At 45.0% G+C, this 72,089-nt stretch overlaps 2 protein-coding genes across 5 annotated transcripts; both read left to right on the forward strand.

The window, feature by feature from the left end:
- Positions 1 to 18,518: 18,518 nt before the first annotated feature.
- Positions 18,519 to 25,494, forward strand: LOC127342029 (casein kinase 1-like protein 3). 3 transcript variants are annotated; one of them, XM_051367964.2, is made up of 14 exons: positions 18,519 to 18,946; positions 19,063 to 19,103; positions 19,937 to 20,010; positions 20,102 to 20,250; positions 20,933 to 21,028; positions 21,119 to 21,189; positions 21,881 to 21,942; positions 22,034 to 22,097; positions 22,786 to 22,870; positions 22,956 to 23,082; positions 23,459 to 23,523; positions 23,901 to 24,029; positions 24,448 to 24,668; positions 24,769 to 25,494. In XM_051367964.2, the coding sequence occupies exons 3-13, from the start codon at positions 19,947 to 19,949 to the stop codon at positions 24,646 to 24,648; spliced, it is 1,113 nt and encodes a 370-aa protein (XP_051223924.1). In that variant the 5' UTR covers positions 18,519 to 18,946; positions 19,063 to 19,103; positions 19,937 to 19,946; the 3' UTR covers positions 24,649 to 24,668; positions 24,769 to 25,494. The 3 variants fall into 3 exon arrangements, with proteins under 3 accessions (XP_051223924.1, XP_051223926.1, XP_051223923.1); XM_051367966.2 differs by having other exon boundaries at positions 19,937 to 20,006; XM_051367963.2 differs by having other exon boundaries at positions 19,937 to 20,006; positions 24,448 to 24,651.
- Positions 25,495 to 30,592: 5,098 nt separating this feature from the next.
- On the forward strand, positions 30,593 to 32,513 carry LOC139838461 (uncharacterized). 2 transcript variants are annotated; one of them, XM_071828067.1, is made up of 4 exons: positions 30,593 to 30,994; positions 31,081 to 31,488; positions 31,587 to 31,850; positions 31,929 to 32,513. In XM_071828067.1, the coding sequence occupies exons 2-4, from the start codon at positions 31,419 to 31,421 to the stop codon at positions 32,372 to 32,374; spliced, it is 780 nt and encodes a 259-aa protein (XP_071684168.1). In that variant the 5' UTR covers positions 30,593 to 30,994; positions 31,081 to 31,418; the 3' UTR covers positions 32,375 to 32,513. The 2 variants fall into 2 exon arrangements, with proteins under 2 accessions (XP_071684168.1, XP_071684169.1); XM_071828068.1 differs by having other exon boundaries at positions 30,593 to 31,488.
- Positions 32,514 to 72,089: the final 39,576 nt, after the last annotated feature.

Raw genomic sequence — 72,089 nt, forward strand, 5'->3', positions numbered from 1 at the left:
ATATGTCTTTTTGGGAGATGGAATGGCCAAGTCAAATACTTAGAAAGAAATAAATATTATCTAAGCCAAATGCTTATAAGGAAAAGGTTGACAAAGAACTATGGTCAAGAGTTGTTTGCTACACAAGAATGGGTAACTGGAATGATCCATGTGATAAAATCACATGAGTCTTAAATAGCTTAACTCAAAATATTATTTAGTAGAGTGTGACAACACTTACTAAAATAGTATGAGTGCACATAGGCTTGGGTATGAACTAATGATATGTGGAATTACTCAAATTACTCATTTGTAAGTTGAATAATTTCATTTAGGTTAATGGTCTAATTGAGGTTGGTTAGGCATGATAGATATTGGGATTGGGTTCAAGTATCCTAATGTATAACAAGGGTTCAACACATGGGATATTTGGTAGGGTTTCTCGACCTCACCGGAGTAAGGTGAAAGTCTAAAATAGGACATATCACACTTTACTCAAAAAATCTCAATTGTAATCTGAATACTAGGATAATATGGTTTGGTCATATGTGTTCATGGAACATGATGAATGTGTCTAAATGATTTTGATAGATGGGCTTGTCTAAGGGCTTCACCTTTGCAAGGATGAATCTTGTTTAGAAAAATTAAACAAATGCATCTATAATTAAAATACTCAAATCCTCATGTTTGAATTTGAATAATTTCAAAAAATATTTGAAGTAGCTTGGGAATTGGTGTTACTGGTTTGCTAAAAAAAAAATAGCCAATGGCAAAAGGAATCATTTTGGAAATGATTTAAGGATTTTATTTCATGTCGCAAATACTCAAATTCTCGTCTTTGAATTTGAATATTTGCAAATTGTTTCAAATATTGTTGGGCAGTGATGCTATTGGATAGAGGACATTGACATGATCCATTTGCAAAAAGAATCATTTCCTTTAGATTTCTAGACTTTGGATTAGGTCAAAATCACTCAAATTCGCATATTCAAATTTGAATATTTTGAAACTTTATCAAAAGTGAAATTTTATTTTATAATTGTGTTCTAATCATTTTTATGAATCCAGGGCTATCTTATTTGCTAATTTTGGACGTGTAATTGTTTTTCTATAACTTGTACATGATTAAACATTTCACAATCTTTAAATAAATTCATCTAAAAAGTTGTTAGATAAATTTCTCGGATAGAATTTTTTTTTACACGAAAGTTGTAGATAATTTAATTACGAATCTAACCTCGTAAGAAGAATCATGTAAAACGAACTGGTAGATCTGTAGTTCTGAATTTTTGAAGTTCTAGACATGTACGGAGCTAGCCAACGGATCGATCGATCGATCGGAACCAACATGTCGTGATGGTGAAATAAAATATGTGACAAGGCATGGTTTGGTTCAGATAGTCTAGGTTGTACTGTACAATACAGATTGTTTGCTTGTTAGAGAGAGGATAAGGGAGGAAGATGAAAATAGCACCTGCATCTCATACGAGAATACATACCGTACGAGAATCAGCTAGTCACAGACTCGCACCGATATGGGCGTGGCGATGGTTAGTTCTTCCGCGACGTTCGTGACATGCATGGCTAGGCTTCAGAGTTCATACTCCTCTCGGCTCGGCAGGGTATACTTCTTCCTTTGTGCGCTCAGGTAAGCTTCAGATGACTGGCGAAAATCAGCGCAACGGGTACGAACGGTATGGAAATCAACTCGGTTGTCGACGTGGAGGATCTTACGCTGCACAATCGAATGATGTTTCTATCAGAATAGTTGCTCCCAATCTATAGAAGATGAAAGGCAAAAGAAACAGGGCCTTAGTCCCTTTGCACTCGGCGGAATCGACAATGGCATCGCCACGGCCGGCGGAGCGGCGGCGCGACCAACAACATCTATTTGACGCACGGGAATGTCCAGGAGGTAGGCCACGTTAAGGAGGGCGTACTGCAGGGAGAAAATGTCAAGGTGGTCATCGTGGAAGACGGGATCTCATGATGAACTCGCAAATTAGGAGGATGTTGGCATGGTCGGTGTGGGGCTGTACAAAGCTCATCAGGAGAAACTTTGTGAACGAAAGTGGTGGAGAATAACGAAGGACGCACGGTGCTTCTTTTGGTTCGTATTGAGATGAACTGAGGAGGAAGATCGGGAAATGAGTGCCATGGATTGGCATTCGGTGCATGACGTCGGTTCGAGAGATTGTGGCACCTATGTAGGAAACTAATTCTCTTAATGCGACCTCCATTGAATTCTGAGCGAATTTTGTGTTGGGGTCTAAGAGAAAGAAGCACTACAATGGGTAAAAGGAGAGGATGAAGATTAACTGCCATGGAGTACGTGCTCTGTATGTGGAGAAGTCGTGGAGAGGTGGAAGAAGACCAGAGCCTCGCATGGACAGGCTGGTTGGCCGGATTGGGCCGAGTTGGTCCAGTTGGGCCGGTTCCTTTTTTTGTTTTGTTTTGTTTTTTTATTTTCTGTTTTCTTTTATTTGTAAAGCATTTGGGCACCAAATTAATTCAGAAAATGCAAATAAAACATCTGTGGATTCCTTATAAAAAGTAATTTATTATTGTTGGCGTCCGAAACCCACCGGCGAGTAGCGACGGGCAACATGTAGAGCCGGGAGGCTCCCAGAACTGCGGCTGGTCCTGGTCCCTCGAGCGACGGCCCGCAAAGCTCCGGCACGCACGTCCCGATGCTGGTGCAAGGGCGTGCCACCTGACCTATACCTGGTCAGGAAGGTGATGATCTGCTTCGCTTAGTTTCCTGCATGGCATACACGTAAACATTAAATACGAGCCTCGATCGGCTCTCAGGTTGTCCTGTGAATCGGCTCAATGAGCCGATCAACCCATGATTCGTATGAGGTCTACGATCACATGGTGGTCCTGCTTGATCAATATAAAGCTAAAACGACCTACGACGATTTAGGGTTTTCACCGCATAATCGGAACATCCTACACGTGATTGAGCACAGCGACCACGCAAGATGATAATAAACCAGCCCTAGATAAGGCCTAAAAACCAACATGGAGTTGATTCCCGGAACATCTTATCTAGGGCTAGCAAACTAAACCCTACGTGCTACTGGATCCTTCAACCCGTTTGCAAGGCCTAACTATACAGATATTAAACTAATCCTTGAAGAACAAGGAGCAATCATAACAGATCGGATCTACTAAACACGGATCAAGCAAGGTGCCACCCTTGCACCTCAGATCGGCGCAAGGGTGGCTAGATGTCTAGGGATAGCATGGAGCAAAGCATATATCGTGGTAAAGCAATGCTAACCCTAACACATCTATGATAACTACGTTGCTCGCCATCAACAAGGCTTCAGCACGAGCAACGCATGAACAACGAATAAACGTATATTGCCTAGATCGCAAGATGCCATCTAGGCAGCATGATGCTTACCCGGAAGAAACCCTCGAAACGAGGGGTTGGCGATGCGCCTAGATTGGTTTGTTGTGAACGTGATTGTTGTCTTTCTCAATAACCCTAGATATATATTTATAGTCCGCAGACTTTCTAACGTGGGAATAATCCCAACCGTGTACGAGCCAAAATCTACCTAACCGACACGTATCCTACTATATTTACAGATACACGGGTAAACTAGCCCAAACTTCGTGTACAAGGCCGATTCATGTATGTCTTCCGTGTATATTCTTCAAGCCCATCTTTAATCATGGCCCACCTCTGATCTGGTCAAATTCTGGTGATAACACATGCCCCCCTGGTTTTGGAAATGATAATTCCAAAACCACTCTGCTTTTTCTTCGTTGGGTCACGTCGTGGCAGGGCAAACCACCGCAGTATCCTTCATCATGATGCCTTGCCTTCTCAACTTCTCCGCGTGATTTGACAGTTGTTTTTTTTCTTTGGGCACCACTTCCTCGGAAACTGCTGTGGCATTGAATTTCCACTATATCCCCTTTTATTTAACCGCTCCGAGCAGTTCGCCACTTCATCCCCTTGCTATGTTCTAGCCATCGGCACCAAGAAACCCCCATCTCAGTAGCAATGTCTTCCTCCTCTTCCTCCTCCGCCTCGTCGGATCTCTCCTCCCAATCCTTCTCCTCCTCCTCCTCCTCCTCCTCCCGCGAACCCACGCCGGAGTGGGATCCAATGGCGGCGTACGACGAGCGCGCCCCAGAGGAGTGGGACCAGGATGACCACGCCTCCTCCGTCTGGTCCGAGGACGACAAGTCCTTGACCAGCGGAGACGAAGAACTCCAGTTCCTCGCCGATGGGGAACTGGAATCGGAGAGCGAGGACGACTCGTTCTCCTGGGACGACTACACTTCCTCCGAGGAAGAGGAGGAAGAAGACGACGACGACTCCCTCGAGGACTACCCGCCGGCGAAGCGCTTCCGCGCCGGGTCAGATGACGACGACGACGATGATGATGAAGAGGAGGAGGTCCCCAATGAGGGCCATTGGAGCAGCGACGAGGAGCCCGCCGGCAGCAGCGCCGACGAGAGCTCCGATGGCGACGACGAGGGCAGCGACGGCCCGTAGAGTAGGATCTACTAGTATAGATCTAGTAGTAGTAGCAGATTGGTCAATGGACCTCTCTTTTGTTCTTCCTCCCTTGAACAATCGGCTCTTTCTTTGTAAGAAACCTCCTTTATTAATGAAGAAAATATTCCTCTATTAATTTTGCTTTCTCGTCAATTTTGCCGATTGCCGAACGAGGTCAATGCACAAAGAGCCGATGGCAGGGCATCGGCTTGTACCATAAACACGCTTTAAGGCCAAACCAGTTGCCTATTCACACGGTCAAACAGATCCAATCCGTGTCCACGCCATCCTCCAATCTCAAACGCGCAGATTCAACTCCTCAGCAAATCCAATGAGAGAATCATCTCAAATGCCATGGACTCTGGCTTGAAACCGATCTGTTAACCTGCTCAATCGAGCTTGTTCTTCTAGAGTCGATGACTATGCATCGGCTTTTTTTCTGAAGTCGATGTCTTTGCATCGGCTGTACTTGTATGCACACATTTTTCTAAAGTCGATGTTCATGCATCGGCTGTGATTTGCATATAAAATATTTTTTTACTGGCCGATTTTATACATCGGCCCCCATGTTTCACTGTCCATCGTCCCACATGCTTGGGAAATATTTCTTGAGGTGTTGACCATTGACGGCCACTGGGAATTTAACACCGTTCAGCTGCTCGAGCATGTATGCATTGCCCTTCAATACCTGATCGACTTTGTATGGACCGTGCCAATTAGGAGACCATTTGCCATATGCTTTATCCTTGGTTCCTAATGGCAAGACGGCTTCCCATACTAGATCACCAACTTGAAACTCCTTTGGTCTCACCTTCTTATTGTATGCGCGAGCCACCCTGGCTTTGTTCTCTTTAATCTTCTCCAAGGACCAAAGTCTAAGTTCCGTTGCATCCTCAATAGTATCACTCATCAGGGCTGCATATTCCTCAGCTGTTAGATCATTCTGAAACGTGACACGTCTCGATCCAGCCGTAATTTCCCAAGGCAATACGGCTTCCTGCCCATAGACGAGTTGGTATGGCGAAGTTTTTATAGCTCCATGACATGACATGCGATAGGCCCACAAAGCTTCTGACAATGTTTCATGCCAAACCCTAGGGTTCTCGTCAATCTTCCTCTTAATCAGCTTGATCAGGCTCTGATTGGACGCTTCAGCTTGCCTGTTGGCTTGAGCATAGTATGGAGATGATCGGATCAGCTTAATTCCCATTTCATCGTAGAATTTTCTGAATTCTTTAGAAATGAAGACCGAACCTCCATCGGTCGTGATGGTTTGGGGAATCCCGAACCTATGAATGACGTGTTCTTTCACAAATTTGATAACATCTTCTGATTTTACCTTCTTCATAGGGACGGCCTCCACCCATTTGGTGAAGTAATCTGTAATGGCCAGAATCCACTCGTGGCCTTTGCTCGACGCAGGATGGATTTTGCCGATCATATCCATGCCCCAACCTCGAAATGGCCAAGGCTTGATGATGGGATTCATTGCTGATGCGGGTACCATCTGAATCTTCCCGAACATCTGACACGCTTGGCACCCTTTGTAGTAGTTGAAGTAGTCCTCAAGCATGGTGGGCCAGTAAAACCCTGATCGCCTAATCAGCCACTTCATCTTATGAGCCGATTGGTGAGTTCCACAAGCGCCTTCATGCACCTCATGTAAGAGCCGATTAGACTCAGTTGGTCCCAGGCATTTGAGTAATAACCCTTCCAACGTCCTGTAGAACATGTCATCTCCTATAAGGACATATTTCATGGCCTTGTACCTTATCCGTTTAGGTGCCCCCCGAGCCGAATCCTTCAACTAATTGAAGATATCGGCTCTCCAGTCATCCTGTTCCAGGAACTGCACCTAAACGTCTGACCCGTCTGGTATGTCCTTGTAGCCTGACGCCATCTGTGCGAGGTCGTTGGCCTCGGTATTTTGAGATCTTGGGACCCAATTGAAGTTGATGTACCGAAATTTTGCCATCAGCTCGCGGCATTCCATCCAATATGGGAAGAGTGACTCACTCTCGCACTTGTATTCATCCGTGAGCTGGGAGATCACCAACTTCGAGTCTCCAAAAAGTTCCACCGCTTCTGCCCCGGCTTCCAAAAGCAACTCCATTCCCTTGCGTATCGCCTCGTACTCAGCGACATTGTTGGTGCAAGGTATAGATAGCCTGATGGAGAAGGAATATGTTGCCCCCCGAGGCGACACGAGCAGAATGCCGATGCCAGAACCATCGTCACAAGCCGATCCATCGAAGAACATAGCCCATGCACGTACAGATAGTGCTGCTATATTAGTGCTGATCCGTTCAGCTATCAGATCGGCCAACGCTTGTCCCTTGACTGCTTTCGCAGGCTGATACCGGCGATCGAATTCCGATAACGCAAACATCCACTTACCAAGTCGGCCTTTCAAAACAGGAGCCGACAGCATGTGCTTGACAACGTCTGACTTGCATATGATGATGATTTTTGCCGTCAAAAGAATGTGATGAAGCTTGGTGCAGGTGAAGAATGGGCAGAGGCATAACTTCTCGACCTCAGGGTACCTTGTCTCTGCATCCAACATCCTTCTGCTGAGGTAGAAAACAACCTTTTCAACACCCTCATAGAGTTGCACCACCACTGAAGCAATGGACGTGTCAGCTACTGATAAGTAGATATAGAACGGCCTATCTTGCTGAGGTGGAACTAGCACAGGCGGTGTTGTTAGATACCGCTTAATCTCGTCAAACGCTCGCTGCTGTTCTGCCCCCCAGTGAAACTCGTCATCAGATTTGATCTTCACCGACGCCATGAACGGCTCGATTCGTCCTGACAGATTAGAGATGAACCGTCGGACGAAGTTGATCTTGCCGATAAGACGTTGGAGTTCCTTCTTCGTGGTAGGCGGCTGCATGGTACGTACCGCCTCCTGACTTTTCAGGCCGATCTCAATTCCTCGTTCATGAACCAAAAAACCTAGGAACTGACCGGCCGTCACACCAAAGGCACACTTCTTTGGATTCATTCTCAGCCCGAATTTTCGAGTTCGGTCTAGGATGCGTCGCAAATCATCCAAGTGTCCTTCCATGGAGACAGACTTAACCACCACGTCGTCGATTTAAATTTCCACCAACTTGCCGATCAGATCATGAAAAATGTAATTCATGGCTCGTTGGTATGTTGCACCGGCATCCTTCAGCCCAAAAGTCACGACCACATATTCAAACAAGCCCACCGATCCTGGTACTCTGAATGCAGTCTTGTGTATATCTTCTAGAGCCATGAAGATTTGGTTTTAGCCGGCATTGCCATCCATGAAGCTTAACACCTTGTGGCCAGCAGCTGCATTGATCAATGTTTCTGCCACAGGCATTCGATATTCATCCTTTGGAGTGGCTCTGTTGAGATCTCGGAAATCTATGGCCACACGCCATCGGCCGTCCTTTTTCTCTACAGGTACGATACTGGAGATCCATTCAGCGTACCTGCATGGCCTGATGAACCCGGCGGCTAACATTTTCTCGATCTCCTTCTTGACTTCTTCCAGGATTTCGGCCTTCATCTGACGTGCTCGTTGTTGGAATGGCCGAAATCCTTTCTTGAGAGGGAGCCGATGCTCAATGATGCTCCTGTCTAACCCAGGCATCTCTGTGTAATCCCATGCAAAGCAATCTGGGTATTCTTTTAACAGAGCTATCATCTGGCTCCTGAGATGTGGATCTAACTTTTTGCTGATGAAAGTTGGTTGTGGCTTATCCCCAGGACCAATGTCGACTTCTTCTAGCTCATCAGCCGATGTAAACCCATACCCTAGCTTTCCGTCACCTGTTAGATCGACGCTGAACACAGGCAAAACGTATGGCGAGGATAATAATGTGGGCCGATTGCTGGAATCGGCCCCCATTTTGATTGCATTGCTCAATGAAGGTTTACATCTTATTCGTGCGTCACTACGACTACGTGGCATGCTTGAGACAAGATCATTACTTTTTATTTTTTGGGGCCGATCACAAGGATCGGCCTTGCCACGTACGTCCATAGCCTTTGCTCTTGTTACACGGTCAGGCCGGTGGATAAGACCAGCCTCACCCCGTTTTTTGTCACGTCGATGCGCTCACAGTCGTCCAAAGTGATGCCGGAGAGTGGCTCTTGGCCTGCCGTCTCCCAAACGTTCATGCCAGCCGTTGAGATCTCGGCTGAGTCATCTGCGTGGACGATTTCTACTTCATCTCCATCCCACTGTATTAAGCATTGATGCATCGTGGATGGAATGCAGCAGTTGGCGTGGATCCAATCTCTCCCTAGCAGGACAGCGTAGGTGCTCTTGCTATCGACAATGAAGAATGTCGTAGGGATGGTCTTCCTCCCTACGGTCAGATCCACGTTCAGAACACCTTGTGCCTCTGATGCCTGGCCGTTGAAATCGCTCAATGTGACATTGGTCTTGATCAGATCCGAGCTAGAGCGTCCCAGACGACGTACCATGGAGTATGGCATGATGTTGACTGCCGCTCCGGTGTCGACCAGCATCTCATTGACCGGTTGCCCATTGATATAACCTCGTAAGTACAGGGCCTTCAGGTGTCTGTAACTTCTTTCTAGTGGCTTCTCAAAGATAACCGGCCTTGGGCCGCAGTCAAGTTGTGCCACAGGTGCCTCTTCGGTTCCAGGAGCACAAAACTCCGCTGGAAGGATGAACACCATGTTTGTGCCAGCCGATGTCTCATCATTGGCTTTCTTCTGTTTGGGGCGCCACTCTTTCTTCTGTGGTCGACCCTCCTCGTCCAGAGTTCGCTGGATTTTTGCGGCCAGATCAGGCCGCGCTTTCCTCAACGTATGCAGGTATAACCTTTCGGCTTCCTCCAAGCAACGTAGTCGCTGAACCCTACGTTTTTGGGAGTGGCTGGGTCCATCAGGGCACCACCTTGGCCGGTGGTACTTATCTTCTTCTTCTTCATCGTCATCTTCTAATTCCTCGAGATCTTCCACCCGAGAGGACTCAGCTTGCTTGTTCCGAGATGGGAGAGGTCCTAGACGTTTGAACACTGACACGTCTCCTGTGCCCTTCTTCTTCTGTCTACATTCTGGGCAGTTGCCGATTGTGGGCAATCGGCTCATTCCTGAATCCCAGCAGTGTTTGAAGAAGGGACAGTCCCAGTGCCTGTCCACGTCGTCCTGCTCTCTTGAATTCTCCTTGGCATGGCGCTCATATCTTTCATCGTCTTTATCATGCCGATGATTTTTCCTGGCGTCCCTGCTAGCCCGACGATCTCTTTCGTCGTCGTCGTTGTATCGCCGGCGTTGGTCGTACTGACGCTCATATTTGTTGAGGAGATGATCAGAGAGAGGTCGCTGATATCGCACATTCTTCACTTCTCCCTCTGTGATGTAGCGCTTGCCCTCGTTTCGGAGTCGATCGCGTGGAACGGCTTCCTCCTTGTCCTTGCCACGAGAGCGACTGCCCTCGTCTCTATCCTTACCAGGGTGGTGCGCAGGTCCTACCATGTTAATGCTGAATGAAAAACCTGTCTGGCACCTCCCGGGGTAAGCGTACTCCACCATGTTAACGGCGGGAAAGGGGTGTGTGTCAACTTTCATGGCGTACTGGCTGAAAATTAGACGCCCTTGTTCTATCGCCATTTGGATCTGCTGGCGCCACACCCTGCAGTCGTTGGTGGTATGGGTCAACGTGTTATGCCACTTGCAATATGGCTTGCCATTGAGCTCTTGCACCGTAGGGAATTTGTGGCCTTCGGGTAACTTTAGCTGCTTCTCCTTGAGCAAGAGATCGAAAATCTGCTCAGCTTTGCTTACGTCGAAGTCAAACCCCCTTGGAGGACCTTGTGGCTTAACCCACTTACAGGACACGGGGCTTGCCCCCTGAGTCCATTCAGCCACTGCTACCTCTTGATCTCCTGCAGAGCCTTCACCTTCCTCTGTCTCAACCAGGACTACCGCACGCTTGAACTTGTCCTGGTATAACTCTGGGTGGCGCTGTTCATATAATGACAGTTTCTGCACCATATGCGCCAGTGAAGCGTAATCTGCTTGGGAAGCCATATCCTTGATTGGCGATGCGAGACCCACCACCGCCAGCTCGACTGCTTCTTTTTCAGTCAAACGAGCCGAATAGCATCGGTTCCTGATGGCCCTGAAGCGCTGGATGTATTCTGACACTGTTTCTCCGCGCTTCTGCCGTACTTGTGCTAGATCGGCAATGCCAGCCTCGGAAGCCTCTGAGTGATACTGCATGTGGAACTGTTCTTCCATCTGCTTCCAAGTCCAGATTGAATCTGGTGGCAGCGAGGTGTACCACCCGAAAGCCGATCCCGTGAGGGACTGTGCGAAGAACCTCACCCGTAGTGCATCTGATGCTGAGATCGTGCCCAGCTGTGCCAAATATCGGCTCACATGCTCGATTGAACTGGAGCCATCTGACCCACTAAACTTGGAGAATTCAGGGAGCCGATATTTGGGTGGTAGTGGGATCAAATCGTACTCGTTGGGGTACGGCTTGGAATAGCCGATTGCCCTCCGTTTCGGCACCATGCCGAACTGGTCTCTCAAGATGGTACTGATCTGATCCGCGGTGCTAGCTGCAGGAGTCGAGCTCTGAAGATTCGCTGGAGTGGCATACTTAGCTAGCCACGCTTGCTTCTTAAGATCTGAGCTAGCTGCAGGGGTTGAGCTTTGAAGGTTTGCTGGAGTGGCATACTTAGCTAGCCACGTCTGCTTCTCAAGATCTGATCCAGAAGCCCCTCCTGCTGTTCCAGAAACCCCTGCTGTTGCAGTCTGGCTCGTGAGTGCCCAGTTACTGCAGTCTGGCACATATGTGCACGTGTACCCGTGCGGGATCTCCTTAGGCGCCTCATTCAAGAACTGGTAATCACTAGGATCGCCACCGATCTTGTAGACGATGAATGCCGGTGAACTCGGCACTTCTGGTGCTGCCAGCGCGAACAGCAGCGGTGGTCGGGTCTGGAGTGGTATCTCTCCTTGGTGAGTCCCTAGAGCAGGTCCTGACGGAGAGTACTGATGTCTCATGATTTCCTGGATCACCCGAAGCGCGACATGCTCCAAAGCGTTCACCAGGCTCTCAGAATGGCGGTGTTGCGAATGAGCTACCATGTGATTGACCTCTGTTGTGGATATACTTCATAGGTATACCATCGACATGGTCCGATTCCGGCAAGCCCGGGTGGCCCACAGATGGTGGTGATGGCTTATGGCCCACCGGGCAGCTCAGTTGATGTTGATCCTAAAGGATGAAGTCCAGCCCAGGATAGGGAAGCCGGATCCCAACCGACCATCGGAGGAAGTCGGATCCGTGAAGGTCCATGTGCAACTCGGATCTATGGAGGCCCAGGAGTAACCCGGATCCATGGAGGCCCATGTGGAACCCGGATCCATGGAGGCCCAGGAGTAACCCGGATCCATGGAGGCCCATGAGGAACCCGGATCCAGTACGACGTAGGGAGGAAGGCAGATCCTTGACATACACGGCAAGACCTTGTACCGTAGTTAGGCGACCTGTAATCCGGCTAGGACTCTCCATGTAAACCCTAGATCCGTGCGCTTTTATAAGCCGGATCCTGGGAGCCTTAGAGGCACGTTCAGAACAACAACTCATTGTAACAACGCGAAAGCGCCCAGATAATACCAGACAAGCAGCAGTAGGCCCTGTCATCGTGCAGGTGTTCCGAAGCTGGGTAAATCGCGTACCACCGTCCCGTGTGCACTCCGCCCTATGGCCCCTACTTCTTCTCCCCCTCGTGAGGATCCCTCCTCCGGGGTACCGTCGATTAGGCAACGACAGTTGGCGCCCACCGTGGGGCCTGCGGCGTCTGGAGGCCGGAACCGGGAGGGTTCCGCCATGGGAAGCTTCGACGACACCATCGCTGTGGGGCGTGTTCTTTACGCCGGAAACTTTCCGATCGTCCCTCCGAACGAGTGCTGGATTCCGGCTAGGACCGACCCCGTCAAGCTCTCCATCGTCCCAATCGGCGGCATACACATCTTCATCGGCGAGACCGTCAATTTCGACGGAAACGCTCTGGTAAGTACTGCAGCTACGACCGCCGTCGAGCAGGACGCAGTTGCAAAGATCCGATCTGAGTCGCTGGAGCTTCGAAAGAATCCGCCTTAGATTTGGAAATTTCAAATTCTGGTTTTGCTAGCCGGATCCGCGCCTACGTTTTTGGTAGTCGGATCCGCACCTATGTTTTTGGTTGCCGGATCCGCACCTATGTTTTTGGTTGCCGGATCCGCGCCTACGTTTTTGGTAGTCGGATCCGCACCTATGTTTTTGGTTGCCGGATCCGCACCTATGTTTTTGGTTGCCGGATCCGCGCCTACGTTTTTGGTAGTCGGATCCGCACCTATATTTTTGGTTGCCGGATCCGCGCCTACGTTTTTGGTAGTCGGATCCGCGCCTACGTTTTTGGTAGTCGGATCCACACCTATATTTTTGTAGCCGGATCCATGCCAAAATTTTGGTAGGTGGATCCGCACCTAAATTTTTGGAAGTCGGATCCACACCTAAATTTTGGTAGGTGGATCCGCACCAACAGGACCACTGCGACAATCAATCTCGCACCGGCTCGACGGAACGCCGAAGAAAAACCGCCACGACCGACGTTGACTCCGCTACAAACAGCTAAGTCCTATTTATATTTAATATTTTAAAATTTTATGATCATGAGATTAAGATTGGTTCACTCATATCCTGAGTCTTTTACCGCTTTCACTGTTGGTCATATCTTTCCCACGATTTGCCTCGCGCTCGTGAAAAACTTTGTACTGTTTTTGTCGCTTAAGGCTCCAGTACGCTGCAAAAATTCCGCTTTCGGGCGCTAGCTTAAGTTTTCTGGCCTACACGTTTTCTGTTGTTTTATGTGTGGATTTCTTAGTAGTGACATCTCGGTACTTAAAGCCGGCCTCTGTTTCCGAGGTTCTTGATTGTTTCGCTATTAAGCGCTATCGCCTCAGCAGATGTTCTGTGTTTAAAGTTTGCCGTCTCGCGAAAAGTCAAGCACATAAACCAGAAGAACGGATAAACCAGCACTTGCTTAAAACATATAAATTACATTAACTGTTCAAGATAGTCGAGTTTTTTCCGCCTTGACAGTTTTATGTTGTTCAACTGCTGCATAGTTTCAGCTTTAAAACATTTGTTCAAAGGCCGTTTTTGTTCCGCCTTACATTTGTTCGTTGAACATGATCAAAGAAACAATTTAATACAAATATGTTTTTATGTTTATGTATCAGGTACATGACACTTGGACGTACAACAGTCTCCCGAGGTTAGGCGGATCCATGGCGTGCACAGCTGGAAAAGCAACTTGAGTCTTGATTCCGCTATGCTTAGCCGGAACCAACCCTCGGGGGCTGCGGTTTGATCTTAGGTGAAAAGTGTGTTTCCTTTTGGGTATCAGTGCTGGAAATTTCCGCCTAGATGCTTGGGATTTACGCTATTCCTAAGTCACATATAAAGATAAAGCTACTCTAAGAGCTCCAAGCCGGATTTTAAGTAAATTCACCTTGGCGCTCGGGGGCTACATCGATGAAGTTCTCTTTGGAGCAACAAGCCGAAAAATTTCCACCTTGACGCTTGGGGGCTAAGTTTCTGAGCATCGAGTCTCCTTGGAGCAAGCCGACTCAACGCTCGGGGGCTACATACATATGGCTATGTCAAGAAAATTTTCAAAGATGGCGAAAACCTGGCCAACTAGTCGGATCCGCACCTAATCTTTGGTAGCCGGATCCGCACCTCAATTTTTGGCAGCCGGATCCGCACCTAATTTTTGGTAGCCGGATCCGCACCTCAATTTTTGGCAGCCGGATCCGCACCTAATCTTTGGTAGCCGGATCCGCACCTCAATTTTTGGCAGCCGGATCCGCACCTAATTTTTGGTAGCCGGATCCGCACCTCAATTTTTGGCAGCCGGATCCGCACCTAATTTTTTGGTAGCCGGATCCGCACCTCAATTTTTGGTAGCCAGACCCGCAACTAATTTTTTGTTAGTCGGATCCGCACCTATATTTTGGGTAGTCGGATCCACACCTACATTTTGGCTAGTCAGATCCGAACCTACATTTGGCTAGTCGGATCCATACCGAAGATTACGTTGGATGGTGTCTCCGAAGAATCTGACCATTGGATCATGAAGTTTCCGACCAATACTTGGTTGGAGATATGAAGTTTGGAGTCCTTCAATATTCTCTATTATTCGTTCCAGCCAAAGGATGAAGATACATGCGCAAGCTGAGCTGGATGGAAGAACGGTGAATCTTGGAGAACTCCGGGGGCTACTGTTGTGGATATACTTCATAGGTATACCATCGACATGGTCCGATTCCGGCAAGCCCGGGTGGCCCACAGATGGTGGTGATGGCTTATGGCCCACCGGGCAGCTCAGTTGATGTTGATCCTAAAGGATGAAGTCCAGCCCAGGATAGGGAAGCCGGATCCCAACCGACCATCGGAGGAAGTCGGATCCGTGAAGGTCCATGTGCAACTCGGATCTATGGAGGCCCAGGAGTAACCCGGATCCATGGAGGCCCATGTGGAACCCGGATCCATGGAGGCCCAGGAGTAACCCGGATCCATGGAGGCCCATGAGGAACCCGGATCCAGTACGACGTAGGGAGGAAGGCAGATCCTTGACATACACGGCAAGACCTTGTACCGTAGTTAGGCGACCTGTAATCCGGCTAGGACTCTCCATGTAAACCCTAGATCCGTGCGCTTTTATAAGCCGGATCCTGGGAGCCTTAGAGGCACGTTCAGAACAACAACTCATTGTAACAACGCGAAAGCGCCCAGATAATACCAGACAAGCAGCAGTAGGCCCTGTCATCGTGCAGGTGTTCCGAAGCTGGGTAAATCGCGTACCACCGTCCCGTGTGCACTCCGCCCTATGGCCCCTACTTCTTCTCCCCCTCGTGAGGATCCCTCCTCCGGGGTACCGTCGATTAGGCAACGACAACCTCCTGACGCAGAGACCTGGTGCGTTCTTCTGAAGGGGTAGACAGGTCCACTCCATCGAGCGCGCCTTCAGGTGAGAACCCTTTCCACCTGATGCCGTGTGAGCGGGTCCTCTGGAAAGAGCCGATGAGGTCGGCTTCGAAGATAGCTTTGACATCGTCATACTTCTTCTTAAGCTCCTCAGTCAGATCCTCGTACGTGACTGGATCTTCCGCCATCTCAGACGTAGATGGCGATGCAGTTGATGTCGAAGACTGTCCCACCGGGCGTGCCAGAATGTGTTGGCGTCCGAAACCCACCGGCGAGTAGCGACGGGCAACACGTAGAGCCGGGAGGCTCCCAGAACTGCGGCTGGCCCTGGTCCCTCGAGCGACGGCCCGCAAAGCTCCGGCACGCACGTCCCGATGCTGGTGCAAGGGCGTGCCACCTGACCTATACCTGGTCAGGAAGGTGATGATCTGCTTCGCTTAGTTTCCTGCATGGCATACACGTAAACATTAAATACGAGCCTCGATCGGCTCTCAGGTTGTCCTGTGAATCGGCTCAAGGAGCCGATCAACCCATGATTCGTATGAGGTCTACGATCACATGGTGGTCCTGCTTGATCAATATAAAGCTAAAACGACCTACGACGATTTAGGGTTTTCACCGCATAATCGGAACATCCTACACGTGATTGAGCCTGGCAGCCACGCAAGATGATAATAAACCAGCCCTAGATAAGGCCTAAAAACCAACATGGAGTTGATTCCCGGAACATCTTATCTAGGGCTAGCAAACTACACCCTACGTGCTACTGGATCCTTCAACCCGTTTGCAAGACCTAACTATACAGATATTAAACTAATCCTTGAAGAACAAGGAGCAATCATAACAGATCGGATCTACTAAACACGGATCAAGCAAGGTGCCACCCTTGCACCTCAGATCGGCGCAAGGGTGGCTAGATGTCTAGGGATAGCATGGAGCAAAGCATATATCGTGGTAAAGCAATGCTAACCCTAACACATCTATGATAACTACGTTGCTCGCCATCAACAAGGCTTCAGCACGAGCAACGCATGAACAACGAATAAACGTATACTGCCTAGATCGCAAGATGCGATCTAGGCAGCATGATGCTTACCCAGAAGAAACCCTCGAAACGAGAGGTTGGCGATGCGCCTAGATTGATTTGTTGTGAACGTGATTGTTGTCTTTCTCAATAACCCTAGATACATATTTATAGTCCGCAGACTTTCTAACGTGGGAATAATCCCAACCGTGTACGAGCCAAAATCTACCTAACCGACACGTATCCTACTATATTTACAGATACACGGGTAAACTAGCCCAAACTTCGTGTACAAGGCCGATTCATGTATGTCTTCCGTGTATATTCTTCAAGTCCATCTTTAATCATGCCCCACCTCTGATCCGGTCAAATTCTGGTGATAACAATTATGGAACCACCTTTAAATCAAAAATGAATTTCTATAAATCAAAATTGTCATACATGCCTATGTGGCTACTTGGGAAATATTTTTGCAAGTTTTTTAGGGTTTTGTTTCTCAAATAAAAATCCATTAAGAATTTGAAAACTTTGAAAGTCAAAATAAGTTTTATTTGAAAATACTTTGAAACCAAATTTTTTTGAAAACACTATTTTTGAAATCCCTTTTAAATAACTTCATAAAATTTTAATTTCTTTTAAATTTTCAATCAAGTTCAAACAATCAAGCATTAAATTTATTTTTATTTTCGATTCCAAAATTTATAAATTTTTGGGATGTGACAAGATTGCATATAGCTGCAAATTTAATATGTTCATTTTTTTCTGCGAAAAGGGAGTGGAGCACGAGAGATGCTCAACATCTTCATTGATTTACTACCCAAGAACATTACTCCCTCCGGTCCAAACAAAGTGACGGAAGTGGTCATTTTGCAAAACAATCATGTGGTTTCTTTCACCCACGCAGTCAACTGTTCACAACACACTCAGCAAATAGCCCGCATCCCACAGTCCGCACGACCGCACTCGCACGTCTCCCGCTCCTCGTTCTGCAGTCCACAAGGCAGGCGACCTCGCCGACGCCGGACGGAGATCCCACATCACCGGCCAGAGTTGCTCCTCGACCACGCGACGTGAAGCCTCCCTCACGCACGCAGGGTCCAAGCTCGAGGCCCCTGCTCAACCGCTCGCTTGCAGGGATTCTTTGGACCCGACAGCCGGTGGCGCCTTTGTGTGGAGCAGCAGATCGTGGCTCCCTTGGAGGGCTGCATCTTCTCTGGCGATGACCTGGACGGGCCGGATATCGAGCATGCGAGCGACCGATCCAGATCAATTTTAAATTACTATAAGGATTGTTTTGTAAAATGGCACTGTACTAACTGATCCGACACTTTTTTTCGGATCGGAGGGAGTAGTTCGAACACGAAGTTAAACCATGAAGTTCGGACGAGGATTTTATGCACATGGGAGTCAGTGCTCCCTTCACTTTTGGATTTTTGAAAATTTTAGATTCTCATATTTCTCTGCTTTCAAGAATTATGATAAATAGTAGTATAATAATACGTATATTTTGTCAGTTTACTGTCAGAAATTTGTCTTTTTTGTATTTTCCAAAATATAAAGTATTTTTTAATGGGACTTTTTTGACTACACTCCTCGTGTCTAAATCTATCTACATATTTAATGTCATAATTTTTAAAAACATAAAAGAGCGAGGTTTTGAAAATTTTCAAAAATCCAAAAGTCCATGGAGCACTTGTGCTCATGTGCACATGCTACTTTCCGATGAAGTTCTCGTTAAAAAGAACCATGAAGTTCGATTATAATTGTTTTACTAGTATAGATTCTGTAGTTGAGAAAAAACCTAGAGAAGAAAGCAAAAAAGTAGAGGTAAGCCGTGACATGGAGTGCCATCACGCGCAAGACCGACACCGCGAGCAAGCAGCTACGCTACGCGGGATCCAGCCAGGTGGCGTCCAGAACGTGGCACGTCTCCGCGTGGGAAAACGCCGCGCGCGGCAGGATAACCCCGATCGATCGAAGCCGCCGCCGGCCTTCGCCTCACCGAACCCACACCCACACGGCTACCGCGGACCACCGCCCCTTCCCTCTGCTCGCTGCCTCGCTGCGCCGCTACGCACCAAACAGCTTACAGCTCCATCCTCGTTCTCTTCGCCGACTGCTCGACCCCGCGCCAAGAATAAAGCATATCGACCGGAGCGACAACCCCACCACCGACCCACCGTCTGCCCGTTCAGTTCGCCGCGCGCTTCTCCGCCCGCCCGCCGCAGCCGGCAGCGACGTACGTCGGCTCCGCTCCAGCCTCCAGCCAACCCCCACGACACGATTGCGTCAGCCGCCGCCCTCCCCTGTACCCGGACGCGGGGGAAGAAAGGGCTGGCCGGCGCCATGGACCGCATCGTCGGGGGCAAGTTCAAGCTCGGCAAGAAGATCGGATGCGGCTCCTTCGGAGTCATCTACCTCGGTGAGCCGATCGTCCGATTCCCAGCCCAGCCCCGCCCGGGGGCTCCATTTCCATTTCCGCCGCCGCGTTTTGTTGCTCTTTTTCCGTTCTGTTTCTAACTCTGTCGCCGATTGCAGGCACGGATATGGACACCTACGAGATCGTCGCGGTGAAGATTGTAAGTTCATACATATCCGAATATCTCTCCTACTTCGATTGATTGAGTTGCTGTTTCTGAGTCGGATGATTGGGTTGCTGTTGAGTTAAGCGGGGATGTGGGTGATTGGGTTGCTGTTGAGTCAAGACTTGTGCGGCCGTGGACTGTTTGTTTGTTTCCCCTACCGTGGATGATTCGATTGCTCTGCCGAATTTTCTGAATTTGTCTGTTAGTTGCCGCTCTTGGTTGGTACATGATCGTGGATTTGTGATGGGACGAACCGCATCACAATGCTGCTAGTCATGCGGTTAGAAAGCTCGGAGCTTTACGCCTTTTTTTAATCGTACGGCCACTTGGCCCGTTCTTTTCCATTCTAGGACGCTACTTGCCTTGCTCTCTCTTATGATGATCGATACGCATACTGCTGGTGGTTGGTCCTTGCCATAATTGCGCTCCGCGTAGCCGAATTGTATTTGTAGCCCTGGGGGAAACTTGTGGTAGCAAGCATACTAGTGGGAGCTGAAAGTTTGTTTTGTTATTGCATTGTAAATGTAAAAGCTCAATCTGTGTCCTTGCTTTCCCCCCATCCTACTTCATGCCTCACATTGTTATATGCACTCTCTAAAGAACCCTTTTTGTTTTTGTTTTTGTTTTTGCGCACACTGTCAAAAACCTTACTTTGGCTAGTGAGAGCTGAAAGTTTGTTTGTTATTGTCAAAGTCCCTGCTTTCCCCCCATCCTACTTCATGACTCACATTGTTATATGCACTCTCTAAAGAACACTTTTTCTTTTGTTTTTGCGCACACACACGTGTAAAAAAAAAAAATACTTACTTTGGCTACCTCACTGGCAGGAAAGTAGCAATGCCAAGCATCCCCAGCTGTTCTACGAGGCAAAGATATACAACGCCCTGCAAGGAGGAAGTATGTATGCCCTGTCATCCAAAAAATTCTTGATAGTACTACGGTGAACTTATTCACATAAGATGCTGAGTTGATGGGGAATATTTTTCATCCAGGTGGTATTGCGAATGTTAAGTGGTGTGGTGTAGATGGGGAGGAAAATGTTCTCATTATTGATTTGCTGGGGCCGAGCTTAGAGGATTTGTTTGTCTATTGCGGCAGAAAGTTCACACTGAAGACTGTCCTAATGTTGGCAGATCAAATGGTAATTCATAACTCAGCATTGTCTATTTCAGTTTATTCAGTAGTCCAGTTTATTTTGTTACCTTCTGCAGAATGTTGAAACTTACTACAAAATATGGCTACATATTTTTTCACAAATTTGATCTCGTGTGGAATTCGTGGAGAACTATATATGTTTCTGATAGTAACCAACCACTGAATTCTATTGTTGATGACTTACTTGGAGAGTTCCACTATTGTCTTGCTCAGTTCAATATTAGTTAATAAAAAAAAATCAGCAATAAAGTAAGGTAAATCTATCTGCAGACTATAAACCAATACAAAACTTCAAAAGAAGACCTAAAAAATAATCTTTAAAAGCAAGATGGTGAACAAAGAAATATGCATAACTGACGAGAAATAGAAAAGTTACAAACCATACGAAATAATTACTTCCAGGACTACTATTGAGGATTCCACTAGCGGATATTTCCTCCTATGTGTTGCTTCTATGCACTTCATGTATGTTTACATAGTTTCATATAATCTGCAAGTAATCTTGATATGTAGAGCTCACATACATGATGTAGTTAAGTAACCACATGTGGAATGTTGTTGCCTAAAATTTTTCCTTGTCTGCAGTAAATATGTTTACAATGCATGAATTGAGTTCTATTGCTGCTTAAGTAAAGCTAAATTTTCGTTTTGGTAAGTATTTTTAACAGATTACAAGGATAGAGTTTATGCATTCCAAAGGATACTTGCATAGAGATATAAAACCTGACAATTTTCTGATGGGTCTTGGTCGGAAAGCAAATCAGGTACTTGTATGGTATATCAAAGCTCTGTATAAAGATGTTAATAATGTACTAAACAGTCTATTCAACGGTATCTCTGCATGTGATTATTAGGTATACGCAATTGATTTCGGGCTTGCAAAAAGATACCGAGATTCTACTACGAATCGACATATTCCTTACAGGTACAAATATATTTCCTAAGATGTATTTTGTGGACAAGATTGTGCCGTTGGATTACTCTCGTACAAGTATTAGACTAAATGAAATTCTGGTTTCAAGAATTTATTTAAGCAGTTAGGTGACAAATACTTGTTATCTATTGTCGATTTCGTTACACCTAGTTTGCCTTTCGGCATGATGGAAGTTATAATGTACACTGGTAGTGCAATGACTTGGGCTTCAACTGTGTCTCATCATTGGCTCCACCTTGGTGGCTCACTTATTTTACAAATTTATAGATGTCTTTTTTTTTCTGTGTGTTGCTTGACTATGCCTACTTTGTTCTTTATAGATGTCTTTTTTCTGTGGAGGTACTACAGTATTGTACCTATTTAGTCTTATAGGTTCCATCAACAATATTTCCTTTGCTATCATAATGTGTAACAGTTTGGACCACTCTGCATCATATAGTGTGATGGATCTTAAATGAAAAATTAGTATAAATTATATAACGCCGGAATTGGAATTCCTGTTATTTATATTGCCAAATCATGTGGGTTCTGACCTTCTCTTCCATTTTTCAACTTACTTTTACCATGAATAGTAGGGGAGCTCCCTATTGTATCTATTTACGGATTATTTAGCACAGATAGATGTCCTTTGCTCAGAACTTTTGATTAAGTCATTTAATATTGAACTGTTGCTTTGCTGTAGAGAACATAAGAACTTAACTGGCACTGCACGGTATGCAAGTAGCAACACTCACCTTGGAATTGGTAAGTGGTGATCAGTTGATTAGTTGTCAAATCATCATTTGAATTTGAATTTGAATTTGGTTTTGAACATTTTTGTTGCATTTACTGGCAGAACAAAGTCGACGGGATGATTTGGAATCTCTTGGTTATGTTCTCCTATATTTTCTCCAGGGGAGGTAGGCTTTATAGTACTTTTCTGTAGTACTGTGATGTTGCTTGTGAGCACAACATCTGGATTCAGTGTAATAAAAAACTAATGGGAATTATTAGTGCACTTAAATTTTTTTTGAAAGATATTTCTTGTTTGGGACAAAAGGCTTGGTGGTTGTTGTTGTTGTTTAGTTTTTTAAAAAACTCTTCCAAGATGCAGTGTTAGTTAAGTTCCAACTGTTACTTCCTTCACATTTTTAGATATTCTATGTGTAGGTGTGGATTGAATTTGGTCAGCTCAAAATATGTCTTAGCGCAGGACCTTATTATGATGCTTGTTTTGTCAACGAGCACCGTTGGTGCATCTGGTCTGCACAAAGATTTCCCAGAACAAATTTTACATATGGAACCCTTCACTACAAAACAGATTTCCTAGTTTCATCTGTAAATTTTACTAGTGAGTAGTTACTATTTGAAAAGGATGACTATATGCCATGTCAATGCATAGGAACATTTCTGCAACTGGTTAATCAGATTATGATCTCAAGTTCCACTATCAGGTTGTTACCATTATGTGCCTTCCTGTGCTATTATTCCTAATAATATGTTTTGTGAGAAAAGTAACAGGGTTTTATACCAAGCTACCCTTTGAGACGTCAGTATCCATTTGGGTAGTTTCGATCTAATTGTTGTGTTATGTATTGTCATTTCAAGTCTCCCCTGGCAAGGACTAAAAGCTGCAACGAAAAAACAGAAGTATGAGAAGATATGTGAGAAAAAGATTTCAACACCTATCGAGGTTTATATCTGCAAAGCATACTAAACCAAGCTTCTGGAAGAACATGTACTTTTGTATCTGTACCTAACGAAAATATATTTATCAGGTGCTATGCAAATCATGTCCGGTGGAATTTGCTTCTTACTTTCACTACTGTCATTCATTGACATTTGATCAGAGGCCTGATTATGGATTTGTGAAGCGCCTTTTTCGAGACTTATTTACCAGCCAAGGTATTTCCTGATTAAGTAGTACTATATACTATGAATGTCTGCTAAAATTTACAGCCTTGTTCCAGAATATACAACGGTTTAGAAATTTTGAGGTCAAAGTTCTCTATCTTCGATAACAAACTAATGGAAAAGTTATATAGGTAGTTTAGTTGCAAGTTGTACCATTCTGTTTCTCATGAAAAATTGATTCAAGTATAACATGTATAATTATCGATTGTTATTCAAACAAAAAGTAACTGTCAAAATTGCATATTAGATGTTGTGCAAAGTCAAAATACCATCTAACTTGGAACGGAGGGAGTAGATTATTGCAACAGATTGTATATAAGTTCGTTTTTCCATATTGTCACCCAGTGTTTTCCTCATCTTGCAACAGGTTATGAGTTTGATTACGTCTTTGATTGGACTGTATTGAAATATAAACAAGGCCAAAAGCCCCAGGTACTTCTTCACAGGTTAAAATATACAAGTTTTATGACATGTTCATTATCATTTATTAGTTTTGGACACTTCTTCTATGACATTTTATCCTGCTCTACAATTCCCTTCTTATGGTTCTCTTTGCCATAAGTTATGATGATTCCTAAACATCGATACTTTCGATGGGACAAATGTAATTTTCATTTTTCATAATTACATTCCAGTATCATGTTCAAACGGCATTTCATTCTTTACACAAATGATTCAGTCATGGAAATTTCATTTCAGCGAAGCATTCTATAGACCAGTCGATTAGTTCAGAACAATTATTTACCTAATCTGTGTAGACATAGTGCGACTTTAATGTCTATTTAAAAAATTCTCTTTACTTTTTGTAGCATGTTCCTGGAGCAGCTATTACTCCAGAAAACCCAGAACATCTTGACAAACGAACGGGTGTCCATCCAAATGAATCCCATAAACAGATGGGGCAAAGCCATATGACCGGGTTAGCTGCAAAGTTGCAGGTGAGATAGGCAACAGAGAGAGATTCAGACCCTATCATACAGCATAATTACTGACTGGTGACCATCCCCAATCAGTTTCCTTATTACTTGTTTTTCTAATTGAAAATAGTCACATTGAACACTTGTTCACCCACAGCAAACCTTGAAATCATGTGTAGCCATCAACAAGACTTTCACCTGGTCGTTTTTTTAAATTTGTAATCATACACCTTCTCCATAAGATTTATTTTCAGGATTAAACTGAGTCAAGAACACAGCAGATAGTTCACTCCAAGTATTTGTTGTTTCTGCAAACAAAGCTTTATACCAAGAAAGCATCAAAATTGTTCAAGAATCATATATGTTTTTAGCAGAGGGTGTATATATTGTTGTTGCTTGAGCAGTTATCTTTTCTTCATAATATGGTTGGTTATTTCAGGGACAAAATATGGCTGCCAGTGCCAGAGAAGCACCTCCAATATCATCTATTACTCCACCTGTTGTGCAGGGGAGAAATGATGGTAATTCAAGGAACATAGTGCGTTTTGATGCTTTTCGTCAAAATCAGGGTTTTTTCAGCAATACTGGCTCATCAAGCGCTTGTTTTCCGACATTTCCGCACAATGCCCCAGCAAAGTGACAGGTAGACTTATAGCAATGGTACGATGAATTTATGTTGTTCTTGATGTAGTACAATTTTTGGGTCTAGAATCTTGTGTTCTTGATGTGGTAGCTCTAATTAATTTCTATTGTTATACAGGTCACACCTATCTTATGGAGTTAGCAATGAGAAAATGCTTAAGAAGAGACCCCAGTTCTTATAGAGTGGTTCAGATTCAAAAATCATGATGCATAATTCCTGCTGCTGACATGGGCCACTGATGCGTTTGATTATTTTTTCGAGAAAACGCAATAGTCTTGCATCTCGATGCATTGATAGAAGAAGAGTTATGCACAACACAACTCCCAGGGCCAACGCTCAAGAATTACAATGTGACACCCTAAGTGCTAAGAACCAGTGGAAGGAGCGCTGCCAGCGCGGCTGCCCCTCCTAACGCCCACCGTCTTGCAATTAGCCTGGATAGTGGCGAGCAAGCTGGCAAAGTTGGGCAGCTTGTTGTCGAATACGACCATGCCCTGCTGCTTCCAAATCCACAAGGCCATGACAAGGATGAACGAAGGGGTGCCTAGCTTCATAGCCGGCGGGTTGGAAATGGTGACCTGCTGCCACCAGTCGACAAAGTCCTCCCCGACAACCAGTTTGATTATGACACTGCCTGCTAATTAAGCAAGGTTTGCTTACTGTTCTGTTGGATGCTCCAACAGTTTGTTTAACTGTTGCTTAGGTATGTTCCCACAGTGGCTGATGGCATGTAAGTTGTTCATATGTGTAGATAAGTATCATGGACACATTGCAATAATGGTGATGTGGGCTCATTCGTTGTCCTGTATCGATCCAATTTTTGCAAGAAGACTCTTTCGTGAATTTTCATCGTGATCTGAAATATTTTCAGCACTAGGTACTGAAGATGCTCAAGAACTTAACAAGAGTTGCAGTGGGCTAATCTCAATTGCATTCTTTCTGGTTAGGGATCGGCAGGAAATTTTCAGTAGGCTATTTGATTGCCGGAGTTGTTAACTTTCACATAGTTACTCATGTTGAGTTACTCATAGATAGAATTCGTATGTAGCAGAGTTGTTTTTGCTAAAAACGGCTAGAAAGCAACAGAACCAAAGGGAGATGGCTAAATGAAGTATTGTAAGCCGGTAAATCCTGTTGCCATTATTTGTTTGCTGTGTAAATTATTAAGTGCTGCATTGTGTAGTTTCTTTCCGCTTTAGATGACCAATATTTTACTTACGTTGGGGTGAATGGTTCTTGTACTACGATAGTATAATGTATGAATATACTTGATCAAAAAAGACCTTTATATTCTTTATATATTTCTTGGTTAAAACTTGCAGATATTAGGGAGTTCTGGTGGATTTATGTTACTTCCTTCGTAGTGTTTAGTAACATCAAAGTAGTAACATAGATGTCTTCATTAATTAGCTTGTAGACTTATTGTATCTTGGAAAGTGTGATTTTATAGTAACTAGCTATGTTACTCTATCCTTATCTCTCATCATTAAATCACTGCCACATAAGCAAATTTGTTGAGTTAGACACTTACTTATTGCACTATGAGTAGTCTTATTAGTGGCGATCTTCTCAATGTTCTTTTAGTCACTTACATGGAAGTGGCTTCAATTGTTAGAGAGGACATCCTCCAAAGAGAGCAAGGTTTCTCTTTTGTTTACTTACATGGAAGTGGCTTCAATTGTTAGAGAGGACATCCTCCAAAGAGAGCAAGCTTTCATCGCATACTTCACCATAACATATAAATGCCTGTGATGTCCCTATGATTGGGGATCACCACAGTGGCTGAATTGGAGAGGGAATTAGGATTTAGGATGAGGAGAGAGGAATTAGGATTTAGGGATGAGGAGAGCAGCTAGAGGGGATGAGAGGAGCAACAGAGATTCAGTTTCGTTTATTTTTCAACATAGGTTCAGAGATACACGGGGACTCCCCTTTAACCCCTCACACACACGCTTACAAGTGGGGGCCGCAGGCCCACCACCGCTAGCTCACAACCAACCAGCTTGGACCTCATTCTAGGTCCTGGTTCCAATCACGTCCAGCTCAGACTGGACCTTGTTGTCCACCGACGATCCTGTGGTAGTCGTAGGTGTGACACTCGCCTCCCCTTGAGACGACTCCTGGTCTTGTTCTTCGTCCCAGAGTGCAGCATCAGGATAGCGATTCTTCAGGACGTAGTAGTCTTCCCAGGTTGCACAATCATCAGGAACATGTGCCCAACGAATCAACACTTGTGGCGTGGCAGTATTACCTTTCTTCACCAAGCGACGCTGAAGAATGGATACTGGCACAGGAGTAGTGGCCACCAGGTCTGGCACCGATGGTAGAGTGCTATAAACCGGAGTGTAGTTTGCTCTGAAGGGCTTTAACTGAGAAACGTGGAACACTGGATGCACCTTGGCAGTGTCAGGCAGCTCCAGCTTATAAGCAACAGCTCCAATTCTTTCCAAGATCTTGTAAGGGCCAAAATATTTGTAAGAGAGCTTCGGGTATGGTCTGTTAACCACTGACCGCTGGGCATAAGGCTGCAATTTCAATAAAACTTGCTCTCCAACTGCAAAGTGGCGTTCGGTGCGATTCTTGTCAGCGTATGTTTTCATCCGTTGCTGAGCCCGCATGAGTTGGGCACGTAGCAACTCTGTTTGGGCCTGGTATTCGAGCGCTGTCTCCGTTGCTGAGGAAGGCTCAGTGACCACCAGGTTAGGCATTGCGCCGAAATTGGGGTCCACTCTGTACAACGCTTTGTAAGGTGTACATCCCAGAGCAGTATGGAAACTTGTATTGTACCAGAATTCTGCCATCGCCATCCATTTCTTCCATTGCTTAGGATTGTCTTGCACTGCACAACGCAGATACTGTTCTAGGCATTGGTTGACGCGCTCGCTTTGGCCATCAGTCTGTGGATGGTAAGCGGTGTTGTAGTGTAACTGAGTGCCAAGGGCTTTGAGTAACTCTTTCCAAAAGTGACTCGTGAAAACCTTATCACGATCAGATATTATCGTAATAGGAACACCATGTAGCCGAACAATCTGATCAAGGAATAGCTTAGCCACAGTAGCAGCCGTGTAAGGATGCTTCAGAGTTAGGAAGTGGACGTATTTAGTCAAATGGTCCACTACAACCAGAATGGTGTTGGCATGATCAGAGAGTGGCAAACCTTCAATAAAGTCCACCGTGATCTCAGCCCAGGGTTTTGTAGGTGGTGGTAGAGGTTGAAGTAGTCCAGCAGTGACAAGGTATCAACTTGTCAATGCCTATGGATTGTAGGCTAGGGTTTAGTTGGAAGTAGAGGGTAAGTAGATCTCGAAGGTTTCAGCCGGAAAGTACTCGACGAATATGAAAACTAGGGTTTGCAGACAATGATTCGATTCTCTTTTTGTCCCTCGCCTCCCCCTTTATATAGGAGGTGGAGCCGAGGGATTCGTGCTATACAAGTTACAGAGTCCGGGACGATTTCTAACTCATCCCGCCAGATTACAAATAACACTTCCTATTACAACTCTTGACTTTCCTTGATATATCTTGGGCTCCCGAATCTTCTTATTCTTCGGGTAGTGGGCCTTCAGTAAACCCCGGGTACTATCTTCGGCAGGCCCATTTGGGATGCCTATGTCAGTAGCCCCCGAGATTTTGCTTGAATCGTAGAATCAGGGAAAATCTCCACTGTTTATTTTTATTCGAAAGCTTTAACTTTTTTATATTTCTTCACATAAGATTCTATATTGTACAGGGATAATGGTAGTTGGAGCTAGTTCATCTGACGGATCAGGTACTAGTTAACTGCTCTAGTGGCAATCCGCAAAAACCTACTTCAAAATCACGTCCCTGGACATGATCTCGGGATACTGGTGTAAACTTCGACAGGTGCCGCTTAAGGTCTTACCATTCTGTCGAGTCCCAGTCAAATTTATCGGGTACCTAACGCGTCCGTTAGGATTTTTCTTCGTATCTGTTGATACGGATAAAAGTATGTAGCGCAGTCTTCGGCGATGCCACGCCCAGCAGAACGGATCTGGGGTCTTACCTTCGCAAATTTGCGGCATTCAGAAATTGATCGCAACTTCGGCGTTCTGAGAATATATTGTCGAGTGCTTTTCCGGCTGTTGGAATGGCACATTTTATCGAGTCAAATATGACTTATACTGCTCTCCCGATGGGAGTATATGTAGAGTTAACTACAACTCGAAATATACTCTCTTGCTTTTCTATTTTTCCTTTGTTAATTTCATCGGGCACGCGAACAGCGTTCCCGATGGGAGTAGCCCCCGAGGCTACAGCCAAGAACTTGTGCTTGGTTGTAGGCTCAACATTTTAGTCCACCTTGTCGCTATATTGCCATTATTTCTCAATATGATCTTTTTCTTCTTCTTCTTCTTCTTCTTTTTTTTACCCCTCGGGTGCGCGAACAGCGCTCCCGATGGGAGTAGCCCCCGAGGCTACAGCCAAGAACTTGTACTTGGTTGTAGGCTCCGCAATTTCTATATTGTCATAGTCGAATTTTTACTTTTTGTCGAAATAGCCCCCGAGCATTTGGGGAAAAACTTGTTTTTGATCAAAGGCTCCCGAAGTATTGAATAATTCTTCCTGTCGCCAATCTTTTTTAACTTTTCTTATCGACATGCTTCCCTTAACCAAATTTACTTCATCCCTCTCGAATAGTCGTGATCTTTCTCGCCTGTGGGTCCATTGCTTCCACCACGTTAACACGTCGTGCAAGTGGGGGACACACGTCCTCCGCTTTTTAAGGCGCACGTACGGTAACGCCTATCTCGGTAAAAATACCTTTTTACCCTTGTATCTAGAAGATCTATTCTCACCATACGATTTCTTCATCCAACGGCACACTGCTTCACCCGATTCTTATATAAACCTTTCTTCAACCTCCGTTCATCCCCTCGCTTGCGCCGCTCACCTGTTCCTCTTCGCAAAACTTCTCCTGCGCCCAATCTCTCTCTGATTTTCCGCACTCACACACATTGCTCTGTCATTGCCATTGATGCCACCGCGCGCGTCGACTCGCCACAGCACTCCGGAATCCAAGATGGCCGCCGAGGATCTTGAGTGGGAGAGATCCAAAATCTCCAACCAAGACACCAACATGCTGAAGAGGCTTGGCCTCATGAAGAAGGAGGACGCCATCCGCTTCCCTAGCGAAGAAAGCTACCCCAAGCCTCCAATGGAGTATCGGGTTAGTTTTGTTGATCATCTCATCCGCGGCCTCTCGACCCCAATCCACGATTTCCTCCGCGGTCTTCTTTTTGTTTATGGGATTCAATTGCACCAATTGACTCCCAATTCCATCCTTCACATTTCTATTTTCATCACACTTTGCGAATGCTTCCTCGGAATCCCTCCCAATAGGGCTCTGTGGAAACGAATCTTACGCCTCCGCCGCAATGGCTCCCACAACGTCACTTATAACATAGGTGGCGTTGTTATCTGTGTTCGCACTGATGTCGACTATTTCGACGTCAAATTTCCTGATTCTGTCCAAGGATGGCGCAAAAAGTGGCTCTACATTCACGAAGAAAGCGCCAACTCCGTTGAGCACAACATAGTTCCTTTCGACGGAAGTGCCAAAATTCAGCGCCGCCGCTCTGGGATGCCGAAGCTTCCGAGGAAGAGAAAAAGGCGACAGAGGCGCTCATGTCTCGTATTCGCCGACTTCAAAATACTCGAGGCAAAGAGCTTTACGGTGTTCAAATCACTGCCTATTTCCTTAGGATTAGAGTGCAGCCTCTCCTGTGCTCGCAAAAATCCCCTTTGGACATATTACGGTAAAAATGACGCCAACGAATCTCCGGTGATCTTTCCACCAAGGACTTGGAGAAGTTGATTCGAAGACTTTCTCGCCTGGGTAAAGACCCAATTCCTTCCTCTTGTCGCGTGGAACCGTACAGCGCCGCCAATCCACTCCCCAAGGTATTTTGTCTTGCCGAGTTTTTACCTTATTTTGCACTTTCTCTGCACCTCATTATATTGTCATCTCTTTTAATTTTCCTTCTGGTCACTATTTTTTACAGAACCATCCTACCATGACTTCCCTTCCTCCTCTTCCGGAGGGTGGAGAAGTCGAAGAACAGGCCATCGTTGCCGAAGATACTCAAGGTTCTGCTATTCGTGAAAGTGAAGTCGCGGGTTCTCACAAATCTGCGGCTTCTCATGAAAAAGAAGTTGAGTCTGAAGCCAGTGAATCGACGCAATCCCTTCCTCCTGCTGTTTCTCCCAAGAACAAAAGGAAAAGGACTGATGTTGAAGATTCTGGCACCTCTAAGGCTGAAGAAGTTGTTCCTTCTCATCCGAAGGCAACTTACGATCTTTATGCTGAATCCCTCATCAGCTCGTAAGTCGTCTTTATTTCTCTCTATTTTTGTACTCGAAATATTTAGCTTGTCTTGCTTTTTATGCTGCCGATTTTTTGATTATTAGCGATGACGAGGAAGAAGTTCCAACTACTGACGTGGCTCCTCGGACAAGCACGTCACGTACTGTACTTGCCTCAGACACGCTAGTTGAAGGAGAAGAAACCTCGCCTCCTCAACAAAACGTCGTCACCACTACTCCGCCATCAAGCCCCCTTGCTCCTTCACCAAAAAGGGCAAGGGTTGAAAAGATTATTGAACCTGCCCCTCAGTTGGGCAGTTCGTCGACTCTGCTCCTAGATGATGTAAGCTTGTCGACATCTATATTTTCCTTATTTTGTTTTTTCACACCTTTTCTCTTTTTCATGCCGATGTTTTTCTTTCTGTGTTCACGTTGAACAGCCTATGATCAAGGATCTTCTCCGCATCGGTTCCCAATTTGTTGGGTACCGTGAATATGCTAATAGAGCCGAAGGTAACGACTTTTGTACTTGCTGTTTTTCCTTGATTTTTTACTCTTGGTGCTTGTCGCGATTTTTGATCTTTCTCCTCTCTTTTTTCATATCTCGACAGAGAAACTTGCAGAGGCTAACGAACGCGCCGACGCACTTTCTCGAAAACTTGAGCAAAGTGAGGCGGCTCGCAAGAAAGCGGACCTCGCTGCTAGCAAAGCCAAGACCGAAGCTGATGAAGCCAAGGCGAAAGCTGCTGGTGTCGAGGAACTGCAGAAAAAGCTTAAGGATGCTACAGCTGCTTTAGATGAGCACAAAGCTGCGCAAGCTTCTCGTGAAGAAGGAATCCTCAAGCGCCTGAAGACTCAGAGTCGCCGTACTTTCGGTAATTTTACTGCTCCCTTCTATTTTTAGGAGAATCTTTGTTTCTTGTCTTTTCACTAATACTTTGTTTCCTTGACAGTCCAAACAAACCAGGATTTTGACCTGACGAATCCTGTCGATGATCCGGTCCTTGACGCACTTTCCTATCTGGAGCTTCATGGGTCCGAGATTCGTGAAGGTGTATCGAATGCTAATGCAGTATTGTCGGCATTGTTCCCCTACTTCTTCCCGAAGAAGGAGGAGCCTGCGACTTTCCTCAACCTTGCCAAGATGTTCAATACACCGGAAGACCTTGGACTGAAGATGCGCCAAGAGAATATGAAGGTTGCCGTTGAAAACACTGTCGCCTTGGTTGCTGACAGTCGACAGACTATCGACTGGATGAAAGTTGGCGACACCGAGCAAATAGAACAATCAAGGTGGAAGTCGCTGATCAAGGCGGCCAAGCCCAACACGAAGAAGATCTTGGCCTATCTCGGGATTAAGCCAGCGTCGACTCCTAGCTCGTCAAGGCCGGAGGTCTAGTTGCATGCCTCTGTTTTTCTTTGTTTCTTTTGCTTTTGTCGCCAAAGTAGTCGTTTAGCGACACGTATTTCCTTAGCTCCACTGTAATGCCCTTGTAATTATTCCAAGAGATTAATGAAAAATTCTATCTTTGCTTGTCGTTTGATTTTATCCTGTTTATATTTCAGTTGATATTTGATAACTATACTCCAACTTCCGCTCCTTCCAATGTGTCGCCTTCTTCTTCTCACGCGAGGAGAACTTTTGCTGATACTGCACCTGTCGACGATACCTTGTCGCAAGAACTGGACGAACTTCGACAAAGCAGCTTCGGTATGCAAAGAAGCAAACACTTGTGATGATGGAACAATCTCGCAAGTCATCTGAAGCCGAAAAAGTTGCTCTCCAGCAAACTCGCGAGGCCGTGGCTGCCAAGGAGTTTGCTGCTTCCGAGGCTGAAAAGGCGACTACTCGAGAAAATTTCATGCTCGAATTAATGAATGAAGCCAGTGCAGATATGTCGGGTATGCCTGTTTCATCCTCTGATATCTTTCATCTTCATGCTATTGTCTCTTAAAGGTTTCCACTTCTTTGTTCTGATAGGTGCCTTTACTGATGCTGCTGCCGAGGAAGAGAGAGTAAGTGCTAGGACAAACCTCCTTGTTAATCTTTCCCTGGATCATGGTTCTTTGTTTTGGGCTACCCCGGAGAGGACCCGCCAAATTGTCAGATTTCAAGATCGCACCTCTCAAACTCGCGATTTCCTTGACTTCTGTACCAAGACCTTGTCCATGGTTTACAACTCCATGTTTCCTCGGAACGTCCAACCAAAAACTCTTCCTGAATTGATGGAAAGGTTTAAGGATGCTCGCAGTATCCATGATTTTGTCGTAGCTCAACTAGTAGTTGGCGCCGATTTGCTCTTATCATGCTCCAGATCTGCCACTCGAAACTTGACCTTACCCAGGTTGTCGAGAAGGTTCACCAAAAGGTAAAACGTCGGAGAGTTGGTGTTGATAGGATTAACACGAAGGTTACGCCCATAGCCGAAGAAATGATTGAGGACCTGCTTCGGATGGATGCCGACTTTTTTGCCGATGGCCATTATGCCGATTTTCTTGGTGCTGCTCCTGAGGAAAACAGAGTTACTCTTGATGACATACTGAATCAAGACTAGTTATTTTCTTCTTGTAGATATTTCTTCTTTGTAATCCATGACTATATTGTAAAGCAATCATTATATTTCTCTCGTTTGTCTAGCCCCGAGTGTTTCGGTGACTCTTTATTATATTTGTATATTTGCGAGGTTTTAAACCAAGGCATATATATACTTAAGGTGAATATGAGCCCCCGAGCTTTTTACTGAGTACTATTTTGTATTTTTATTGACTCACGAGGTATTTGAATACCAAGGCAAGGTTTTTCTTTTGTCGATGAACTATATTGAAATTCGTCGGAGCAAAGATTTTGGTCATGTCGATAAAGAAGAAAAGTTATATTGTCACTATCTTTATTATATTGCAGCACCGCGAGCCCGCCTCATTAAAAACCTTCTCTGGCCCCACTCGGTGCCCCGAAAAAGGAAAAGAGTGCGTCTGAAAACTCGCGGGCGTTTCAGTACATTGAAGTTTTACAAGGACTATATTTCGACTCTAGGCGTAGAACCGCCTAAGTTGCGCCACGTTCCAGGGGTTTGGCTCCTCCACCCCTGTCTTCTTGTCCTTTATCCTATATGCTCCTCCTCCGATTACTTCCGTGACGATGTAAGGGCCAAGCCATGGTGACTCGAGTTTTTCATGACTTTTTTGCGTGAGCCGAAGAACTAGGTCGCCCACCTGAAAAGATCTTGGCCGCAAACGTCGACTGTGGTAATTCTTCAAGTCCTGTTGATATTTGGTTACCCGAGATAATACTTCATCTCGAGCTTCATCAAGTGCGTCGACGTCGTCCTCTAGCGCTCTTCTCGATGTTTCTTCATCATATTCAGCGACACGTGGAGAGTTGTGCTCTATCTCGATTGGTAGTACTGCTTCTGCTCCATGAACCAGAAAAAACGGAGTTTCCTGCGTTGCTGTGTTTGGTGTTGTTCGGATGCTCCACAACACGCTTGGTAGTTCTTCTGGCCAGGTATGTCGAGCTTTTTCCAGTGGTCCTAACAAGCGCTTCTTGATGCCATTGCAGATGATACCATTGGCTTTCTCGACTTGCCCATTGGTTTGAGGATGTGCAACTGACGCAAAGTTCAGCTTGATACCCACCTCTTCGCAATAATCTTTGAATTCATGGGATGTGAAGTTACCGCCGTTGTCCTGTGACGATGCTATGGGGCACTCCAAATCTGAAGACGAGGCCTTTTACGAATTTTATCTGCGGATGCTCCATCTCGGTGAATTTATCGGCTTCGCTTCTATCCATTTTGTAAACTTGTCGACAGCTACTAGCATGTACTCCTTTCCTCCTGGCCAGGATTTGTGTAACTTACCCACCATATCAAGTCCCCATTGAGCAAAGGGCCATGACAATGGTATTGGTGCTAGCTCTGCTGCTGGAGAGTGAGGTTTTGCGGCAAACCTTTGACACGCGTCGCAAGTTCTTACTATGTCCTTGGCGTCCTCGATTGCTGTCAACCAGTAGAATCCTGCTCGAAAAACTTTGGCTGCGATAGCTCGACTACTTGCGTGGTGGCCACATATTCCCTCGTGTACATCCTTCATAATTATTCTTCCTTCCTCTGGTGTGACGCACCTTTGCAAGACGCCTGAAATACTTCGCTTATACAATTCTCCCTTGACCACCGTGAAAGCTTTGGAGCGTCGAATTACTCGCCTTGCCTCAACTGGATCGTCGGGTATTTCTTTCCTCAGGATATATGATATGTACGGCTGCATCCACGGTATACGTATCACCATGACCAGGTCCTGATCGTCTTCTTCGTCCTCTTGCTTTTCCTTGGTAGCCCCCGAGGGTTTCTTCTCCTTCTTTTTGGATTTTGTCGACGTCGTGGATCTCGCTGTTATTTCTACCCAGAATACACCTGGCGGGACTGCAAGGCATTGCGACCCGATGTTTGCAAGAACATCGGCTTCGTCGTTGCTCAATCTGCTAATATGGTTTACTTCGCATCCATCGAACAACTTCTCGAGTTCGTTGTATACCTCCTTGTATGCCATCATGCTATCATTGACCGCATCACATTGGTTCATAACTTGCTGTGCCACCAGCTGTGAGTCGCCAAAGATTTTTAGTCGAGTTGCTCCGCAGGCTTTCGCCATCTTCATTCCATGTATGAGAGCCTCGTATTCTGCTTCATTGTTAGATGCGTTAGGGAACGTCATCCGGAGGATGTACTTCAACTTGTCGCCTTCAGGTGATATGAGTACTACTCCTGCGCCAGCTCCTTCCAGTCTTTTGGACCCGTCGAAGTTCATGGTCCAAGTTCTCGATAAATCTGGAGGTCCTGTATTTTGCAACTCCATCCACTCTGCGATGAAGTCCGGCAGTATTTGCGATTTTATTGCTTTTCTTTATTCATACGTGATGTCCCGAGGGGAAAGTTCTATTCCCCAAAGGGAGACACGACCCGTAGCTTCGGGTTGTTCAGTATATTTGACAAGGGAGCTTCATTGACCACTATGATCGGATGTGCCGAAAAATAGTGGCGCAATTTTCGTGCTGTCGTGAATACTCCATATGCTATCTTTTGGTACTGCGGATACCTTTGTTTAGATGGTGATAGAACTTCGCTGACGAAGTATATCGCCTCTCGCACGCCGTGGAGTTTTCCTTCTTCTTCCCTTTCGACAACTAGCACCGTGCTCACCACTTGGGGTGTGGCTGCGATATATAGCAGGAGGGGTTCCCTTTCTTTTGGTGCCACCAGAATTGGCGGTGTCGAAATTGTGCGCTTCAAATCCTCGAAAGCTCTGTCGGCTTCTTCGTTCCACTGAAATTTATCTCCTTGTTTTATCAAAGCGTAGAACGGCAAGGTGCCTTTTCTCCCAGCCTAGCGACGAATCTACTCAAAGCTGCGACTCGCCCCGTTAGCTGTTGTATCTCCTTCAACTTTGTTGGCTTCCTCATTGTTACGATAGCCTGTATTTTGTCGGGATTTGCTTCAATCCCTCTTGCTGATACTAGAAACCCCAAAAGTTCTCCTCTTTGGGACGCCAAAGGAACACTTCGTCGGGTTCAGTTTGAGGCAGAACTTATCAAGGTTGTCGAAGGTTTCCTTGAGATCCTCGATCAGCGTTGCCCCCTTTTTTGATGTTATGACGACATCATCAATGTATACTTGCACGTTCTTCCCAATCTGTGTCGCCAAACACTTCTGCATCATCCTTTGATATGTTGCTCCCGCATTTTTTAGACCAAAGGGCATTGTTCTGTAGCAAAACACGCCGTAAGGTGTAATAAACGCGGTCTTTACTTCATCATCTTCTTTCAATCTGATCTGGTTATAACCAGAATATGCATCCAGGAAGGAAAGACGTTCACATCCAGCCGTGGAGTCGATAATTTGATCGATCCTCGGGAGGGGAAAGTGATCCTTTGGACAATGTTTATTGACACACGTAAAGTCGACGCACATGCGAAGGACCTTAGTGTTTTTCTTCGGCACCAGCACAGGATTTGCTACCCATGTGGCTTCTGTGAATATCTCTTTGATAAAACCAGCTTCTTGTAGTCGATTAATTTACGACGACATGGCTTTGCGGTTTGGTTCCGAAAAACGTCGCAAAGGTTGTTTGATTGGTCTCGCTAGTGGATCCAAGTTTAGGTGGTGCTCGGCAAGTTCCCTGGGTACTCCTGGCATGTCAGCTGGACACCATGCGAAGATTTTCCAGTGCTCACGGAGGAACTCGACGAGCGCGCTTTCCTATGCGATATCCATGTCGTTTGCGATAGATGTCGTCTTTTGTGGGTCTCTGTCGGGTGAATCTCGCACCTCTTTTGAATTTTTCTCGATCGAAAGTTGATTCTTTGTTTGGCCTTCCAACGTACGCAAGACGTCGTAATCAGTCATGCTTTTTGACGCCAAGTACTCAGCTTGCATCCCGAAGGTTTCTGACAACCGGTGGAAATCCTTGTCGCACTTATCGGCTAAGGCAAAGCTTCCTTTAACTGTGATTGGTCCCTTTGGTCCAGGCAACCTCCACAACAAGTATGTATAGTGTGGCACTGCCATAAATCTAGCATATGCTGGTCGTCCCAACAGAGCGTGATATTGCGACGGAAAATCCACGACTTCAAACTCGAGCCTCTCGATTCTATAATTTTCTCGGGTCCCAAACTGAACGTCGAGATTGATCTTTCCCAATGGATAACTTGGTTTCTCCGGTGTGATGCCGTGGAACCTTGTGTCTGTTGGTTTCAAGTTTGCTAAGGATATGTTCATCTTCCTCAATGTATCTGCATACATAAGGTTTAAGCTGCTGCCGCCGTCTATGAACACTCGAGAGACATCAAATCCCGCGATAAGCGCCGAGAATAAGTGCTGATCGCCCCGGTCGAGGAACTTGCTGCGGATGATCTCGCTATTGTGAAGCCGATATCTTGTCCCGACCAATTAAGGTACTCAATCGTTGGTGGAGGCATTTTCTCCGCCATAAACACTGTCGTGAGATTACTTTCTGAGCTCTATTGGACGGCCTTCCCTTCTGAATCATCAACACTGCTCCATTGGAATTAGGATCAACATAAGGTGGTGGTGCAGGTGCTGCCGCTATTCTGAGCTGATGCCGATTGTCGTCTGTAATCGCGGGAGGAGGCGGCAAGTGAATCTCGCTTCTGGGTTCTCGAGGATTTCTCTGTGCTGCCCGCGCATTAGCGTTCTCTGCATACCGCAACATTGCTTGAAAATTTCGACAATCCTTCTGCAAGTGCCCTGACTGTCTTTTTCCGTTGCTGTCGAGGAAAAAATGCATCTGGCACGGTCCGTTCATCATCTCTTCAGGGGACACGAAAGGTCTTGGGAACCTAGGCCCGCTATTTTGCCTGTTGCGTGAATCATCCCTGTTATCACCTCGCTGCTCACTGCTTCTCTGGTAATCATCTCTGTTGCTTCCTCCTGTGTTTGTCCGAAAACCTGCCGAAATTTGTCCTGGAGCGTCGTAGTTCTGGTACGTCCGAGGAAATCTTCGCCTCGGTTGATAGTTTCGACCGCGGTCCTCCTCTGGCGACCTGTGTCGTTTGTTGTGGACGGCGTCTTCTCCGTCTGCCCATTTATTTGCTATCTCCATTAACGCGGATACTGTCTTTGGATTGGTCCTTCCCAAGTCTTCGACGAAATCTCCACGCCTGACTCCTGCGACAAACGCATCTATTGCTCTCTCGTCAGATATATTTTCTGCTGAGTTTTTAATGATATTCCACCTCTGGATGTACTTCCTCATTGGCTCATCTGGCTTCTGTCGACACGCTCTCAACTCCTCTAACGACGCGGGTTTTTTGCACGTGGATCTAAAGTTCTTGACGAACACATCCTCGAAACTTTCCCAGCTGTCGATGGATCCTGGAGCGAGTTTCTTTATCCAAGATCGTGCGGCTCCACTCAAATGCACCTGGATACTTTGCATGGCTGTTGCCCTAGTTCCTCCTGTGAGCTTCACCGTCTCCAGATAGTCGACTAGCCAATCATCTGGATCTTGAAGGCCGTCGAACTTCTTGAAATTATCGGGTAACTTGAATCCTGAGGGGACTCGAGTTTTCCGGACTCTCCTCGTAAAGCATGGCAAGCCACACATATCTTCGTCGGTCAATTCCGGAGATTGCCGATGATCCCTTCTGCTTTGCCGCGCTCTGTCGACTCTTGCCTGTGCTGCTGTGTCTCTTGCTCCACTTGGCCCTTCAGTTGCAGCCGCTGTTGCTGCTGCAGGTCGTGGACTATTTTGCCTTGCCACTCCTTCGGGAGGCGTTGATACAAACGCTGTCCCCATAGCTCCAACTCCTGCTACCGCCATATTGTACAATGTTTCCCTTGGATCACCTGGAGGTGGTTTAGACGCAAGGATAAAAGCATGTGTCGCCATATACCCAGCCTCTGGTGTCTTAGGGATGATGTTTCCTCTTGTATCTATCGACATGAAGGACATGTCGAGGTTCTGGACCAAGTGCTCTCTTTCTGCTTCGGGTATGTGTTGCAGCCTTGATCTTGCTCTGTTCCGCGCCTCCCGGTGGCTATCACCCGTAGTTCTAGATTGTCGACTTAGATCTGCCCTTCTCCTGCTGGATGCAGAAGCTGCCTCCTTTCTCCTGTTCAACTCAGCTGTCTGTTTTTCCAATTCCCTGGCAGCTCGTGCGAGCCTATATTGATATGCTTGCAATTCTTCTGGTGTGGCTGTGGTAGCCATTGGTTCTCGTGCCGTTCATAGCTCTCGCGGCTCGTCCCACGCTGCTTGTGAAAGTTGAACTCTATCTCGCGGCTCGGCCCGACGTATTTGTTGCCCGTGCCTTGTCGCAGATTGGAGGGATCGACGTATGGATTTCCCAAACTGTCGAAAGCCTCAGATGTCTCCTCTTGATCTTCAATGGCGTAAATCTGATGATACTTTGTACTCAGATCTACGTTGGGTTTGGTGACATCATCGTTGAGATTGATGAAGACCTTGCCCACTGTGAGAGATTTGTCGATGAAGTCGTAACTGTCGACATCGCTTGAGCCATCGCTTATATATGAGTCCGCAGATGACTCAAACGACATGTCGTTGAAGATCTTGGCGAGTTTCTCTCTTGCTCTGGTGCTGACGTAGCGTGTCGCCGAGGTTTCTTCTTCTCCTGACTCGGTTGACGATGAATAGTTTGAAAAATCGGAATCGACCACCGACGATCCCGACGAAATCGGAATCTCGACACGATACGATCCTTCCTTCTCGACGCGAAAGTGAAACCTTCCGAACGTCATCTCCATGGGCTCCGCCAGATACGCATATGCATCCAAACGGGAGGGTGGGTGAGGAACAAAATCGACAAGACCAGCAGCGATCTGTTTACCTCGATCCATTGTGTTGCTTGCGGTTGACGATGTCGAAGATCTTGAGCGTGCCATCGAGATCAGCTCCTTACGCCTCTAGTTCCCACAGACGGCGCCAATTGACAAGGTATCAACTTGTCAATGCCTATGGATTGTAGGCTAGGGTTTAGTTGGAAGTAGAGGGTAAGTAGATCTCGAAGGTTTCAGCCGGAAAGTACTCGACGAATATGAAAACTAGGGTTTGCAGACAATGATTCGATTCTCTTTTTGTCCCTCGCCTCCCCCTTTATATAGGAGGTGGAGCCGAGGGATTCGTGCTATACAAGTTACAGAGTCCGGGACGATTTCTAACTCATCCCGCCAGATTACAAATAACACTTCCTATTACAACTCTTGACTTTCCTTGATATATCTTGGGCTCCCGAATCTTCTTATTCTTCGGGTAGTGGGCCTTCAGTAAACCCCGGGTACTATCTTCGGCAGGCCCATTTGGGATGCCTATGTCAAGCAGGTTTGGTATGCAGATGTTTTGCTTGCTGACAAACTAGGCATTGTCTCACAAAATCTTCCACAACCAACTTAGCCGAGTCCAGAAGTACAATTGCTTGATGCGTTTGTAGGTTGCTTGGATTCCTGGGTGACCACCCACTGCACTATCATGTAAGGAGGCAATTATTTTGGTTTGCAACGCTAGATTTTCCCCAATGAAGATTCTGTCCTTGTAATAGATTAAGCCTTGGCATCAGTGGCATACGAATTAAGTATTTCCTGTACCCAGTCAGGCTTGCAAGAAGAGATGACCTGAGCTTCCATATTTTGCCCCACACGTGACAGAGAATCCGCAGCCCCGTTCTCAGTTCCTTTCTTATATTTGATAGTGAAATGTAAACCCACCAGCTTGGACATGGCTTTGCGCTGTAAGTCTGATGTCAGTTGTAGATCACATAAATTAGACAAGCTTTTATGATCTGTCGGAATTGTGAATGGCCCAATTTGCAAATATTGTCGCCATTTATCCACCGCCATAATGACAGCCAAGAACTCTTTCTCATACACCGACAGCTTGCGATTCAGCAATCCCAACGCCTTACTCATGTATGCAATTGGGTGTCCTCGTTGCATAAGCACCGCCCCGACGCCGGTGTCACAGGCATCTGTCTCAACTGTAAAGGGTAAGTTGAAATCAGGAAGAGCCAGAACTGGTGTACTCACCATGGCCTTCTTCAACTGATTAAAAATTGTTGTAGCTTCATCGGACCAGTGAAAACCTTTCTTAGTTAAAAGCTGAGTCAGAGATTTGGTGATGATGCTGTAGTTTTGCACGAATTTGCGGTAGTAGCCCGTGAGACCCAAAAAAACCCCTGAGCTCAGTAGCTGTGGATGGTACAGGCCACTGTTCCATAGCTGATGTCTTCTCTGGATCCGTGGCAACACCCTGATCAGAAATAATGTGTCCCAAATATTGGATGCTAGTTTGCCCGAAACTGCATTTGGACAGTTTAGCATAGAACTGAGTTTCCCTGAGTTTGCTCAAAACTTGAGTAATGTGCTGGAGGTGATCTTCCCAGGAAGGGCTGTAGATGAGAATATCATCTAAGAAGACAATTACAAATTTCCTAAAAAATGGGGCAAACACTTCATTCATAATGCATTGGAACGTAGCTGGAGCGTTTGTAAGTCCAAAAGGCATGACTCTAAATTGAAAATGGCCATGGTGGGTCTTAAAGGCTGTTTTTTCCTCATCTGATGGCCTCATGCGGATCTGATGGTAACCAGCCCTTAGGTCAAGTTTAGAGAAGAACTTTGTGCCGGCAAGCTCATCCAACAACTCATCCACAACTGGCAGCGGAAATTTGTTTTTGATAGTAAGCTCGTTGAGGCGCCGATAATCTATACAAAATCGCCATGTCCCATCCTTCTTCTTCACCAACAGAATAGGAGAGGCGAACGGGCTCATACTTGGTGTTATCAAGCCAGCAGCCAACATTTCCTGCACTTGCCGTTCGATTTCATCCTTTTGAAGTGGAGAGTAACGGTAAGGACGAACATTGGTATGACGTGCATTCGCTTCCAGTGTTATTGCATGATCCAAGGCCCTTTGAGGTGGTAGTAACTTAGGCTCAGAGAAAATATCTGCATATTCCGTGAGGATTGACTGCAGATCAGGCGCAACCGACACAGTCGCGTTTGAATCTGATGCTGATAGGGGAACCAAAACAGCCATTGCCCAGACCTCATTTCCTGCCATCCATTTCTGAAGTTGTTCCACTGACAATTCAGTAACAGCAGTTTGAGACTTGTCTTTCATCCCTTGCAACATAATGTTTTTGCCATTGTGCTCGAACTCTAATGTTTTCTGAGTCCATTCGCATGTCATTTTACAACAACTCTTGAGCCAGTCCATCCCGAGCACTCCATCATATGCTCCAAGATCCAATATGCGCATATTAGTGTTAAACGTATTGCCCTGAGTCCACCATTGAAGACCCTTCACTTGTTCATTAGAGTACATTTGCGAGCTTCACAGGAACTGCCTGAGCTGGGGAAACAGTACACCCAACGCGCAAAGCAAATGACTTTGAGACGAATGTGGTTGTGCTACCAGAGTACACGAGGAGGATCATTACTTGATTGCCAACTAGAGCTCGCAGCTGGACTGTTTCTGGTGATGTTGTACCGGCCAAAGCAGCCATAGAAATGTGACAGCAAGCTACAGCTATAGTTTCAGTTCCATTAGTGACTTCTGATAAGAGCTCCAATGCCAGACACACTTCATCAGATAAGACTTCTCCGAACTCACCCACTTCAATGGTCAGCAGCTGCCCCGAGCGTTTGCATTGGTGTTCCTTCGAGTACTTGTCTCCACACTTGAAACAGAGATTGTTAGCGCGGCGAAAATCTCGCAACTGACGCTCTCTGTTAAAATCATATGCACCTTGTTTTTTAGGCCACTCCAGTCGCTGTGTACTATTGCCCGACATTGTTGCTGTTGGATGCTTAGTCGGTGCTGTTGGGTGTGCTTTGGGACGGTGGTGTTCAGCCTCTTCTTCTTGTATGCGAGCTAGAGCTGCAGCCTGATGACCCACAAGTATAGGGGGTGTATCGGTGTACTTTCGATAAATAAGAGTGTCGAATCCAACGAGGAGTAGAAGGTGTTGACAAGCAGTTTCGATGAAGGATTCACTGTAAATGCTCACAGACAAGTATTCAGGGGGTTTTGATATAGCAGATAAATAAAGTACAAGTAAATAAAATGCGAGAGTAATAGTTGCAGCAAGTGGTCCAATCCTTTTTAGCACAAAGGACAAGCCGGTTTGTTTACTTATAATGACCAAACGTTCTTGAGGACACACGGGAATTTAGTCTAGTGCTTTCGCTTCATATAGCTGATTAATCTTCGTTGTTTTGATAAGTGTTGTGTGGGTGAACCTATGCTAATGCACCGCCCTTCCTAGGACTAATACATACTTGTGATTATACCCCTTGTAAGCATCCGCAAATACAAGAAAGTAATTAAGATAAATCTAACCACAGCCTTAAACTCTGAGATCCTGCTATCCCTCCTGCACGATATACCAACGGGGGTTCAGGTTGCTGTCACTCCGGCAACCCCATAATTAGCAAACGAATACAAGATGTATTCCCCTAGGCCCATAAAGGTGAAGTATCATGTAGTCGACGTTCACATGACACCACTAGAAGAATAACACCACAACTTAAATATCAAACCATTGAATATTAATCAACACAGTTCACTACTAACATTTAGACTTTACCCATGTCCTCAAGAACTAAACGAACTACTCACGAGACATCATATGGAACATGATCAGAGGTGATATGATGATGAATAACAATCTGAACATAAACCTTGGTTCAATAGTTTCACTCAATAGCATCAATAACAAGGAGTAATCAATACCGGGAGAGTTTCCCCTACCAAACAATCAAGATTCAACCCTAGATGTTACAGCGGTGACGAGGTGCAGCGGTGGAGATGACGGTGACGGTGGTGAAGATGATGGTGATGATGATCCCAATGAAGTCCAGCTCGATGACGGTGACGATGGCGTCGATTTCCCCCTCCGGGAGGGAATTTCCCCGGCGGATTTCAGCCTGCCGGAGAGCTCTTTTCTCTCTGGTGTTTTCCGCCCCGCAGAGGCGGCTGTGTCCCTTCGCGATTATTCCCCGGAGCTTAGGTTTTCGGGGAGAAGTAGTACGCGAAGGAGAGGCGGCCGAAGGGGGCTGTGGGCCCCTCCCCACAAGGCGGCGCGGCCAGGGTAGGGCCCGCGCCGGCCTATGGGGTGCCCATGGTGGCCCTCCTCGGCTCCTCCTTTTGGCTGGCTCATTCTTCTGGAAAATAAGATCTTCGGTGTAATTTCCGTCAATTGTTGATCTCCAGAAATATTGCATTCTGACGGTGCTTTTTCCAGCAGAATCCTGACTCCGGTGAATGATTCTCCAATAACCATGAAACATGCAAAATAGGTGAAATAACATAAGTATCATCTCTAAATATGAAATATATTAATGAATAACAGTAAATTATGATATAAAATAGTGATCCAAAATGGACGTATCAACTCCCCCCAAGCTTAGACTTCGCTTGTCCCCAAGCGAAACTGAACTCAGTAAACAAGACCACATGTTTATGGAGTGAAGAGTCGATAAATAAAATACGGACAAGAAGCATCATATTAATGCACACAAGACATTCTAGTGAACAACTTCCCCATATGATTCAACTTGAAACAAGTAAAAGGAAATCACAAATAAAGGTGCATAGGAAATCATAATTGGTGATGGCAAACTTCGTTCTTGGTCAAAGAACAGTTAACAGATTGTACTTATTTATCGAGCAGCGCTCTTATATTAAAGCTTATAGCAAAACTTGCATACTCAATCATAATAATCTCCTCATAATCATTGATAACCTTCAAAGCTATATTCATTCGGATAAAACTTGTACTAAACAAGGAAGAATAAAAGGCATGATTAAATAAATCCTAATATAGATGGTTGGATCACAACAACTCAATTGCTTGCTTAAGATGGAGGGAAATAGGTTTACTGACTCAACATGAAAGTAAATGATAGGCCCTTCGCAAAGGGAAGCAGGGATTAAATCATGTGCTAGAGCTTTCAAGTTTTGAAATCATATAGAGAGCATAAAAGTAAAGTTTTGAGAGGTGTTTGTTGTTGTCAACGAATGGTAGTGGGCACTGTAACCCCCTTGCCAAACAGACTTCCAAAGAGCGGCTCCCATGAAGGACGTTATCTCTACCAGCAAGGTAGATCATCCCTCTTCTCTTTTGTTTACACATGTACTTTAGTTTATTTAAGGATGACACTCCTCCCAACCTTTGCTTTCTCAAGCCATGACTAACCGAATCCTCGGGTGCCTTCCAACATTTCACATACCATGGAGGAGTGTCTATTGCAAAATTAAGTTGCTTACTGATGAATCAGAGCAAAACATGTGAAGAGGATTATTAATGAGAGTTAATTAATTGGGGCTTGGGAACCCCGTTGCCAGCTCTTTTTGCAAAATTATAGGATAAGTGGATGAAGCCACTAGTCCATTAGTGAAAGCTTCCCAACAAGATTGAAAGATGAAACACCACATACTTCCTCATGAGCTATAAAACATTGACACAAATAAGGGATGATAACTTTTGAATTGTTTAAAGGTAGCACATGAAGTATTTACTTGGAATGGCAGGGAAATACCACATAGTAGGTAGTTATGGTGGATACTGATGGCATAGGTTTGGTTTAAGAGTTTGGATGCACGAGAAGCATTCCCTCTCAGTACAGGTATTTGGCTAATAAGGTTGATTAGCAATCATAAGATTTTAGGGAAACAAACAAATATACATGTGATAGAACCAATCATGCATCTTCCTTGTAAGCACAAACAATTTTAACTTCAGAATACTAAGCTAGGAACTAACAAGAAAGAAAGATAATGAAATAACATATCTACATGTATTTCCTCTTTTCTACTTAAACTCAAAGTGTTGTTGCTATTGACCAATGCTAAGTTTGCCAAAACCAAATAGATTTACTCAATGCTCCCAAAGTGATACCAATACTTAACAACAAGATCAATCAATAATAGAGGTTGCAAACTAAAATAAGATGTGCAATATGTAAATGATAGAACTTCTCATTAATATTCCATAACGATAACTCACACCAAGGGATACATAGATAACCAACTAAAAGAGAGATACTTCCATACTGCAACACATCTTATATGATAACTTCCCTACTCATGATATGACACTACTTGATAGTAAAAAGGTAAAAGATAGTGATGATTTGATACCGCGGCACTCCCCCAAGCTTGGAACAAACCAAGGGGGGTGCCAATACCAATGATGAATTACTCCTTCGGTGGTGATGGTGATGGGACGACCCTGATGGGAGCAAGGAACCGCTCTAGCATTCTGCGAAGTCAGTTGTTCTCCTCTTGGAGTATCTCCACTTCCCTTCTCAGAGCACGGTATTGATCACAAAATTCATCGGTAACCCGCAAATCTTCCTCCAAGGAAGGGAAAGAGTTGAGGCTAGGAGCAGGTGGTAAAGGTCCCTGCAAGTTATGAGAAAAAGAATGCCGAGTGTTAACCGGTCCCACCAAGACTTGCTTACTCCCAACAGCTTGTTGCTCTCTTTTTGATGGCATCTTCTTCACTTCCTCCTCGAAACTCTCATCCATCTTTCTCCGCTCGGGATCTTGAATATCTTCCTCCGAAAGCCCCTTGCCCTTGTTGTTGGAGACCATGGTGCTTCTAGATCAAAAACAAATCCTGGCAGAAAACAGCTCGAAACAAAACACGTCGAGAAAACGATATACGGACCTCCAGGGGTCCGGGGGATTATATAGCAGAAATTTTCACGATAGAAGGAAAGTACAACGTCGAACCAGAGTCGGAGAGGGACACCGAGGGGCCGTCCTCATTGGGCGGCGCGGCCAGGCTGGGGCCCACGCCGGCCTATGGGGGCACGCCCTCGTGCGTCTCCTCCACTCCGTTTCGATCTCGTAATTTTTCATATTTTCCAAAAATAGCAAAAACATTGTTCGGAAAGTTAAACGCGGACTTTTTATTACCAGTACTGTTACCTATTCAAAGTCGAACTCTGCAGAACTGTCAATTTGACCTTTGATGAAAGCTTCCGGAGTCACCACTCGAATAACATCAACATCTTCATTATAAGAATCTCCAGAAATATAGTGCTTGAGCCTTTGTCCATTCACTACTTGTGTGGCATCACCTTGCAGAGAACTAATTTTAATTGCCCCTGAACGATACAACTCCACAATGACATATGGTCCTTCCCATTTTGAGAGCAATTTCCCTGCAAAAAATCTGAGACGAGACCGATACAATAGGAATTTATCCCCAACATTAAATTCTCTTTTGATAATTCTTCTATCATGCCATTTCTTAACTTTCTCTTTAAAGAGTTTAGCATTTTCATAAGCTTCACTTCTCCATTCATCTAGAGAACTCAATTGTAGCAATCTCTTCTTACCGGCAAGTTTAGGATCTTTATTTAGTTCTCTTACAGCCCAATAAGCTTTGTGCTCTAGTTCTAAAGGTAAATGACAAGCTTTCTGATGACCCACAAGTATAGGGGATCGCAACAGTCTTCGAGGGAAGTAAAACCCAATTTATTGATTCGACACAAGGGGAGACAAAGAATATTTGAAAGCCTTAACAGCGGAGTTGTCAATTCAGCTGCACCTGGAAACAGACTAGCTCGCAAGAGTTTATCAGTAGTAACAGTTTTATAGCAGTAGCAATAGTGAAATAACAGCAGCAGAGTAACAAAGACAGCAGTAGTGATTTTAGTAAATAGCAGGATTAAAATACTGTAGGCACGGGGATGGATGAACGGGCGTTGCATGGATGAGAGAAACTCATGTAACAATCATGCAGGGCATTTGTAGATAATAATAAAACGGTGTCCAAGTACTAATCAATCAATAGGCATGTGTTCCATATATAGTCGTACGTGCTCGCAATGAGAAACTTGCACAACATCTTTTGTCCTACCAGCCGGTGGCAGCCGGGCCTCAAGGGAAACTACTGGATATTAAGGTACTCCTTTTAATAGAGTACCGGAGCAAAGCATTAACACTCCGTGAACACATGTGATCCTCACATCACTACCATTCCCTCCGGTTGTCCCGATTTCTGTCACTTCGGGGCCATCGGTTCCGGACAGCGACATGTGTATACAACTTGCAGGTAAGATCAATAAACAATGAATATCATGATGAAACAATAACATGTTCAGATCTGAGATCATGGCACTCTGGCCCTAGTGACAAGCATTAAGCATAACAAGTTGCAACAATATCATCAAAGTACCAATTACGGACACTAGGCACTATGCCCTAACAATCTTATGCTATTACATGACCAATCTCATCCAATCCCTACCATCCCCTTCGGCCTACAGCGGGGGAATTACTCACACATGGATGGGGGAAGCATGGCTGGTTGATGGAGAGGCGTTGGCGGTGATGATGGCGATGATCTCCTCCAATTCCCCGTCCCGGCGGAGTGCCAGAACGGAGACTTCTGGCTCCCGCGACGGAGTTTCGCGATGTGGCGGCGTTCTGGAGGCTTTCTGGCGACTTCGACTTCTCTCCGTGCGTTTTTAGGTCGAGGCCAATAAGTAGTCCGAAGGAGGGCGTCGGAGGCCGGCCGAGGGGGCCACACCATAGGGCCGCGCGGGCCCCCCTAGGCCGCGCCGCCTTATGTTGTGGGGCCCTCGGGCCTCCACCTTACTTGTCCTTCTGGCTCCGTCAGTATTCTGGGAAAATAGGGCATTCTGCATAAATTCCGAGGATTTTCCCGAAAGTTGGATTTCTGCACAAAAACGAGACACCAGAACAGTTCTGCTGAAAACAACGTTAGTCCGTGTTAGTTGTATCCAAAATACACAAATTAGAGGCAAAACAATAGCAAAAGTGTTCGGGAAAGTAGATACGTTTTGGACGTATCAACTCCCCCCAAGCTTAGCTTATTGCTTGTCCTCAAGCAATTCAGTTAACAACTGAGCGATAAAAGAACTTTCACGAACACATTTGCTCATATGATGTATATATTCTCATGATATGGCTAATACTTAAGCAGTTCATAATAAGACACATGCAAATAAGATCATCTAACAGCTATGTCAATCATGAAGAGGTACCAACAATTAATAATAAGCATCATGAATCATGTATATAAGCAGGATTGCAATGTTCATAAGAAAGTATGATAAAGTGGTATCTCGCTTGCCTGTATTTGATTGGCAAAACATAAATGCCCGGGCACCTCTGGAGTTCATAGAAAGACTAGAAGTAGTGATTGTCAAAGATAGAAGCATCAAAGTTATACCACAATCAATCATATTTTGGGACAAGCATATTATACTAAGAATGACAGTTGTGCTCTCAAGATAGTGCTCAAAGAAATAATGGAGACACAACATAGAAGTAAAAGATTGACCCTTCGCAGAGGGAAGCAGGGATTAACATGCGCTAGAGCTTTTCATTTTTGAAATCAGGAGTAAAATTATTTTGAGAGGTGTTTGTTGTTGTCAATGAATGGTAATGGGTACACTAACTACCTCGCCAACCGGACTTTCAAGAGCGGCTCCCATGAATTATTTGCATGTTTATGTGGCACTCTTTCCAACCTTTCTTACACAAACCATGGCTAACCGAATCCTTGGGTGCCTGCCAACAATCTCATACCATGAAGGAGTGCCTTTTTATTTTAGTTTTATTATGATGATGACACTCCCCCCAACCTTTGCTTACTCAAGCCATGGCTAACCGAATCCTTCGGGTGCCATCCAACAATCACATACCGTGGAGGAGTGTCTATTTAAGTTAATTAATTCGGGACTGGGAATCCCATTGCCAGCTCTTTTTGCAAAATTATTGGATAACCGGATGTGCCACTAGTCCATATGAGAGTCCGTCAAAAGTAAATGACAAGGTTGAAAGCTAAACACCACATACTTCCTCATGAGCTATGAAACATAAACACAAATTGAGAAGCATTTTGAAGGTTTTAAAGGTAGCGCATGAGAATTTACTTGGAATGGTTTGAAATGCCATGCATAGGTATTTATAGTGGACACTTTGAAACAACTTGGTTTTCAGGTGTTTGGAAGCACGAGCAGCGTTCCCGCTCAGTACAAGTGAAGGCTAGCAATAGACTAGGGAGCGACAAATCAAGAGAGCAGTAACTGTCATAATCATGCTTGCGGCAAAATAAATTAACGGAGGCATAAAAGTGATACAAGAACTCTGAAGCAATATAAATCATCGAGGCTTGATTGACTTTGGTTCAGTCTTATGCACGCGTGAGCATGTGCCAAGTCGATATAAATGAATTATTCAGAGGAGGATACCACAATGCCATACTTACTTATGAATAAAACAATGCAAGCAAACATCCATGACATGCTACTCATATTAATAAATTGGAGCTAAACATGAGAGATCATAAACCACTAGACTTTCTCAAATGACATATACCTCACATGAACCAACCAAGCATGCTCACATGGATGAGTATATGTACAAAAATGAAAACAAATAGAGTTCATACCAGCCTCTCACCACAATCAGATTGTCGTAGATCGTCATTATTGCCTTTTCACTTGTATAGCTTGGATAATATGAAATGAAAACCACGCTCCAGCCACCGAAGACCATTGAACTCATAAAGAACTTTACAAAACCAAAGAAGAACAGCAAATATTTTTGGTGTTTTCGAATTTGAGAACAAGAACAAAAGGAAACAAACAAACAAAGCAAAATCTTTTTGGGTTTTCTTATAGCAAACTGGCAATAGCAAATAAAGCGAAACAAATGCAAGAAACCAAGATAAACAAATGGTGAAGAGAAACAGCAAAAATATTTTTGGTCTTTTTGTGTTTTAGGAAAGAAACAAAGCAAGAACAAGAAAATGAAAACTAAAAGAAACACAGAAAAGCGAGATGGCAGAAATCTGCCAAAACCTGACAGCAGTACAGAAATCGATTTTTACAAAAATCTTACGTTGCTCAGCTCGAAAAGTGTTCAACTAATGAAAGTTAGATAACAACCTGGGGAACCTGCAAAAAAATTAGCAGCTCAAAATAACGTTCTGGCTGTGCGCACGAATTTTTCTAGTAACAGTCCAGAATCTGTTTTCAGGCAGCACTTCCCCAAATATCATCTCCCTCTCATTAGAAAACCACTCAAAGAGACTAAACAAGTATGTACAAGTATCCAGCAATCATAATATGCAAAGAATGAGTGATGCCGGTATACCTCCCCCCAAGCTTAGGCTTTTGGCCTAAGTGGAGTTCAATCCCATCGACCCCATGAGGTAGTATCTCCGTAGTACGACGAAGATGGATCATCTTCTGGGTATGTGCTAGAAGAAGCACCCGGATACGTGACGGTGTAGTCGTAGGAGGGCTCGGCGTCCTTGGAGTCATGCTGCTGGTGGAAATCTTGTATCTTCATATGTTCATCCACCTCCTCCTTAGTGCGCGACCATGGTTGCCTGTCAATACAGAACAAACCTGGCTGGGGAAGAGGGATTTCTTTCTCATCCCCGTCAGCAAACAACATTCTATAGACCATATTATCTAAAGTGGAATCAGTGGTAACAAAATGATGGCTTTTCATAGCAGCGATATCAAGCCTCCTAGGGGTTAATGGCACATCATTAGGATCAATAGGAAGTCTTAAATGTGTTAAAACGCGCAATGCAATAGTTCCTCCAAAAATAGGCCCCCTGTTAGTCAGGCGGCGAGCAATAAGAGAACCAAGATGATAAGATGTCCGTCCAGTAAGTGTAATATTCAAGAAAGCAAGATGGTAACTAGAAATATTGCTAGTGTTCTCCCTACCAAGAATGCTAGTAGCAATGTAATATGCAAAATATTTAATGGCGGGGAGTTGAATGTTCCTTATCTTGCCACGCTGAATGGTGCGACAATCATCATTGGTTATCCCTCGATAAAGCTCCAACAAGTCCCGGGGGTTGTCATCAATCCTCCTTGCTGTACCTACAGGGGCAATATCCAATGCACGACAAAATTCTTTCAATTCCATAGTAACAGGATTACCATAGATCTTGAATGCTACTGTCGGCTCATATTGCGTGTTTTGGAACTTGAAGCTCTCGACGAAGATTTTGGTGAGAATGTAGTATTGCTCCCTTTCGTCTTCCACGTAGGTGGTTAAGCCCGCCCTATTGACAAGGGTGAAGAAATCATCCAATATCCCTGCATTTCTCAGAAAATCATAGCATTGAGAAGATGAAGCATTAGGAGCCCCGTTGTCTTCTTCGGGCGCGAAGCTAGGCGCGATGATATCCTCATTGTACGATCGCCTAAGCCGGGTGGTGGCCCTAGAAGGCCTCCCGGTGCTGGTTGTTCCTTTCTTGAACAACTCTCCAAAGTTGAACTTCTTCATCTCTTTTCTAAAATTTTCAACAAGTGATATAAAATTTGATTTGGTGACATATAATTGAGGGAAACTACCATAGGAACTTGCTAGAGTACTAATCATGCATCAAAACTAGTTTCTACCACTTAGAACAAGCATGCAAGCTCACTAATCATGTTACCTACAGCAGCAAAATATTCAAGATATACTCAACCAAACAAAATTCTACTTGGATAGGCGGAGGAGTCACATACCGGAGAGCAAATGTGCCAAATTTCAGACAGAAATCTGGGCTGAGCAAAGAGATCGAAAAATCCTGAGCTCTTGAGCAAAAACGCGAGTGAGAGAAAGCTGGTTCAAGTTTTTTCGGGAGAGAGAAGATGCTGGGAGAAAGAGATGAGATAGTGGGGCAAGGAGGGGCCCACACCACAGGGTGGCGCGCCCCCCTCCTTGGCCGCGCCAGCTGGTGGTGTGGCACCCTGTGGTGCCCCACAGGTCATCCTCTGGTGCTCCCAGGTGCCTCGTCGAAAATAGGACCAACGGTATAATTTTTGTGAATTTTTGAAAACTTTGAAAAATGCACATTTCTGGGTATTAAGTTTATTATTACTGGCCAGGAAAATTTTTGAAATCTCCAATTAACTAAGGAACTTTGCAAATTAAAAGTGCTACAGCAACTAGAGCAAGTGGAGGAAGAAAGAGATGTTGTTTACCTCCTCTATGCATATAAAAAGTATTTGTTAACAAGGTTGATCAAGTCTTGCCACCAAATAAATTTTACATAGCATAAGAAGAAATAAACCTCAAATCAATCATGTTACCTTGAATTGTATTGATATGGATCCAATCGCGAGAGTTTGATATTCTTCTTTAGGCTCATATATAGGATAATCAATAGTTCCCACTTTGATAGTTCTCACATTAGAAATAGTATTAACTCCACACGCTTTCTCAATCCTCTTGGGAAAATAAACGGTATGCTCCCTATCATCAACATTGAAAGTAACCTTTCCTTTATTGCAATCAATAACAGCCCCTGCGGTGTTAAGAAAAGGTCTCCCAAGAATAATAGACATATTATCATCTTCAGGCATTTCCAACACAACAAAATCAGTTAATATCAAGCAGTTATTAGTAACTTGAACAGGAACATCCTCACATATACCAACAGGAATAGCAGTAGATTTATCAGCCATTTGCAAAGATATATCAGTAGGTATCAACTTATCTAAGTAAAATCTCTTATAAAGAGAAAAAGGCATAACACTAACACCGGCTCCCAAGTCACATAGAGCAGTTTTAACATAATTATTCTTAATAGAACAAGGAATAGTAGGTATACCTGGATCGCCCAACTTCTTTGGAACTTTGCCATTGAAAGAGTAATTAGCAAGCATAGTGGAAATTTCCTCATTGGGGATTTTCCTTTTGTTGGTAACAATATCTTTCATATACTTTGAATAAGGTGGCAATTTAATAGCATCAGTCAAAGGGATTTGCAAGAATAAAGGTTTCATCCAATCACAAAATTTATTATAGTGTTCTTCTTCCTTTGATTTTAGTTTCTTAGCAGGAAAAGGCATTTGCTTTTGGACCCAAGGTTCTCTTTCATTACCATGTTTCTCAGCAATAAAATCTTCTTTAGTGTACTTTTTATTTTTAGCATGCTTTTCAGGTTCTTCTTCAACATCTTCTTTATCAGAAGCATCATTCTTATCATTATCTTTATCATGTTCATTACCACTTTCAGTTTCAGCATCAGAAATAGAAATACTATTAGGATCATTAACAGGTTCAGAGGATTCTACAACATTCTTATGTTTCTTTTTCTTTTTCTTAGATGGAGCACTAGTTTTAGTTCGTTGAGAATCTTTTTCAACTCTTTTGGGATGTCCCTCAGGATATAAAGGATCCTGAGTAGAAACACCACCTCTAGTTGTTACTTCATAAGCATGTTTTTCTTTAGAATTATTTCCCAACAAGTCATTTTGCACTTTAGTGAGTTGATCAATTTGAGTTTGAACCATATGAAAATGTTTAACAAGCATCTTAACATCATTGGAGGTTCTCTCTACAATATCATGCAATTCACTAATATCTCGAGAATTTTCCATTAAATGATTCTCTACTCTCATATTAAAATTTTCTTGCTTAACAATATAATTATCAAACTCATCTAAGCATTGTGCAGGAGGTTTCGAATACGGAATATCTTCCCTAGTAAAGCGTTGAAGGAGTTTACCTCAATCATGGATGAAGGGGGAATTATCTCACATATATCTTCTATGGGAGGAAGATTCTTCACATCTTCAGATTTAATACCTTTCTCCTTGAGAGACTTCTTGGCTTCCCTCATATCTTCATCATTTAATTTAATCATACCCCTCTTCTTAAGTATCGGTGTCGGGGTTGGTTCAGGTGTAGACCAATCATCATGATTCCGGCCTATTTTAGCCAATAATTCTTCAAATATGCCTGGAGTTCTTTTCCTGAAAACACAACCAGCACAACTATCCAGGTATGCCCTAGACTCAATGGTTAGTCCACTATAAAATATATCAAGTAAATCATGCTTTTCCAAATCATGATCAGGCCAAGCTCTAATAAGAGAGCAAAATCTCGCCCAAGCCTCAGGCAATTTCTCTCCATCTCCCTGGTCAAAATTATAGATTCTCTGCAAAGCAATATGTTGAGCACTAGCAGGAAAGTATTTACGGAAGAAAACATCAAGCAATTCTTTTGGACTTTTAATAGAATTAGGTGGCAAACTATTATACCAAGTTTTAGCGTCATCCTTTAATGAGAATGGAAAGATTTTAGCAACAAAGTAAGTACGCTTCTTAACATCATCGAGAAAACAAGCTACTCAGAGTAGATAGCTCAATCATGTGTTCAACAGCACTTTCTTTTTCAGTACCACAAAAGGGTGTTTTCTCAACAATAGCTATATGAGATAAATCAAGAGAAAAATCATAATCTTTATCCTTAATGTTTATAGGAGATGTGGCAAATTTAGGATCAGGAGACAGTTTATATCTAACAGCATGTTCTGCAAGCAACTTTTTAATTTTTCTTGCATCAGTAGTAGCATTGCATTTTTCAATAAAATCATCATTAAGCTCCACATAATCTTCATCAGGATCATCACTAGAATAATCAAGTTCAGGTGAATTAACAGGTGTAGTAGCATTAGGAGTTTCAGTATTTTCAATTTGTCTAGACCTAGCAATCGTAGCATCTAGAAAGGATCCCAATGAACCACTATCATCAAGCACAGCAGAAATATTATCAATATTATGAGAGTTTTCAGATTCAGCAGAAGTACCCGCATGTGAAGCATGTGGCGGTGAAACAAGTTTATCAATCACAGATGGTGAATCAAGAGCAGCAGAGGTACTCAGAGTTGTACCTTTTCTTGTAGTGGATGGTAATATGGCGACCTTAGTATCGCGAGGTTTACCCATGATGGAGAATTTGCAGCGAACAATATCAATCCAAGTGAACTTCCAAATAAAGCTATGCTCCCCGGCAACGGCGCCAGAAAATAGTCTTGATGACCCACAAGTATAGGGGATCGCAACAGTCTTCGAGGGAAGTAAAACCCAATTTATTGATTTGACACAAGGGGAGACAAAGAATATTTGAAAGCCTTAACAGCGGAGTTGTCAATTCAGCTGCACCTGGAAACAGACTAGCTCGCAAGAGTTTATCAGTAGTAACAGTTTTATAGCAGTAGCAATAGTGAAATAACAGCAGCAGAGTAACAAAGACAGCAGTAGTGATTTTAGTAAACAGTAGGATTAAAATACTGTAGGCACGGGGACGGATAAACGGGCGTTGCATGGATGAGAGAAACTCATGTAACAATCATGCAGGGCATTTGCAGATAATAATAAAACGGTGTCCAAGTACTAATCAATCAATAGGCATGTGTTCCATATATAGTCGTACGTGCTCGCAATGAGAAACTTGCACAACATCTTTTGTCCTACCAGCCAGTGGCAGCCGGGCCTCAAGGGAAACTACTGGATATTAAGGTACTCCTTTTAATAGAGTACCGGAGCAAAGCATTAACACTCCGTGAACACATGTGATCCTCACATCACTACCATTCCCTCCGGTTGTCCCGATTTCTGTCACTTCGGGGCCATCGGTTCCGGACAGCGACATGTGTATACAACTTGCAGGTAAGATCAATAAACAATGAATATCATGATGAAACAATAACATGTTCAGATCTGAGATCATGGCACTCTGGCCCTAGTGACAAGCATTAAGCATAACAAGTTGCAACAATATCATCAAAGTACCAATTACGGACACTAGGCACTATGCCCTAACAATCTTATGCTATTACATGACCAATCTCATCCAATCCCTACCATCCCCTTCGGCCTACAGCGGGGGAATTACTCACACATGGATGGGGGAAGCATGGCTGGTTGATGGAGAGGCGTTGGCGGTGATGATGGCGATGATCTCCTCCAATTCCCCGTCCCGGCGGAGTGCCGGAACGGAGACTTCTGGCTCCCGCGACGGAGTTTCGCGATGTGGCGGCGTTCTGGAGGCTTTCTGGCGACTTCGACTTCTCTCCGTGCGTTTTTAGGTCGAGGCCAATAAGTAGTCTGAAGGAGGGCGTCGGAGGCCGGCCGAGGGGGCCACACCATAGGGCCGCGCGGGCCCCCCCCTAGGCCGCGCCGCCTTATGGTGTGGGGCCCTCGGGCCTCCACCTTACTTGTCCTTCTGGCTCCGTCAGTATTCTGGGAAAATAGGGCCTTCTGCATAAATTCCGAGGATTTTCCCGAAAGTTGGATTTCTGCACAAAAACGAGACACCAGAACAGTTCTGCTGAAAACAGCGTTAGTCCGTGTTAGTTGTATCCAAAATACACAAATTAGAGGCAAAACAATAGCAAAAGTGTTCGGGAAAGTAGATACGTTTTGGACGTATCACTTTCCCATAAACCATTTTATAAGGTGACATACCCATGGGATTTTTATAAGCAGTTCTATAAACCCATAGTGCTTCCTTTAATTTACTAGCCCAGTTCTTTCTAGATTTATTAACAGTCTTTTGCAAGATAGATTTAATCTCTCTATTTGATAATTCTACTTGCCCACTTGTTTGAGGATGATAAGCGGAAGCAATCCTATGATTAATACCATACTTAGCAAGAGTTTTTCTAAAACCACCATGAATAAAATGAGAACCTCCATCAATCATAATATATCTAGGAACCCCAAATCTAGGAAAAATAATATCTAAAAGCATTCTTAAAGAGGTCTCACCATCAACACTTTTTGTGGGTATGGCTTCCACCCATTTAGTAACATAATGAACAGCGACAAGTATATGAGTGTTACCTTCTGAAGAAGGGAAAGGACCCATGAAGTCAAATCCCCAACAATTGAATGGTTCAATAACAAGAGTATAATTCATAGGCATTTCATTGCGTCTGGAGATATTACCAACCCTTTGACATTCATCACAAGATAAAATAAACTTTCTTGCATATTTGAAGAGAGTTGGCCAATAAAACCTGATTGTAGAACTTTTTGCGCGGTTCTATCTCCGGCGTGATGTCCTCCATAAGCACTACCATGACACTTACTCAATATCTCTTGTTGTTCATATTCGGGAACACATCTTCGCAGAATACCATCCACTCCTTCTTTATATAAGTGTGGGTCATCCCAAAAATAATGCCTCAAGTCATAAAAGAATTTCCTCCTTTGCTGAGCTGAAAAGGTTGGAGGCAAGTACTTGGAAACAATAAAGTTAGCATAATCAGCATACCAAGGACTATCTCGCGAGCTCACCTTTATTACAGCCAATTGTTCGTTTGGAAAACTATCATTAACAGGAACAGGATCATAAGCAATATTTTCCAATCTAGACAAATTATCAGCAACAGGATTATCAACACCTTTCCTATCTATAATATGTAAATCAAATTCTTGCAAAAGAAGCACCCATCTAATAAGCCTAGGCTTAGCATCTTTCTTTTCCATAAGGTACCTAATTGCAGCATGATCAGTATGAATTGTGACTTTTGAATCAACAATATAGGATCTAAACTTGTCACAAGCAAACACTACAGCTAATAATTCTTTTTCAGTTGTAGCATAATTTCTTTGAGCAGCATCAAGAGTTTTGCTAGCATAATGAATAACATTCAATTTTTTATCTACTCGCTATCCAAGACCAGCACCTACAGCAAAATCACTAGCATCACACATAATTTCAAAAGGTAAATTCCAATCAGGAGGTTCAACTACAGGAGCAGTTGTTAAGGCTTTCTTTAGAGTTTCAAAAGCTTCCTTACAATCATCATCAAAAACAAAAGGTACATCTTTTTGAAGAAGATTAGTAAGAGGCTTTGAAATCTTGGAGAAATCTTTAATAAATCTCCTATAAAACCCAGCATGACCAAGAACACTACGAATACCTTTAACATCCCTAGGATAGGGCATCTTCTCAATTGCTTCAACTTTAGCTCTATCAACTTCAATACCTCTCTCGGAAAATTTATATCCCAATACAATTCCTTCATTAACCATAAAGTGGCATTTCTCCCAATTAAGAACAAGGTTAGTTTTTTCACATCTCTGCAAAACTTTATCAAGGTTTCGCAAGCAATTATCAAAAGAATTCCCATAGACAAAAAAATCATCCATGAATACCTCTACAATATTCTCACAAAAGCCATGAAAAATAGCAGACATACATCTTTGAAAAGTAGCAGGAGCATTACATAAACCAAAATGCATACGCCTATAAGCATAAGTTCCATAGGGACAAGTGAAAGTGGTTTTCTCTCGATCTTTGGTTTTAACAACAATTTGTGAGAACCCAGAATAACCATGAAGAAAGCAAAAATGAGTATTTTTAGACAACCTTTCTAACATTTGATCAATAAAGGGTAAAGGGTAATAATCTTTCTTAGTAACCTTATTAACTTTTCGATAATCAATGCACATTCTATACCCTACAACTACTCTTTGAGGGATGAGCTCATCATTATCATTAGGCACAACAGTCATTCCTCCTTTCTTAGGAACACAATGCACATGACTGACCCATCTACTATCAGCAATAGGATATATAATTCCAGCTTCAAGAAGTTTTAATACCTCATTCCTTACCACATCCTTCATCTTAGGAATTAGACGACGCTGATGTTCAACAACAGGCTTTGCATCATCTTCCATGTTGATAGCATGTTGGCAAATAGAGGGGGAAATCCCCTTCAAGTCATCAAGAGTGTAGCCAATAGCTCCTCGGTGTTTCTTCAGTATTTCCAATAACCTTTCTTCCTCAAAATCTGAAAGCTTAGAACTAATAATAACAGGATATATTTTCTTATCATCAATATGAGCATACTTAAGATTATCAGGCAACGGTTTTAAATCAAAAACAGGATCTTCCTTTGGTGGTGGTGTTGTACCTAAATCTTCAACCGGCAAGTCATGTTTAAGAATAGGTTGACGAAGGAAAATTTCATCAAGCTCATTCCTTTCTTCCCTAAAGACTTCACTCTCACTATCCTCCAAATGTTGCTGCAAAGGATTATTAGGAGCAAGAGCAATAGATGCACACTGTTCAACTCTAAAATCATTATTAGGCAAATCAGCTTTATAAGGAGTTTTGGCAAATTTAGAGAAATTAAACTCATAAGATTCACCAGCAAATTTAGTCACAATTTTTTCCTTCTTGCAATCTATAACAGCTCCACAAGTATTTAGAAAAGGTCTACCACAAATAATAGGACAAGTCTTACTAGCAGCAGAACCAAGTACAAAAAAGTCAGCAGGATATTTAATCTTACCACATAGAACTTCCACATCTCGAACAATACCAATAGGAGAGATAGTTTCTCTATTAGCTAGCCGAATAACCACATCAATATCTTCAAGTTCACAAGAACCAATTTCATGCATGATTTCCGTATAAAGCTCATAAGGTATGGCACTAATACTTGCAGCAATGTCGCATAAACCATAATAACAATGATCACCAATTCTAACAGAGAGCATAGGAACACTGGCTTTCCTAGACTTATTAGGATGCGAAACAATATTAGAAGCATCTTCACAGAAAATAATATGACCATCTTCTACATTTTCAGTCACAAGATCCTTAACTATTGCAATAGCAGGTTCAGCCTTTATTTGTTCTTCAGGTTCTATAGGTTTCTTTGCACTTTTATTAACCGCACTAGTTATAACAGAATACTCCTTCATTTTAACAGGGAAAGGAGTTTTTTCAATATAAGCTTCAGGAAGAATATGATCAACAGTTTCAATTACAGCACATTTATTTATAGATGAATCAGTTTTATCTTTATACGGTTCATGATACTTATCAAAATTCTTCCTAGGCAATTCAAAATGAGAGGCAAAAGCTTTATAAAAATTTGCAACAACTTGAGTGTCAAGACCATAAGTAGCACTCATATTACGAAATTTATCAGTATCCATAAAAGTTTCAATGCATTCATAATCATAATTTATACCTGACTCTCTACCTTTGTCTTTGTCCCATCCTTCAGTATTCTCCTGAATCCGATCAAGAAGGTCCCTTTTAAGCTCTTCTTTGTTGCGTGTAAATGATCTAGAACAAGTAGTATCCAGCAAGGTTTTATCTTGAAAAGAAAGTCTTGCATAGAAATTATCAATGATAATATTACCAGGAAGCTCATGAATGGGGCATTTGAGCATTAAAGACTTCAATCTCCCCCATGCTTGGGCAATACTCTCTCCATCATGAGGCCAGAAATTATATATGTGGTTCCGGTCTTTGTGAATCTGATTAATCTTCATTGTTTTGATAAGTGTTGTGTGGGTGAACCTATGCTAATGCACCGCCCTTCCTAGGACTAATACATACTTGTTATACCCCTTGCAAGCATCCGCAAATACAAGAAAGTAATTAAGATAAATCTAACCACAACCTTAAACTCTGAGATCCTGCTATCCCTCCTGCATCGATATACCAGCGGGGGTTCAGGTTGCTGTCACTCCGGCAACCCCACAATTAGCAAACGAATACAAGATGTATTCCCCTAGGCCCATAAAAGTGAAGTATCATGTAGTCGACGTTCACATGACACCACTAGAAGAATAACACCACAACTTAAATATCAAACCATTGAATATTAATCAACACAGTTCACTACTAACATTTAGACTTCACCCATGTCCTCAAGAACTAAACGAACTACTCACGAGACATCATATGGAACATGATCAGAGGTGATATGATGATGAATAACAATCTGAACATAAACCTGTTGCGGTCAGAAACCCACCGGCGAGCAGCGACGGGCAACACAGTAGAGCCGGGAGGCTCCCAGGATTGCGGCTGACCCTGGTCCCTCGGGCGACGGCCCGCAATTCCTTCTGGCACACGCGTCCTGGTGCTTACGAGGGCGTGCCACCTGACCTATACCTGGTCAGGAAGGTGATGGATTGCTTCGACTAGTTTCCTGCATGGCAAACACGTAAACATTAAATACGAGCCCCAATCGGCTCTTAAATTGTTCTGTGGATCGGCTCAAAGAGCCGATTGCCCCATGGTTCATGTTAGATTTATAAGGACATGGGGATCATGCTTTATCAATATCAAGCTAAACTAATCTACGATAGTCTAGGGTTTTCACCGTATAATCGGAACATCCTATGCGTAGTTGAGCCTAACAGATACGCAAGATAATGGAAAACCAGCCCTAAAGAGGCCTAAAAACCAACGTGAAGTTGATCCCCGGAACAATCCCTCTAGAGATTAATAAACCACACCTTACGCACTACCGGATCGTTCAACCCGTTTATAAGGCCTAACCATACAGATATCAAACCAATCCTTGAAGAACAAGGAGCAACTATAACGGATTAGATCTACTAAATAAAGAACAAGCAAGATGCTGCCCTTACACCCAAAATAGGTGTAAGGGCAGCTAGATATCGAGGGGTAGCGTAGCTAAACAAGTACATCGTGAAAGCATCGACGTCAACCCCAAAACACCTAAGATAAGGGTGTTGCTCGCCATCAAAAAGGCTTCAGCACGAGCAACACCAATAACGAATAAACTAGTACTGCCTAGATCGCAAGATGCGATCTAGGCAGCATGTTGCTTACCCGGGAGAAACCCTCAAAACAAGGGGTGGCGATGCGCCTAGATTGATTTGTTGTGAACGTGTTCGTCCTCCTTTCTCAATAACCCTAGATACATATTTATAGTCCGTAGACTTTCTAATGCGGGAATAAACTAACCCGTGTACGGGCTAGACTCTATCTCTTAATTCTAACCGACACGTATCCTACTATAATTTACAAATACATGGGCAATCTTGCCCAAACTTCTTGTACAAGGCCGGTTCGGGAATATTTTCCGTGCATATCCCTTAAGCCCATTTAAACACGGCCCATCTCCAGACTTGGTTAAATTCTGGTGGTAACACATGCCCCCCTGGTTTTGGTAATGATAATTTCAAAACCACTCTGTTTTTCCTTCGTAGGGTCATGTCGTGGCAGAGCAGAACCGTCGCAGTATCCTTCATCATGATGCCTTGCCTTATGAACTTCTCTGCACGATTTGATAGATTCGGCACCATGCCCTTGGAAACCGCTATAGCATTAAATCTCCACTATATCCCCTTTATTTAACTGCGCCAAGCAACTCGCTTCTTCATCCCCCTGCTCAGTACTAGCCACCGAAAAGCCCTCCTCCACCATGGACTCATCCTCCTCCTCTGCTTCATCGGCTCTCTCCTCCCAATCTTCTTCCTCAAGCGAGCCGATGCCAGAGCACAACCAATGGGAAGAGCATGAGTGGGACTTCGACTTCGTGCCAGGTGGCCCACCCGAGGCCCTCGTCGGGTCAGATGGCGACTTGCCCCTGACCGATGGGGAGGACGACCTCCGGTTCCTCATCGACGGGGAACTGGAGGCGGAGAGTGAGGACGACCTCCTCTCCTGGGGTAACTTCACCCCCTCCGACGAAAAGGAAGAAGAGGAGGGCGAGGAGGACGACGCCCCCTCTAATGAGGAGGAAGAGGAGGACGACACCTCCTCCGACGAGCCGCCGGCGAAGCGCTTCCGCGGCTGGGCCTGGTCAGATGACGACGAAGACGACGATGATGAGGAGGAAGAAGCCCCCATTGAGGGCTACGGCAGTAGCGACGAGGAGCTCGCCAGCAGCAGCACCGGTGGCGGTTACAACGGCGACGACGAGGACAGCGACGGTCCTTAGAGTAGGGGCCACTTCGCATAGGACTAGTAGTAGCAATCTGTCCTCCTTTTGTTCCTCCGTTCTTGAACAATCGGCTCCTTCTTGTAAAAAAAATCCCCTGAAATAGCAGTTGTTCCTCTATAGTCGATGGCTGCGCATCGGCTGTTTTATTCTTAAGTCGATGACCATGCATCGGCTCTTGCTTTGCACATATATTTCCTTTATACCGGCCGATTCCATACATCGGCCCCCATATTCCACTGCTCCAGTTGATGTAAAAAAAAAATTTACTGGCCGATTTTAAATCGGCCCCCGTATTTCACTGCCCATCATCCCACATACTTGGGAAATACTTCTTGAGATGCTGGCCATTGACGGCCACTGGGAACTTCACACCATCTAACTGCTCGAGCATGTATGCATTGCCCTTTAGGACTTGGTCACCCTGTACGGCCCGTGCCAATTTGGAGACCATTTACCATATGCCTTGTCCTTAGTCCCCAACGGCAATACAGCTTCCCACACCAAATCACCAACATGGAACTCCCTTGGCTTCACCTTCTTATTATATGCACGAGCCACCTTGGCCTTGTTCTCCTTAATTTTCTCAAGTGACCAAAGTCTAAGTTCCGTGAGATCCTCAATGCTATCACTCATCAGGGCTGCATACTCTTCAGTCGTCAAGTCATTCTGAAACGTGACACGTCTCGACCCAGCCGTGATCTCCCAGGGTAACACGGCTTCTTGTCCATAGACCAGATGGTACGGCGAGGTCTTTACCGCCCCATGACATGACATGCGGTAAGCCCATAAAGCCTCCGATAAAACCTCGTGCCAACGCCTAGGGTACTCGTCAATCTTTCTCTTGATCAGCTTGATAAGGCTTTTGTTGGACGCTTCAGCCTGCCCATTTGCTTGAGCATAGTATGGAGACGATCGAATCAGCTTAATTCCCATGTCGTCGCAGAACTCTCTGAATTCTTTAGAAACGAAAACCGAACCTCCATCGGTCGTGATGGTCTGAGGAATCCCAAATCTGTGAATGACATGTTCTTTCACGAAACTGATAACGTCCTTCGATGCCACAGACTTCATAGGGATGGCCTCCACCCATTTAGTAAAATAATCTGTAATGGCCAAGATCCACTCGTGGCCTTTGCTGGACGCAGGATGGATTTTGCCGATCATGTCCATGCCCCATCCTCGAAATGGCCAAGGCTTGATGATGGGGTTCATTGCTGATGCGGGTACCATCTGAATGCTCCCAAACTTCTGACATGCTTGACACCCTTTATAGTAATTGAAACAGTCCTCAAGCATGGTGGGCCAATAAAACCCTGATCGCCTGATTAACCACTTTGATGAGTCCCACAGGCGCCTTCATGTACCTCGTGTAAGAGCCGATTTGCCTCGGCTGTTCCCAAACATTTGAGAAGTAACCCTTCCAAGGTCCTATAGAACATGTCATCTCCAATAAGGACATACTTCATGGCCTTGTATCTTATCCGTTTAGGTGCCCCCCGAGCCGGATCCTTCAAGTAATTGAAGATATCGGCTCTCCAATCATCTGGCTCCATGAAACGTATCTGGACATCGGCTCCTTCCACTGTCTCCTTATAGCCTGACGCCATCTGTGCGAGATCGTTCGCCTCCGTATTCTGCGACCTCGGGACCCAATTGAAGTTTATGTACCTGAACTATGTCGTCAGCTCGCGGCAATGCATCCATAACGGGAAGAGCGACTCGCTCTCACACTTGTACTCGTCCGTGAGCTGGGAGATCACCAACTTTGAGTCTCCAAAGAGTTCTACTGCTTCTGCCCCGGCTTCAATTAGCAACTCCATCCCCTTGCGTACTGCTTCATACTCAGCAACATTATTGGTGCAAGGGGTAGATAGCCTGATGGAGAAGGTGTAGGTTGCCCCCCGGGGCGACACGAGTAGGATGCCGATGCCGCAACCATCATCGCAAACTGACCCACCGAAGAACATGGCCCATGCACGTATAGACAGTGCTGCTATATTAGTGTTGATTCGCTCAGCGATCAGATCGGCCAGGGCCTGTCCTTTAACTGCTTTCGCAGGTTGATACCGGAGATCCAACTCCGATAATGCAAACATCCATTTACCTAGTCGGCCCTTCAGGACAGGAGCCGACAGCATGTGCTTGATGACGTCTGATTTGCAAATGATGACGATTTCTGCCGTCAGAAAGATGTGACGAAGCTTGGTGCAGGTAAAAAATAGGCAGAGGCACAACTTCTCGATCTCCGGGTACCTCGTTTCTGCATCCACCATCCTTCTGCTGAGGTAGAAAACAACTCTTTCCATGCCATCATAGACTTGCGCTACCACTGAGGCGATAGAAGTATCGGCTACTGACAGGTAAATATAGAACGGCCTGTCTTGCTGGGGTGGAACCAACACGGGCGGCTTCGTTAGATACTCTTTAATCTCATCAAACACTCGCTGTTGCTCTGCCCCCCAGTGAAACTCCTCATCAGGTTTGATTTTCACCAATCCCATGAACGGCTCAATTCGTCCTGACAGATTAGAGATGAACCTTCTGATGAAATTGATTTTGCCGATGAGACTTTGGAGTTCCTTCTTGGTGGTAGGTGGCTTCATTGTTCGTACTGCCTCTTGACTTTTCAGGCCGATCTCAATTCCACGTTCATGAACTAGGAAGCCCAGGAATTGACCGGCCGTCACACCAAAAGCACACTTCTTTGGATTCATTCTTAGTCCGAACTTTCTAGTTCGGTCCAGTATACGTCGCAAATCCTCCAGGTGCCCTTCCACTGAGACAGACTTGACCACCACGTCATCAATGTAGATTTCCACTAACTTGCCGATCAGATCATGAAAGATGTAATTCATGGCTCGTTGGTACGTTGCACCGGCATTCTTCAGTCCAAATGTCATGACCACATATTCGAACAAGCCCACCGAACCTGGTACTCTGAAGGCCGTCTTGTGTATATCTTCTGGAGCCATGCAAATCTGGTTGTAACCGGCATTGCCATCCATGAAGCTTAAAACCTTATGGCCAGCCGCTGCATTGATCAACGTTTCAGCTACCGGCATAGGGTACTCATCCTTCGGAGTGGCTCTGTTGAGATCACGAAAATCTATGGCGACGCGCCATCGGCCGTCCTTCTTCTCCACAGGTACGATGCTAGATATCCACTCAGCATACCTGCATGGCCTGATGAACCCGGCGTTCAACATCTTCTCAATCTCCTTCTTGACTTCTTCTAGAATTTCGGCCTTCATCTGCCGTGCTCGTTGCTGGAACGGCCGAAACCCTTTCTTAAGAGGTAGCCGATGCTCAATGATGCTCCTGTCTAGCCCGGGCATCTCTGTATAATCCCAGGCAAAACAATCTGGGTATTCTCTTAAAAAGCTATCATCAGGCCCCTCAGGTGCGGATCTAACTTTTTGCTGATAAAAGTTGGTCGTGGCTTATCCCCAGGACCAATGTCGATCTCTTCTAGCTCATCAGCTGACGTAAACCCATACCCTAGCTTTTCGTCGCCTGTTAGATCGACGTTGAACACAGGCAAAACGTATGGCGAGGATAGTTTTGGCCGATTGCTGGAATCGGCCTCCATGTTGATTGAATTGCTCAACGAAGGTTTACAACTTGTATGTGCTCCCTTGCAGGAGGAAGCCTCCTTACCACGACTATGTGACATGTTTGAAGTAAGATCCTTGCTTTTTATTTTTTGGGCCCGATCACAGGGATCGGCCTTGCCACGTATGTCGATGGATGCTGCTCTTGTTACTCTATCAGGCCGGTGGATAAGACCAGCCTCACCCCGTTTTTTGACACCTCGATGCGATCACAGCCGTCCAAACTGATTCCAGAGAGTGGCTCTTGGTCTGCCGAGTCCCAAATGTTCATGCCGGCTATCGAGACGTCGATCGAGTCATCTGCATGCACGACTTCTACGTCGTCTCCATCCCACTGTATCAGGCATTGGTGCATTGTAGATGGAATGCAGCAGTTAGCGTGAATCCAATCCCTTCCTAGCAGGGCAGCGTAGGTGCTCTTGCTGTCGACGATGAAGAATGTCATTGGGATCGTCTTTCGGCCTATGGTTAGATCCACGTTCAGGACACCTTGCGTCCCTGATGCTTGGCCGTTGAAGTCGTTGAGCGTGACGTTGGTCTTGATCAGATCGGCACTGGAGCGTCCCAAACGCCGTAGCATGGAATATGGCATTATATTCACCGCTGCTCCTGTGTCAACCAACATCCTGCCAACGGGCTGCCCATTGATATAACCCTTTAGGTACAGGGCCTTCATGTGTTTGTACCCCTTCTCCCGTGGCTTTTCGAAGATGACGGGCTGTGGACCGCAGTCAAACTGTGCTATTGGCGCTTCTTCAGTTCCTGGGGCACGAAACTCTGATGGAAGGAAGAACACCATGTTTGTGCCAGCCGATGTACCCACATCGGCTTTTTCTTGCTTGGGACGCCAAACTTTCTTTGGTGGACGAGTCTCTTCGTCCAAAGTCTGCTGAATTTTCACGACCAGATCGGGCCGCGCTTTCCTCAACGTGTGCAAGTATCGCGCTTCGGCTTGCTCCAAGCTACGCAGCCGCTGAACCCTACGCTTTTGGGAGTGGCTGAGTCCATCGGGGCACCACCTTGGCCGGTGGTACCTATCCTCTTCTTCATCTTCTGACTCCTCAAAGTCTTCATCTTGAGAGGACTCAGCACGTTTGTTCTGTGGCGGGAGAGGTCCTAGACGCTTGAAAACTGAAACTTCCCCTGCATCCTCCTTCCGGCGTCTACACTCCGGGCAGTTGTCGATTGTAGGCAATCGGCTCATCCCTGAGTCCCAGCAGTCTTTAAAGAAGGGACAGTCCCAGTGTCTATCCATATCTTCCTGCTCCCTTGACCTCTCCTTAGCGCGGTGCTCGCGTCCTTCGTTGTCTCTGTCGTGCCGACGGTACCTTCCTTTATCTTCGTTGGACCGATTGTATCTCTCGTCGTTTCTGTCGTACTGCCGACGTCGGTCATACTGATATTCATATTTGTTGAGGAGGTGCGTGGAAAGTGGTTTTTGGTATCGCACGCTTCTCACTTGTTCCTTGGTGAGGTACCGCTTGTCATCATATCGGGGCCGGTCGCGTGGATCGGCCTCCTCCTTTTCCTTGCTGCGGGAGTGACTGCTTTCCTCTTTATCCTTGCCATGGTGGCGCTCAGGCCCTGCCATGTTAACATCGAATGAGAAATCCAGTCGACGCCTCGCGGAGTGGTTAGGTTCCACCATGTTGACGCCAGGGAACGGATGTGTGTCCACTTTCATGGCAAACTGTCCGAAGAGCAATCGGCCTTGTTCTATCGCCATTTGGATCTGCTGATGAAACACCTTGCAGTCATTGGTGGTATGGGTGAACGAGTGATGCCATTTGCAGTACGGCCTCCCGTTCAGTTCTTGTACTGTAGGGATTTTATGGCCTTCGGGTAACTTCAGCTGTTTTTCCTTAAGCAATAGATCAAAAATCTGCTCAGCTTTGCTCAAATCGAAGTCAAACCCTTTTGCAGGCCCTTGTGGTTTTACCCATTTGCAGGACACGGGGTTTGCCCCCCGAGCCCATTCAGCTACAGCTACTTCTAGGTCTGGTGCAGGATCTTCAGTTTCTTCCATCTCAACCAGGCCTATCGGACGCTTGAACTTGTCTTGGTACAATTCAGGGTGTCGCTGCTCATATGATGTGAGTTTCTGCACCATGTGCGACAATGAAATGTACTCTGCTTGGGAAGTCAGGTCCTTGATCGGCGTTGTGAGACCCAAGATCTTGCGGATCGATCGCTTCCTTCTCAGATAAACGAACCGAATAACATCGGTTCCTGACAGTCCTGAAACGTTGGATGTATTCAGATACTGTTTCTCCCCGCTTCTGCCGCACCTGTGTTAGATCGGCAATGCCAGCCTCGGTAGCTTCTGAGTGATATTGCACGTGAAACTGCTCCTCTAGCTGCTTCCATGTGCGGACTGAGTTTGGTGGCAACGAGGTGTACCATCCAAAGGCTGATCCCGTAAGAGATTGTGCGAAAAACCTCACACGTAAAGGGTCTGATACTGAAATCAAGCCCATCTGTGCCAAATATCGGCTTACGTGCTCTATTGAGCTAGCTCCTTTTGCTCCATTGAATTTTGAGAATTCAGGGAGCCGATACTTGGGTGGCAGCGGGATCAGATCATACTCGTCAGGGTACGGCTTGGAATAGCTGATTGTCTTCCTCTTCGGCAGGATGCCGAACTGGTCTCTCAAGATGGTGATGTTCTGTTCCATGGTATTAGCTGCAGGGACCGAGCCTTCATGACTCGTTCCAGTAGCATATTTTGCCAGCCATGCTTGTTTGTCAGCGTCTGCTCCAGAAATCCCTGTTGGTGCAATCTGGTTCGTTCGTGCCAGGGCATTGCAGTCCAGCACGTATGTGCACACGTATCCATGCGGGATCTCCTTAGGTGGCTCATATAGGAACTGGCAATCACTAGGATCGCCTCCAACCTTGTAGACGACGTACGCCGGTGAACCCGGCGGTTCTGGTGCTGCGAGCGCGAATGGCAGCGGCGGTCTAATCTGGAGTGGTATCTCTCCCTGGTGAGTTCCCAGGGTAGGTCCTGACGGAGAGCACTGATGCTTCATGATCTCTTGCACCACTCGGACCGCAATTCGCTCAAAAGCGTTCACCAAGCTCTCAGAATGGCGGTGTAGGGAATGAGCTACCATGTAATTAATCTCCTGGCGCAGAGCTCTGGTGCATTCCTCTGAAGAGGTAGAGAGGTCTACTTCATCGAGGGCACCTTCAGGGGAGAACCCCTTCCATCTGATGCCATGTGAACGGGTCTTCATGAAAGAGCCGATGAGATCGGCTTCTAAGATGGCTTTCATCTCATCGTACTTCTTCTTGTGTTCTTCCGGCAGATCTGCGTACGTGACTGGTTCGCCCACCACCTCATCCGCGGCTTTTGACATGGTTGCTGCAGATGTCGACGTAGTGGTTGCTGTAGAGAGTCCCACCGGGCGTGCCAGAATGTGTTGCGGTCAGAAACCCACCGGCGAGCAGCGACGGGCAACACAGTAGAGCCGGGAGGCTCCCAGGATTGCGGCTGACCCTGGTCCCTCGGGCGACGGCCCGCAATGCCTTCTGGCACACGCGTCCTGGTGCTTACGAGGGCGTGCCACCTGACCTATACCTGGTCAGGAAGGTGATGGATTGCTTCGACTAGTTTCCTGCATGGCAAACACGTAAACATTAAATACGAGCCCCAATAGGCTCTTAAATTGTTCTGTGGATCGGCTCAAAGAGCCGATTGCCCCATGGTTCATGTTAGATTTATAAGGACATGGGGATCATGCTTTATCAATATCAAGCTAAACTAATCTACGATAGTCTAGGGTTTTCACCGTATAATCGGAACATCCTATGCGTAGTTGAGCCTAACAGATACGCAAGATAATGGAAAACCAGCCCTAAAGAGGCCTAAAAACCAACGTGAAGTTGATCCCCGGAACAATCCCTCTAGAGCTTAATAAACCACACCTTACGCACTACTGGATCGTTCAACCCGTTTATAAGGCCTAACCATACAAATATCAAACCAATCCTTGAAGAACAAGGAGCAACTATAACGGATTAGATCTACTAAATAAAGAACAAGCAAGATGCTGCCCTTACACCCAAAATAGGTGTAAGGGCAGCTAGATATCGAGGGGTAGCGTAGCTAAACAAGTACATCGTGAAAGCATCGACGTCAACCCCAAAACACCTAAGATAAGGGTGTTGCTCGCCATCAAAAAGGCTTCAGCACGAGCAACACCAATAATGAATAAACTAGTACTGCCTAGATCGCAAGATGCGATCTAGGCAGCATGTTGCTTACCCGGGAGAAACCCTCGAAACAAGGGGTGGCGATGCGCCTAGATTGATTTGTTGTGAACGTGTTCGTCCTCCTTTCTCAATAACCCTAGATACATATTTATAGTCCGTAGACTTTCTAATGCGGGAATAAACTAACCCGTGTATGGGCTAGACTCTATCTCTTAATTCTAACC

Source organism: Lolium perenne, chromosome 3, assembly GCF_019359855.2.
Source record: "Lolium perenne isolate Kyuss_39 chromosome 3, Kyuss_2.0, whole genome shotgun sequence".
Classification (NCBI taxonomy): domain Eukaryota; kingdom Viridiplantae; phylum Streptophyta; class Magnoliopsida; order Poales; family Poaceae; genus Lolium; species Lolium perenne.

What these genes read in the sequence shown, in the direction of transcription:
- LOC127342029 (XM_051367966.2), top strand. Translation starts at nt 18,871, where the DNA reads ATGGACCGCATCGTCGGGGGCAAGTTCAAGCTCGGCAAGAAGATCGGA. An exon ending in CTTCGGAGTCATCTACCTCG is followed by an intron (nt 18,947 to 19,062) that starts GTGAGCCGATCG and finishes CGCCGATTGCAG; the next exon opens with GCACGGATATGGACACCTAC. An exon ending in CTATATTTTCTCCAGGGGAG is followed by an intron (nt 22,098 to 22,785) that starts GTAGGCTTTATA and finishes TGTCATTTCAAG; the next exon opens with TCTCCCCTGGCAAGGACTAA.
- LOC139838461 (XM_071828068.1), top strand. Translation starts at nt 31,419, where the DNA reads ATGATCAAGGATCTTCTCCGCATCGGTTCCCAATTTGTTGGGTACCGT. An exon ending in ATATGCTAATAGAGCCGAAG is followed by an intron (nt 31,489 to 31,586) that starts GTAACGACTTTT and finishes ATATCTCGACAG; the next exon opens with AGAAACTTGCAGAGGCTAAC. An exon ending in TCAGAGTCGCCGTACTTTCG is followed by an intron (nt 31,851 to 31,928) that starts GTAATTTTACTG and finishes TTTCCTTGACAG; the next exon opens with TCCAAACAAACCAGGATTTT.